General features: G+C 44.5%; 1 protein-coding gene and 1 long non-coding RNA gene across 3 annotated transcripts; both read right to left on the reverse strand.

Annotated features, from left to right (window-relative positions):
- Positions 1-35,829: 35,829 nt before the first annotated feature.
- Positions 35,830-40,136, reverse strand: LOC149983606 (uncharacterized). Its single transcript, XR_016496341.1, has 2 exons — positions 38,202-40,136; positions 35,830-37,871 (listed from the first exon to the last, which is right to left on the reverse strand). It is a non-coding gene; the product is annotated as an uncharacterized LOC149983606 (long non-coding RNA).
- Positions 40,137-44,424: 4,288 nt separating this feature from the next.
- On the reverse strand, positions 44,425-59,957 carry LOC110524681 (alanine aminotransferase 2). Of its 2 annotated transcripts, XM_021604537.3 has the most exons (11): positions 59,597-59,957; positions 55,395-55,484; positions 55,127-55,235; positions 54,828-54,961; positions 54,369-54,612; positions 51,962-52,041; positions 50,188-50,324; positions 49,791-49,965; positions 49,464-49,619; positions 49,138-49,250; positions 44,425-45,415 (listed from the first exon to the last, which is right to left on the reverse strand). In XM_021604537.3, exons 1-11 carry the CDS (start codon positions 59,699-59,701, stop codon positions 45,316-45,318), a joined length of 1,443 nt encoding a protein of 480 aa, XP_021460212.3. In that variant the 5' UTR covers positions 59,702-59,957; the 3' UTR covers positions 44,425-45,315. The 2 variants fall into 2 exon arrangements, with proteins under 2 accessions (XP_021460212.3, XP_036834463.2); XM_036978568.2 differs by lacking the exon at positions 55,395-55,484 and having other exon boundaries at positions 59,597-59,907.
- Between the last annotated feature and the right edge of the window lie 991 nt (positions 59,958-60,948).

The following is a 60,948-nucleotide window of genomic DNA, read 5'->3' on the forward strand; positions in this document are numbered from 1 at the left end:
GTCATAAATACGGCGCACAAAACTGTCTATGAGGGTTGCTACAATGTGATTGTTCAGTTTGTGCATTTATTTTGAGTACTTAGTGCTTACTTGTGTTAGTCCTGTATTTGTTTCCACTAGTAGGAGCTCTGCTTCTGCATGTCAGCGCTCTGTGAGACGTGCTCTCCAACATGTGCTTGTGTGTAGCCTTCACCCGCAGATGCTCAAGAAGCTCAAATCCTGTTTTCCTGTGGGTTCTTCATTTTGTCAATTTTTAGATTTGTTTATTGAGATCCTTCATATTGCAAGTTTGATTGACAAACACCTGTGGAGATTATGTGATGTTATGATAGCAGTCTGTTTCTAGACGTTTGTTAGCTGGGTTTCTTAACTGCACAATGTAGCCTAGCCTACATCTCGGTGGAGTTGAGAAAAACTGAGCAAGAGCCTTCAGCTTGTAAAGGAGGTTTCAACCAGTTAGGTAGTTGGTTAGGTCTATGCACACCCCTGCTTGTTGAGGCAATGGCTTTACCCAACGAGTGGTTGATGGTATTTTTACATTCACCTGACTCTGCATGTGTTCTGTACGCAGTGGGGGAAAAAGTACCCAATTGTCAGACTTTTGTTCTTTTACCCCCTTTTGCTCCCCAATTTCATGGTATCCAATTGTTAGTAGTTACTGTCTTGTCGCTACAACTCCCGTACGGGCTCGGGAGAGACGAAGGTCAAGAGCCATGCGTCCTCCGAAACACAACCCAACCAAGCCGCACTGCTTCTTAACACAGCGCGCATCCAACCCGGAAGCCAGCTGCACCAATGTGTCGGAGGAAACACCATACACCTAGCAACCTGGTCAGCGTGCACTGCGCCCGGCCGCCACAGGACTCACTAGTGGCGATGAGACAAGGATATTGCAGCTAGCACTGCAATGCAGTGCCTTAGACCACTGCGCCACCCGGGAGGCCACCCAATTGTCCTACTTGAGTAAAAGTAAAGATACCTTAAATGAAGTAAAAGTGAAATCACCCAGTAAAATACTACTTGAGTAAAAGTCTAAAAGTATTTGGTGTTAAATATACTAAAGTATCAGAAGTAAATGTAAATCGCTAAAATATACTTAAGTATCAAAAGTAAAAGTACAAGTATAAATACATTCAAATCCCTTATGTTAAGCAAACCAGACGGCCACATTATCTTTTAAATTTATGGATAGCCTGGGGCACACTCCAACAGTCAGACATCATATACAAACGAAGCATTTGTGTTTAGTGAGTCCGCCAGAACATAGGCGGTAGGAATGACCAGGGGTGTTCTCTTGATAGGTACAGTTGACGACGCAAGTTTACCTACACTTAGGTTGGAGTCATTAAAACTCCATTTTCAACCACTCCACAAATTTATTTTTAACAAACTATAGTTTCGGAAAGTTGGTTAGGACATCTACTTAGTGCATGACACAAGTCATTTTTCCAACAATTTTCTAGAGACAAATTATTTCACGTATAATTCACCGTATCACAATTCCAGTGGGTCAGAAGTTTACATACACTAAGTTCACTGTGCCTTTAAACAGCTTGGAAAATTCCAGAAAATTATGTCACGGTTTTAAAGCTTCTGATAGACTAATTAATATCATTTGAGTCAATTGGAGGTGTACCTGTGGATGCATTTCAAGGCTTACCTTCAAACTCAGTGCCTCTTTGCTTGACATCATGGGAAAAGCAAAATAAATCAGCCAAGACTTCAGAAAACAATTGTAGACCTCCACAAGTCTGGTTCATCCTTGGGAGCAATTTCCAAATGCTTGAAGGTACCACGTTCATCTGTACAAACAATAGTACGCACGTATAAACACCATGGGACCACGCAGCCGTCATACCGCTCAGGAAGAACGCTCAGGAAGGACGCTTTCTGTCTCCTAGAGATTAACTTACTTTGGTGTGAAAAGTGCAAATCAATTCCAGAACAACAGCAAATGACCTTATGAAGATGCTGGAGGAAACAGGTACAAAAGTATCTATAGCCACAGTAAAACGAGTCCTATATCGATATAACCTGAAAGGCCGCTCAGCAAGGAAGAAGCTACTGCTCCAAAACCGCCATGAAAAACCAGACTATGGTTTGCAACTACACATGGGGGCAAAGATCATACTTTTTGGAGAAATGTCATCTAGTCTGATGAAACAAAGATAGAACTGTTTGGCCATGATGAACATTGTTATGTTTGGAGGGAAAAGGGGGAGGCTTGCAAGCTGAAGAACACCCTCCCAACCGTAAAGCACCGGGGTGGCATCATTATGTTGTGGGGGTGTTTTGCTGCAGAAGGGTCTGGTGCACTTCACAAAAATGATGGCATCATGAGGATGGAAAATTCTGTGGATATATTGAAGCAATATCTCAAGACATCAGTCAGGAAGTTAAAGCTTGGTCACAAATGTGTCTTCCAATTGGACAATGACCCCAAGCATACTTCCAAAGTTGTGGCAAAATGGCTTAAGGACAACAAAGTCAAAGCCCTTACCTCAATCCTATAGAAAATCTGTGGGCGGAACTGAAAAGCGTGTGTGAGCAAGGAGGCCTACAAACCTGACTCAGTTACACCAGCTCTGTCAGGAGGAATGGGCCACAATTCACCCAACTTATTGTGGGAAGCTTGTGGAAGGCTACCCAAAACGTTTGATCCGAGATAAACAATTTTAAGGCAATGCTACCAAATACCAATTGAGTGTATGTAAACTTCTGACCCAGTGGAAATGTGATGAAAGAAATAACAGCTGAAATAAATCATTCTCCCTACTCTTATTCTGACATTTCACATTCTTAAAATAAAGTGGTGATCCTAACTGACCTAAGAGGGAATTTTTACTTGGATTAAATTTCAGGATTTGTGAAAATCTGAGTTTAAATGTATTTGGCTGAGGTGTTTGTAAACTTACGACTTCAACTCACTCACAAACTTCTACAGATGCACAATCGAGAGCATCCTGGCGGGCTGTATCACCGCCTGGTACGGCAACTGCTCCACCCACAACCGTAAGGCTCTCCAGAGGGTAGTGAGGTCTGCACAACGCATCACCGGGGGCAAACTACCTGCCCTCCAGGACACCTACACCACCCGATGTTACAGGAAGGCCATAAAGATCATCAAGGACATCAACCACCCGAGCCACTGCCTGTTCACCCCGCTATCATCCAGAAGGTGCATCAAAGCTGGGACCGAGAGACTGATAAACAGCTTCTATTAGAAACTTATATCTGAAAATGTAGCTAGACTCTAACCCGTATACATTGATGAACGCTTCACGGCAGACTGGAACCATTTAACCATTTAATTGTATTGATTGTAGCTACATCTTGTTTGGCCAGCGTTGTGTCAAGTCACTCTGGTTCTCACTTTTTCCAACTGATCTGTCGATAGCGCCTGCTAAATTCAGGACATCAATGTCGTTGAGAAAAGTAGCAAAACTTTTGTAGTTCTCGATGGCTAACATTATATCTTTTAAAACTGGTGCAGTAGAAAAGACTACCAACACATACTAAAAAGCCCACATTACAGACAGAAGCATGTTAAATGGCAGACCAGCATTTGCAGCCAATCCATTATCTCAGCCAATCATAGCTAGTGGGAAGGTTCCTGACTTTTTCCATGGTTAACCCAACTAGGCTCGTAATTTAACAATGTTATTCTAATTTATTGATGGAATAAAAGTGTGTTATTAAGACACATGAATGTTCACACGAAAGAAAATTAATTTGGATAAAAAATAAAGAAATGTTTACATTCAAATGCCTCTCCTTTGAAGAAGTGACATGCAACATATGCATCGTTTCTTGAAACAAGTCACATTTGAACCCTAGGTTTTTCTTTTGAAGAGCTTTATGTAATTCAGTTTAGTTTTGACTCTTTGTTCATCATCCTGTTTATTTGATTTTTGTAAATATTGTATTGGTTGCCGGCTTATATCTTCACGTTTGCAAATAAAAAGCCTCGCTCTGATCAAGAAAAGTCCAGATCTGCTGTCTGCCTCAACCTATTAAAATCCTACCAAATGGTCAACCTCACATGAACTATCTCACCTTTGATCAGGGTCAATGTGGATTTGAAGAGAGCATTTTTGTACTAGATCTCTCTCAATGACGTCTTCATTTTATTTTTCCTCACTATGAGTTCACCATACATACGTTCTCTCCGTCTCTGGTACTGATATTCATTTTGTATATGGGTCTATCCCAAATGGCACCCTATTCCCTATTTAGTGAACAATCCCTTATTAAGGTTCTGGTCAAAAGTAGTGCACTACATAGGGAATAGGGTGACATCTGAGACTTTATCTGTATGATAATATGTGTAGCTACCTCCAGTCTAGGATGTGTATCTAACTGCCAATGCAGCAGCCGTAACCGTGGTGATGGGTACAGTAATCGTAGAGGTCTTCATTTGTGTGCTCGGTCACAGAGACAGGGAATCTCAGGCTCTTATTCGATTATGTCTGGTCTAACCATGTTTGGGAAGCAAGAAGGACAGGTAGTGAAAAATGAAAACTGGCAGTTCTTATTGTCTAGATGGCTTGGTAACAAAACAGCTGTGGCACATAGCAACGAGACATGAAACAATTTACACAGCTTGTGAGATATACGCATTGTTTATACAAATTGTAGTTCAGGAGAGTAATCAGATGATTAAGGATCCATACGCAGGCACTGAATTGGGGCTAAGGGCAATATTTGAACTCATTATAAACGCAATACATGACACCCTAGGCACCTAGAGGGATTGTGGACCTCATCCTCCTTTGTGACATAATAATGGAGGCCTATCAAAGCCCCTTCCTTCCTCTCCAAATGGATTAATCTGCTTGCGGCCCAAATGGCACCATAGGGCTCTTGGCAAAGGCAGTGCACTATATAGGGAATAGGGTGCCATTTGGGACATATACAGAGACTACCTTCCACTGTTAATGGACCAACCCTTTCAACATCTCAAGTGGTTAATTTTAATGTGGCTGGATGGGAAAGGGCATTTTGTGTATTTTCAATCTGAATACCCTTGATATCCGTCCGTTTCTCTCAATATTTCTCTTTTTGAGTAAACAGCACCTAAAGGGAGGGATGGGAAGTGAAGGGTGGTGGGGGAGTGAAACAAGCAAGTCTTTAATTGTGCTCTCTCTCTCTCTCTCTCTCTCTCTCTCTCTCTGTGTGTTAGGATCAGAAAGAGATGGGCTGCTAGGGAACATCAACATATAGCAGAAGTCTTAGAGCAAAAGTGCTATCTAGAACCTAAAAGGGTTCTTCAGCAGTCCCCATAGGAGGACCCCTGTAAGAACCCTTTTTGGTTTCAGGTAGAATTCTTTTGGGTTCCATGTAAAAACCCTTTCCACAGAAGGTTGGAACCCAAAGGGGTTCTGCCTGAAACCAAAAAGGGTTCTCCTATGGGTACAGCCAAATAACTATTTTGGAAGAGTGTGAATATAAACCAACATATACAGTGGGGTCCGGAATAATTGGATCGCTTGATAAAATAAGCAACAAAAAAAATTATAAAATACATTGTACAAATACAGATTTTATTTTATTTATTGGGATCCCCATTAGCGACTGTTACAGATAGCGTCGAACAACAACATTGATGTATACGCTGATTTGGTGAGCAAGTTTATTAGCAAATGCATCGGTGACTATTAAAACCTTCCCCAACCAGAAACTATGGATTGATGGCAGCATTCATACAAAACTGAAAGAGCGAACCACTGCTTTTAATCAGGGTAACGTGACTGGAAACATGACCGAATACAAACAGTGTAGCTATTCCCTCCGCAAGGCAATCAAACAAGCTAAGCGTCAGTATAGAGACAAAGTAGAGTCACAATTCAATGGCTCAGAAACGAGAGGTATGTGGCAGGACCTACAGTCAATCATGGACTACAAAAAGAAAACAAGCACCGTCGCAGACCCCGATGTCTTGCTCCCAGACAAACTAAACAACTTCTTTGCTCGCTTTGAGGACAATATAGTGCCACCGACACGGCCCGCTACCAAAACCTGCGAGCTCTCCTTCACCTCAGCCAACGTGAGTAAAACATTCAAACGTGTTAACCCTCGCAAGGCTGCTGGCCCAGACTGGTCTGCTCAGAGCATGCGCAGACCAGCTGGCTGGTGTGTTTTCGGACATATTCAATCAATCCCTATCCCAGTCTGCTGTTCGCACATACTTCAAGGCCAACATTGTTCCTGTTCCCAAGAAAGCTAAGGTAACTGAGCTAAACGACCAATAACCCGTAGCACTCACTTCCGTTATCATGAAGTGCTTTGAAAGACTAGTCAAGGATCATATCACCTCCACCCTACCTGACACCTTAAACCTACTCCAATTTGCTTACCACCCCAATAGATCCACAGAAGACGCAATCGCAATCACACTGCCCTAACACATCTGTACAAGAGGAATACCTATGTAAGAATGCTGTTCATCGATTACAGCTCAGCATTTAACACCATAGTACCTTCCAAACTTGTCATCAAGCTGGGTCTCGACTTTCTGATGGGATGCCCCCAGGTTGTGAGGGTAGGAAACAACATCTCCACCCCGCGGATCCTCAACACTGGGGCCTAACAGGGGTGCATTCTCAGCCCTCTCTTGTACTCCCTGTTTAACCATGACTTCGTGGCCATGCACGCCTCCAACTCAATCATCAAGTTTGCAGACGACATTACAGTGGTAGGATTGACTACCAACAACGATGAGACAGCCCACAGGGAGGAGGTGAGGGCCCTCGGAGTGTGGTGTCAGGAAAATAACCTCACACTCAACGTCAACAAAACAAAGGAGATGATCGTGGACTTCAGGAAACAGCAGAGGGAGCATCCCCCTATCCACATCGACGGGACAGTAGTGGAGAAGGTGGAAAGTTTTAAGTTCCTCGCCGTACACATCACGGACAAACTGAAATGGTCCACCCACACAGACACCGTGGTGAAGAAGGTGCAACAGCGCCTCTTCAACCTCAGGGGAATGAAGAAATTTGTCTTGTCATCAAAAACATTCACAAACTTTTACAGATGCACAATCGAGAGCATTCTGTCGGACTGTATCACCGCCGGCAACTGCTCCGCCCACAACCGTAAGGCTCTCCAGAGGGTAGTGAGGTCTGCACAACGCATCACCGGGGGCAAACTACCTGCCATTCAGGACACCTACACCACCCGATGTCACAGGACGGCCAAAAAGATCATCAAGGACAACAACCACCCAAGCCACTGCCTGTTCACCCCACTATCATCCAGGAGGTGCATCAAAGCTGGGACCGAGAGACTGATAAACAGCTTCTATCTCAAGACCATCAGACTGTTAAACATCAGCCATCAGACTGTTAAACATCGCTCATCCATCGCTCATATTTATATGTACATATTCTTATTTATTTCTTTACACTTGTGTGTTTTATGTAGTTGTTGTGAAATTGTTTGATTACTTGTTAGATATTACTGCATGGTCAGAACTAGAAGCACAAGCATTTCGCTTCACTCACATTAACATCTGCTGTATCTGTGTATTTTACCAATTTTATTTTATTTAATTTGGTCTTTTCTCTGCACCTGGGTCCAACCTCACCATGTTGTAGGCTGAAGCTTGCTGTGACATGGTGAGGTTTGACTCAGGTGCAAAGAATAGACCAGATGAGGAATCAGTGGTTAAAGATAAACATAATACTTTACTGAGAAACCAGCAGGGATCACCCAGATCAAGAATGTTGTAACCCACCAAGGAGCACTTCTAGGGCAGCAGCAAGAACAACTCTTCCGGATATCAGAATCCCTCCTGGCACTTACCGACTCTCTCCATCCACAGTCCAACCGCAAGCCAGGACGAGCCAATGCCCAAGTCTTATCACCCAGTGCTACAGGCATCTCCGTAGTGCCTCCAGGAAACCTGCTCTGGGAACCCAAGATCCCAGCCCCCAAGAGGTATGACGACCACCCGGAAGGATGCAAGGGGTTCTTCACCCAGTGCTCTCTGGTGTTCAAACTACAGTCCTCCTCATTCCACAATGATCGGGCCATGATCGCCTGCATGATCTCTCTACTCTCAGGCAAGGCCCTGGCGCGGCAATGGCGGTGTGGGAACAGCAGCCACCATCCTGCAACTCCATCTTAACCTTCACTGCCGAGCTGTGTCGAGTCTTCGACCACCAAGTGGGCAGACGAGTAGCGGCCAGCCTACTGTTCCACATCCGCCATGGGGCCAGACCAGTGGCTGACTTCGCCATTAAGTTCCACACCCACGCCACCGAGAGTGGGTGGAAAACGGACTGGTAACTTTCCACCAGGGATTGTCTAACTCCATCAATAGTGAACTGGCCTCTTGGAACCTGGGAGAGGAACTTGAGTCCCTGATAACGCTGGCAATCAGGATTGACAACTGCCTCAGAACGCGTGAGACAGTGCTTTTTTGACACCACCCCAGTATCCCGGATTCCTGAGCACCCCAAGCCCCCCGAACCCAGCATTGAGGTGCCCATGCAGCTGGGACGCACACGTCTGAGTCCACAGGAGCGTGACAGGTGCATGTGCGATGGCTGCTGCCTCTAATGCGGAGGTCTCAGCCATCTCTGTGCTACATGCCCAGCGCTGACGGGAAACGCCAGGGCTCGCCAGGACAAGGGGAGACCCTGACAAGCTGTGCAGTTACCCCCCAGCTACCCAGTCCAGGTCTGTCACTACCTGCAACCCTCCACTGGGACAAATATCAGCACCAGATTCAAGACTTTGTGGACTTCAGGGCCACAGATAATTTCATTGATCAAGACTTCGCCAGAGAATTACAAATCCCCTGTGTGAAATGTCCCATCCCTCTGCAGATTCAAGCTGTCGATGGACGCCCGATTGGAATATCAGACCAAGCCCATTCTACTGCAGGTTGGGGTGAATCACTCAGAGTCTCTTAGTTTTCTTTTGATCACAGCTCCCAAGATACCCCTTATCCTATGGTACCCCTGGCTAGTGCTACATAACCCACTACTCTCCTGGTCCATGGGACACCTACTAGACTGGGGTAAGAACTGCCAGACTAAATGTCTAAGACCCCCCACCTAGAGCCTCGCCGTGTTCCCCTGCATCCATTGAAGACCAAGACTTCTCCGCTCTACCTCCCGAATACTTCGACCTCCAATTCTTCACCAAATTGGACCTCCGCAACACTTACAATCTGGTGAGAATCAGGGAGGGAGATGAATGGAAAACTGCCTTGAACACCACTAGTGGCCACTCTAAGTATCTAGTCATGCCATTTGGATTAACTCACCAGCAGTCTTCCAAGCATTGGTCAATGAGACTCTTAGGGATATGTTGAATCGGTTTGTCTTTTTTTTTTTTACCTCGATGACATCCTGATCTTCTCCAAGACCCTTCCAGAAACACATCCTGCATGTTTGCCAAGTCCTGAGACGCCTCCTGCAGAGTCAACTATACGTCAAGATTGAGAGGTGTGAGTTCCATGTATCCCAAGCCTCTTTCCTGGGCAACATTATCTCTACCGCCGGCATCCAAATGGACCCCGTTAAGGTTAGGGCGGTCACTGACTGGCCCTGTCCCACCTCACTCAAACAAGTCCAGAGGTTCCTCTGGTTTGCCCATTTTTACAGTCATTTTATACTGAACTTTGGTGTGGCGGCAGTGCCTCTCACGGCCCTAACACGTACGTCCCAGACACATTTTGGCTGGAGCCCCGAGGCTGACAGGGCATTCACGGAGCTCAAGGGATGTATCACCTCCCGGACCCATCCTCGTTCATCCTGATCCTACTCTTGCCTTTGTGGTAGAGCAAGGGTGGGCCTTTCACAGCGGAATGAGGGAGACAAGAGAATGCACCCATGTGCCTTTCTTTCCGAGCAGTTCTCGCCAGCGGAACGCAACCGGGAGCTCTTGGCAGTCAAGTAGGCCCTTGAGGGGTGGAGACACTGGTTGGAGGTGGAACCTCATCCTTTCATGATCTGGACAGACCATAAGAACTTGGTCTCCATTCAAAAACCCAGGAGGTTGAATGCTAGCCAGGCTAGGTGGGATCTGTTTTTTAAAAGGTTCACCTTCACTCTAGCCTATCGCCCAGGATCCAAGAATCAGAAAGCAGATGTCCTGTCGTGCCAACCCAATGTCTCTAACGAGGAGAGCGACTCCGAGCCCATCATCCCCAGCTTCCGAATTTTGGCTCCTGTGTTATGGTATGGAGTATAGGGACCACGGTATGACAAGCCCAGTCCCACTAACAGACTTTATGTTCCGCGATCAACCCGTTCTCGAGTGCTACAATGGGGACACTTCTCTAAATTAACTGGGCATCCAGGGGTTAATTTGAACACTGGAGTTCCTGAGGCAGATATTCTGGTGGCCCAACATGATTGAGGATGTGAGATCCTTTGTTGCGGCCTGTTCCACCTGTGCCCAAAGCAAGTCCTCACGACAGCGACCCTTTGGGTTGCTCCAAACTCTGCCCATCCCTAGCCGTCCCTGGTCCCACCTGTCCATAGACTTTATCACAGGGTTACCTCCATCCCAAGGACTTACCACTATCCTAGTGGTCTTTGATCGGTCCTCCAAGGCAACCCATTACATTGCCTTACCCAAGTTTCCCTCAGTGAAGGAGACCGTTGAACTCATGATTACACACGTCGTTTGACTACACAGACTTCCCCAGGACATTGTCTAAGATCGTGGGCCCCAGTTCATCGCACGGTATTGGAAAGCCTTCTGCTCCCTGTTGGGGCCGTCGGTGAGTCTCTCCTAGGGCTTCCGCTGACAGTCGAATGGGCATACGGATCGGGCCGACCAGGACCTGGAGAAGTTCCTCCAATGTTTTGTCTCCACCCAGGCATGTAACTGGAGCAAGTTCCTCATCTGGGCGGAGTATGCTCACAACACATTGATGAACTCGTCCACTGGACTGTCACCGTTTGAGTGTCAGTTCTTGAACAACAGGCCCGAAGTGAGGGTGCCGTCAGCCGAGGCGTTCATTCAATGATGTCGCCGTACCTGGATCAGAGCGCGATCCTCATTGTAGCGATCCTCCTTGCATCTGCCCGACACCAACACCAAGCAAACCGGCACCGAAGGACTCTTCGGCTCCACCGACGGGGTCAACGAGGGTGGCTGTCCACCCATGATCTTCCCTTAAAGGTGGACTCGCAGAAGCTAGCTCCATGCTACATAGGACCAATCAAGAACCTGAGTCGCATCAACCCAGTCACCTATCGTCTCCAGCTTCCCAGGTCTATGAGGGTCTGTCCATCCTTCCATGTCTCCTGCCTCAAGTTGGTTAGGACAGGTCCCTTCTCTGCCCCCACATCTACCCCTCCTTGACTTGACGATGGTCACCCGACCTACAGTGTCCGGTGTCTGTTGGAGGCTTGTTGGGTCCGAGGCACACTGCAGTGCCTGGTGGATTGAAAGGGCTACGGGACTCATTTGGGACTTTAACCAACTACGTGGTGGTCGCCCTGGCTCCACGACTGGAGCCGCTCCTAGAAGGGGTGGTACCATCATGGTTCCACGTGTCACCAGAGGGCAGCAGAGACTGTCCTAGAGATGTTAACAACACCCAGGTGTGTCCTATTTACTCATGATTTCCCTGTTAAAAGAGGTGTGTTTTCTTTTGTCTGTTGCTAAAGCTTGAATTATGTGCCGTGTGCGTTTGTCTCTTGAGTGTTTATTGTTTTCCCAGCGTTACTGTGATCCTTCCACTACCGTTTCTCATTAACATGTTATGGCTGCAATCCCGATATCGGGTTCGATATGACAACTACCAGTGAAAAAAGAGGGCGCCAAATTCAAACCACAGAAATCTCATAATTACAATTCCTAAAACATACGTGTCCGATTTCAAACAGGCTTTTCAGCGAAAGCACTACAAACGATTATGTTAGGTCTCCACCAAACCACAATAAGCACAGCCATTTTCCAGCAAAATATAGTCACTAACCTTGAATTATCTTCATCAGATGACACATTACTAAAGTGGCTAGTGGTCCATTTCTAAAAGGTGCCAGTGATTCCTATTCTATGTCTATAGGCAGACGCCTCTGGTGTGCTAGTGATGGCTGTTTAACAGTCTGAAGGCCTTGAGATAGAAGCTTTTTCAATCTCTCTGTCCCAGCTTTGATGCACTGACCTTGCCTTCTGGATGATAGAAGGGTGAACAGGCAGTGGCTCGGGTGGTTGATGTCCCATACAGTTCTGCAAAGCTCTGAATAACTGATTTTCAAACTCTCTTACCTGATCGTGATGGATTTTTGACACAAAGCGATACTTTGGGGAAAAGCCCTCAAAGCTTTTTTGCTTCTGTTTTCCCTGACTTATTTCTGGTGGTTTAGGCTTGTGCAAATGTATCTAAAATAACTAAAATGTACTCGTAGCCCCCTCTGCTTTTCTCTAAATGCACATAGTCAATTGAAATAATCTCAAAAGGGACTGTAGCCCATACATTTTGCATTGGTCCCTAGTTATTACACTGGGTTTGTTTTGTTTGATACACTTACACACTTTAGACATAAAGTGTTCAATGTCATGTTGCATGGGCGGCCAATAATAGCATTTCAACACTCCTAGATGGGCAATTTCAGTCTGTAAGTACTTGTAATTCAGTGTTCTGTACTGCCTTGGTACCACAACTTGTGTCTTTTTTGCTGTTTTCCTTTGTAATAATTCCTCTGGACAGACATGGAGTTTGTTCCACTCTTGCAGTAACTGTTTGACATGGCATGACTCTTGTTGACATTCTAATGGTTTTGGCCAAAAGTCTGCATCAGTGTTTACACTTCCAGGATGATACTTCAGTGTGAGATTGAAGTCAGACAGTTCCTCCGCCCAGCGATGACCGGTGGCATTCAGTCTCGCTGTAGTTAGTACATATGCCAAGGGGTTATTATCACTGTACACTGTCACAGAGGGAGCATAAAATAGGTTATCTTGGAACAACTCAGTCACTGCCCATTTGAGGGCCAAGAATTCCAGTTTCCCATAGTGAAGGTGATAGTTTCTCTCTGCTTGTGTCAGGGTGCGGGAGACATATCCAATGACCCTCAGTTTGCCACTTTGTCGTTGGTATAATACGCCTCCCAATCCCTCTTCAGAGGCATCGACATGCAGGATAAAAGGCTCCTTGAAATCTGGGTCAGCAAGCCCAGGTGGATTAGTCAACACACTCACCAAGTGTTCTAATGCTCTCTGGTGAGCATCTTCCCATATAACTTTCTGGTGGGGCGGAGCCTGTCCCGACTGCATAGTTATCTTAGTCCTTTGTTTCCCGGATGCTTGGGTCTCCCACTTCACTGCTAGAAAGTCATAGAGACATTTTGCATGTTGTGAGAAATTCTGTACATAACCCCTGTAGTACACAAGCATCCCCAGTAGTTTCCTCAGCTCACTCACATTTGTTGGTGACCTGTTTACCAGTTCTTGCACTGCTACAATTTCTTCAACATCCATTCTGTAACCCTCAGCAGATTTTCTTTTAGATAAATATAACGGACCTGATTCTTGAATAAGTCACAGGTTTCATCCCTGAGTTTAATACCCCCTTTATTTTGCTGCCTGAGTACCTGACAGACATCTTCCACATGTTGTTCAAATGACTGACTAAAAATAAGCACATCATCCAAATATGGTATACAGATTCTATATCTTATACTCTCTAATCTTTCCTCCGTGCTTTGTAGGAAGGCAGAGCGACTGTTAAATAAGCCAAATGGAATTCTGTTCCTGTCAGGTGCGTGAATGAGGACCCAAAAGCGAATTAACAAACAGAGTTTCTTTAATGATGAACACACGTGGGCTCAGATGGACAGGTAGATTCCGACAGGACAGGACAAGGTTGCAGCAAACACGATGATAGTCTGGTTCAGGCATGAGACACACAAACAAGAATCCGACAAAGACAGGAGCAGAAACAGAGAGAGATATAGGGACCTAATCAGAGGGAAAAAGGGAACAGGTGGGAAAAGGGGTGAATGAGGTAGTCAGAGAAGACAAGGAACAGCTGGGGGAAAGAGGGACAGAAACGGTAACCTAGTACGACCAGCAGAGGGAGACAGGGTGAAAGGAAAGGACAGAAAGACACAACATGACAATACATGACAGTACCCCCCCACTCACCGAGCGCCTCCTGGCGCACTCGAGGAGGAAACCTGGCGGCAACGGAGGAAATCCTCGATCAGCGCACGGTCCAGCACGTCCCGAGAGGGAACCCAACTCCTCTCCTCAGGACCGTACCCCTCCCAATCTACGAGGTACTGGTGACCACGGCCCCGAGGACGCATGTCCAAAATCCTACGGACCCTGTAGATGGGTGCGCCCTCGACAAGGATGGGGGGGGGGGGGGGGGGAAGACGAGCGGGGGCGCGAAGAACGGGCTTGATACAGGAGACATGGAAGACCGGGTGGACGCGACGAAGGTATCGCGGAAGAAGAAGTCGAACTGCGACAGGATTAATGACCCGAGAAATACGGAACGGACCAATGAACCGCGGGGTCAACTTGCGAGAAGCCGTCTTAAGGGGAAGGTTCTGAGTGGAGAGCCAAACTCTCTGACCGCGACAATATCTAGGACTCTTAGTTCTACGCTTATTAGCAGCCCTCACAGTCTGCGTCCTATAACGGCAAAGTGCAGACCTGACCCTCTTCCAGGTGCGCTCGCAACGTTGGACAAAAGCCTGAGCGGAGGGGACGCTGGACTCGGCGAACTGAGATGAGAACAGCGGAGGCTGGTACCCGAGGCTACTCTGAAAAGGAGATAGCCCGGTCGCAGACGAAGGAAGCGAGTTGTGGGCGTATTCTGCCCAGGGGAGCTGTTCTGACCAAGACGCAGGGTTGCGAAAAGAAAGACTGCGTAAGATGCGACCAATAGTCTGATTGGCCCGTTCTGCTTGACCGTTAGACTGGGGGTGAAAGCCGGAAGAGAGACTGACGGAAGCCCCAATCAAACGGCAAAACTCCCTCCAAAATTGAGACGTGAATTGCGGACCTCTGTCCGAAACGACGTCTGACGGAAGGCCATGAATTCTGAAAACATTCTCGATGATGATTTGTGCCGTCTCTTTAGCAGAAGGAAGCTTAGCAAGGGGAATGAAATGAGCCGCCTTAGAGAACCTATCGACAACCGTAAGAATAACAGTCTTCCCCGCTGACGAAGGCAGTCCGGTGACAAAATCTAAGGCGATGTGAGACCACGGTTGAGAGGGAATGGGAAGCGGCCTGAGACGGCCGGCAGGAGGGGAGGTACCGGACTTAGTCTGCGCGCAGACCGAACAAGCAGCCACGAAACGACGCGTGTCATGCTCCCGGGTGGGCCACCAAAAACGCTGGCGAATGGAAGCAAGCGTACCCCGAACGCCAGGGTGGCCGGCTAACTTGGCAGAGTGAGCCCACTGAAGAACGGCCAGACGAGTAGGAACGGGAACGAAAAGAAGGTTCCTAGGACAAGCGTGCGGCGACGGAGTGTGAGTGAGCGCTTGCTTTACCTGCCTCTCAATTCCCCAGACAGTCAACCCGACAACACGCCCCTCAGGGAGAATCCCCTCGGGGTCAGTGGAGGCTACTGAAGAACTGAAGAGACGAGATAAAGCATCAGGCTTGGTGTTCTTAGAGCCCGGACGATAAGAAATCACGAACTCGAAACGAGCGAAAAACAGCGCCCAACGCGCCTGACGCGCATTAAGTCGTTTGGCAGAACGGATGTACTCAAGGTTCCTATGGTCAGTCCAAACGACAAAAGGAACGGTCGCCCCCTCCAACCACTGTCGCCATTCGCCTAGGGCTAACCGGATGGCGAGCAGTTCGCGGTTTCCCACATCATAGTTACGTTCCGACGGCGACAGGCGATGAGAAAAATATGCGCATGGGTGGACCTTGTCGTCAGAGAGGGAGCGCTGAGAAAGAATGGCTCCCACGCCCACCTCTGACGCGTCAACCTCGACAACGAACTGTCTAGAGACGTCAGGTGTAACAAGGATAGGAGCGGATGTAAAACGATTCTTGAGGAGATCAAAAGCTCCCTGGGCGGAAACGGACCACTTAAAGCACGTCTTGACAGAAGTAAGGGCTGTGAGAGGAGCTGCCACCTGACCGAAATTACGGATGAAACGACGATAGAAGTTCGCGAAGCCGAGAAAGCGCTGCAGCTCGACGCGTGACTTAGGGGCGGGCCAATCAATGACAGCTTGGACCTTAGCGGGATCCATCTTAATGCCTTCAGCGGAAATAACAGAACCGAGAAATGTGACGGAGGAGGCATGAAAAGTGCACTTCTCAGCCTTCACAAAAAGACAATTCTCTAAAAGGCGCTGGAGGACACGTCGAACGTGCTGAACATGAATCTGGAGTGACGGTGAAAAAATCAGGATATCGTCAAGGTAAACGAAAACAAAGATGTTCAGCATGTCTCTCAGGACATCATTGACTAATGCCTGAAAGACAGCTGGAGCGTTAGCGAGGCCGAAAGGAAGAACCCGGTATTCAAAGTGCCCTAACGGAGTGTTAAACGCCGTCTTCCACTCGTCCCCCTCCCTGATGCGCACGAGATGGTAAGCGTTACGAAGGTCCAACTTAGTGAAAAACCTGTCTCCCTGCAGGATCTCGAAGGCTGAAGACATAAGAGGAAGCGGATAACGATTCTTCACTGTTATGTCATTCAGCCCTCGATAATCTATGCAGGGGCGCAGAGACCCGTCCTTCTTCTTGACAAAAAAAAACCCCGCTCCGGCGGGAGAGGAGGAGGGGACTATGGTACCGGCGTCAAGAGCTACAGACAAATAATCCTCGAGAGCCTTACGTTCGGGAGCCGACAGAGAGTATAGTCTACCCCGGGGGGGAGTGGTTCCCGGAAGGAGATCAATACTACAATCATACGACCGGTGTGGAGGAAGAGAGGTGGCCCTGGACCGACTTAACACCGTGCGCAGATCGTGATATTCCTCCGGCACCCCTGTCAAATCACCAGGCTCCTCCTGTGAAGAAGAGACAGAGGAAACAGGAGGGATAGCAGACATTAAACATTTCACATGACAAGAGACGTTCCAGGAGAGGATAGAATTACTAGACCAATTAATGGAAGGATTATGACAAACTAGCCAGGGATGGCCCAAAACAACAGGTGTAAAAGGTGAACGAAAAATTAAAAAAGAAATGGTTTCACTATGATTACCAGAAACAGTGAGGGTTAAAGGTAGCGTCTCACGCTGAATCCTGGGGAGAGGACTACCATCCAGGGAAAACAAGGCCGTGGACTCCCTTAACTGTCTGAGAGGAATGTCATGTTCCTGAGCCCAGGTCTCGTCCATAAAACAGCCCTCCGCCCCAGAGTCTATTAAGGCACTGCAGGAAGCTGACGAACCGGTCCAGCGTAGATGGACCGACAAGGTAGTGCAGGATCTTGAAGGAGAGACAGGAGTAGTAGCGCTCACCAGTAGCCCTCCGCTTACTGATGAGCTCTGGCTTTTACTGGACATGAAGTGACAAAATGACCAGCAGAACCGCAATAGAGACAGAGGCGGTTGGTGATTCTCCGTTCCCTCTCCTTAGTCGAGATGCGGATACCTCCCAGCTGCATAGGCTCAGCTCCCGAGCCGGCAGAGGAAGATGTTAGTGATGCGGAGAGGGGGGCAACGGAGAACGCGAGCTCCTTTCCACGAGCTCGGTGACGAAGATCAACCCGTCGCTCAATGCGAATAGCGAGTTCAATCAAGGAATCCACGCTGGAAGGAACCTCCCGGGAGAGAATCTCATCCTTTACCTCTGCGCGGAGACCCTCCAGAAGACGAGCGAGCAAAGCCGGCTCGTTCCAGCCACTGGAGGCAGCAAGAGTGCGAAACTCAATAGAGTAGTCTGTTATGGATCGATTGCCTTGACATAGGGAAGACAGGGCCCTGGAAGCCTCCTCCCCAAAAACAGATCGATCAAAAACCCGTATCATCTCCTCCTTAAAGTCCTGATACTGGTTAGTACACTCAGCCCTTGCCTCCCAGATTGCCGTGCCCCACTCACGAGCCCGTCCAGTAAGGAGAGATATGACGTAGGCGACACGAGCAGTGCTCCTGGCGTAAGTGTTGGGCTGGAGAGAAAACACAATATCACACTGGGTGAGGAACGAGCGGCATTCAGTGGGCTCCCCAGAGTAACACGGCGGGTTATTGATTCTGGGCTCCGGAGATTCGAAAGCCCTGGAAGTGGCCGGTGGATCGAGGCGGAGATGGTGAACCTGTTCTGTGAGGTTGGAGACTTGGGTGGCCAGGGTCTCAACGGCATGTCGAGCAGCAGACAATTCCTGCTCGTGTCTGCCTAGCATCGCTCCCTGGATCTCGACGGCTGAGTGGAGAGGATCCGAAGTCGCTGGGTCCATTCTTGGTCGGATTCTTCTGTCAGGTGCGTGAATGAGGACCCAAAAGCGAATTAACAAACAGAGTTTCTTTAATGATGAACACACGTGGGCTCAGATGGACAGGTAGATTCCGACAGGACAGGACAAGGTTGCAGCAAACACGATGATAGTCTGGTTCAGGCATGAGACACACAAACAAGAATCCGACAAAGACAGGAGCAGAAACAGAGAGAGATATAGGGACCTAATCAGAGGGAAAAAGGGAACAGGTGGGAAAAGGGGTGAATGAGGTAGTCAGAGAAGACAAGGAACAGCTGGGGGAAAGAGGGACAGAAACGGTAACCTAGTACGACCAGCAGAGGGAGACAGGGTGAAAGGAAAGGACAGAAAGACACAACATGACAATACATGACAGTTCCATTCACATAAGGCCCGAGGAGTGCTGAAGGCAGTGTACTTTCTGGACTCCTCTCCCACAAAGCCTTGGTGGTCTGCCTTTCCTTGATCTAAAACTGTAAACCAGAAGTTTCCTCCCAAACCATCAAGTATTTCCTGTACGGGGTATGGGATGACTGTCCAGAATAGTCTTCTTGTTCAATCCCCTGTAAACAACACAAAGTCTTAAACTGCTATCCTTTTTCCGTATGCAGACCAGAGGTGATGCGTATGATGAATTCTACTGATTAAGCTTTTGTTCAGGAGCCCCTGGAGGTGGATTTTCACCTCAGCATTCAAGGGATGTGGCACACCATTGTATAGCTTTGTCGCTGGTATGTTATCAGTACATTTTTTTCTCTGTTTGGAGATTTTCAATGCACCCTATATGATCTTTGGCAAAAATGGCTGATTCCTCTTGAGTATGTGTTTGACTAATTATTGATGTTCTTGATTCAAGTGCTGTACATCTACAGGTAGGTCTGACCACTCTATGTGACCAGTGTCTAGGTCAGGCTCCAGTGGGAATCTGTCCTGAACCTGTGCTACAGTAACCCTTTCTCCACTTGGCACAGGAACCGGGTGACACGCTACCACTCTCTGTAAAGTCCCTATCACTGTTTGTCTTGGTAAGGTAATGTCATGTTAGGTAGTATTCACTGTTGCAGTGTCAACTTTTCGAGATGGGCGTTTCAATGTTTTCACGACCTGACTTTGTAGATCCAGGCCCCAGATCACGCTCACGTCCGGTTCAAATAACAAAATGTCAGAACTGAAGGGGGCCTCTCTTCATTTTGTTTGTCCACCTGGAATGACAATGTTCCATATGCCTGCTGTAAGGAAGCATTCCTCCGTGTACTTTGAGTGCTGAAGCAGATTGAGTAGAGTCTTTGCCTTGCCCTGTCCTAGCTTAAGTGCATTTCTTAGCATCTTTACATCAGCTGTGAGGGCTCATTGTTACTTTTTGTTAGTACTATTTCTTCAACAACATTAAACCCAATGACTGATTTCTCCAGTCTTTCATTTGAGACTAATATAGGAACCCAAAATTATTTTCCTGCAATGACATCAGCTTTGGGATCAAGCAAACCAAAACAAAATCTCCATCCAACCCAGAAAGGGAATTTGGGTACCATTGGCTGCCCTCAGAACCAGTTTCTCTGTATTGCCCATAATTTCTGTCAGTGGTCTAATTTGTGTGTGTGGCAAATGCCGTCGTCTCCATTCCAAGTTATGATACATCCTTGATTTCCTGTGTCCCGAATGTCAGGGCTGCATACTGGCGGCAGAGAAATCAGACGCAGGAGAGCAGAACTGTGTTTCCAATGGCTAAGTTTGATTATCAAAACCCTCCGGATACAGAACAATAAAATACATGGGTACATAACCCGACGCACACCAGAACATAACGTGCACAAGCACTGACAACAAACAATTACGGACAAGGACATGGGGGGGAACAGAGGGTTTAAAACACAACATGTAAGTGATGGAATTGGAACCAGGTGTGATGGAAGACAAGACCAAACCAATGGTCTCGCAGAGCGAGTTCTGTGAAATCTTGGCCCAGGGCGCGTACGCCGCCCACTCCCCCGGCCGGTCCTTGCAATGGTTCACTCTCTCCACCTGCCAATTACTCTCGGGGTGAAAACCTGAAGTAAGGCTGATCGAGACCCCCAAACACTCCATGAACGCCTTCCAGACACTAGACGTGAACTGGGGACCCCGATCAGACACTATATCCTCAGGCACCCCATAGTGCCGGAAGACGTGTGTAAACAGGGCTTCCGCAGTCTGTAGGGTGTATCTTACCTCTGGGCAGGTGCCTAGGAGCCTTAAACTGGGTGCACACTGAGCAGGTGGAAACATAAACCCTCACGTCCTTAGCCAAGGTAGGCCACCAGTACCTCGCGCTCAAACAGTGTCAGTGTCTCCACTCCTTCAAGGCCTTGATGACAGCCAACAGTTCCCGGTCCCCCACATCATAGTTTCGCTCCGCCGGGCTGAGCTTCTTCGAGAAGAAGGCACAGGGGCGGAGCTTCAGTGGCGTACCCGAGCCCTGAGAGAGCACCGCTCCTATCCCAGCCTCGGACGGGTCCACCTCCACTATGAACGCCAAAGATGGATCCGGATGGGCCAGCACGGGAGCCAAGGTAAACAGAGCCCTCAGGTCCGCCTCAACCGACCACTGCAAACGCACCGGGCCCCCCTTCAGCAGTGAGGTAATGGGAACCGCTACCTGACCAAACCCCAGTTAAACCTCTGGTAGTAGTTGGCAAACCCTAAGAACTGCGCACCTCCTTTACCGTGGTGGGAGTCGGCCAATTACGCGCGGCTGAAATGTGGTCACTCTCCATCTCCACCCCTGCGGTGAAAATGCGATATCCTAGGAAGGAGACGGATTGCTGGAAAAACAAGCATTTCTCAGCCTTGACGTACAGGTCATGCTCCAACAGGCAACCAAGCACCCTGCGCACCAGGGACACATGCTCGGCACATGTAGCGGAGTATATCAGAATGTCATCAATATACACTACTACACCCTGCACCACAACCCGACGCACACCAGAACATAACGTGCACAAGCACTGACAACAAACAATTACGGATAAGGACATGGGGGGGAAGAGAGGGTTTAAAACCCAACATGTAAGTGATGGAATTGGAACCAGGTGTGATGGAAGACAAGACAAAACCAATGGAAAATGAAAAGTGGAACGACGATGGCTAGAAGGTCGGTGACGTCGACCGCTGAATGCCGCCGGAACAAGGAGAGGGACAGACTTCAGGGACAGTCGTGACACCCATAGTGCTTGTCTTCTCCTTTCCTCGGTTATTAAGATGGATCCTTGATTCCCTGTGTCCCTTAGTGCTTGTCTTCTCCATTCCTCAGTTATGATGGATACCTGAGCCCCTGTGTCCCATGGTGCTTGTCTTCTCCTTTCCTCAGTTATGATGGATACCTGAGCCCCTGATTCCCATAGTGCTTGTCTTCTCCTTTCCTCAGTTATGATGGATACCTGAGCCCCTGATTCCCATAGTGCTTGCGTCTTTACGTCCTACATATAACACCACACTTTGTGCTACATTACAATGGCCTAGGTTAGCTGTAGTAGTTGGCCCCCACTCTCTCTGTGTCATGGGACAAGGTGAGTTGTGTCCTTTCATTTTGCAGGAAAGGTGAGTCTTGCATGTATGTTGGGGCTGTTTCCAATGATACTGTTGGCACACTTTGGAACAATAGGCATCTTTAGGACACAATGAACACAACTTCAATTCTGAGGTTCTCTCTCCCTTTGCACTGCATCTGCTGCAACACTGGATGGAACTAGATGTATCTGAGGTCACTCCCTGTTCCATGGTTGTGACCCCCAGGCGTTTCACAATGGCTGTGCATTGCGCCTGATTCTACATCCTACTACCCAATTTTCTTTATTTTTTATTTAACCGTTATTTAACTAGGCTATGGCTATCACTGCCACATTTGTAGCAATGCTGGCAAGTCTGATGACCAGTCTGATGACCAGTCTGTTGACTAGTCTGTTGACCAGTCTGATGACCAGTCTGTTGACCAGTCTGATCAGACGCAGGAGATCAGACCCAGTCTGTTGACCAGTCTGATGACCAGTCTGATGACCAGTCTGTTGACCAGTCTGATCAGACGCAGGAGATCAGACCCAGTCTGTTGACCAGTCTGTTGACCAGTCTTATGACCAGTCTGTTGACCAGTCTGATGACCAGTCTGTTGACCAGTCTGATTACCAGTCTGATGACCAGTCTGATTACCAGTCTGATGACCAGTCTGTTGACCAGTCTGATGACCAGTCTGTTGACCAGTCTGATTACCAGTCTGATGACCAGTCTGTTGACCAGTCTGATGACCAGTCTGATGACCAGTCTGTTGACCAGTCTGATCAGACGCAGGAGATCAGACCCAGTCTGTTGACCAGTCTGATGACCAGTCTGTTGACCAGTCTGTTGACCAGTCTTATGACCAGTCTGATTACCAGTCTGATGACCAGTCTGTTGACCAGTCTGATGACCAGTCTCACAACAACTTTTGCTTTTTCTTTTCTCTCAATTGGCTGTACTTGGTTTTCTGTTGGTTGATTCCTAACTGAACTGTCACTCTGGCCCTGCACTAACTGTACTAATGATGCTACAGTACGTGACAGGTCACTTCATTGATTGCTTCATTGCTCGCATCAATTTTACTCAGGAAGGGATTGTATTTATTTCGTTTTTGGACTGTGGTCTTTGGGGGCTCTGCCTGTGCACATTCCTCTCCGCCATCCCATTTATCCTCACTGCTGCACTGCGTTCACTCGTGTGGGATTTACTAGAAACCCTGGCCTTTTGCATTTTCTCTATCAACAGTTCCCACCATCACTGGTGGTAATATTCTTGAGATGCACTCTCATCTCCGCCCTGACTTTATCATTTGTTAATCCAGTAACAATGTCCTGCAGGCATTGGCTCTTAACTTCTTATGGTATAGTGGACGCTTGCGTCCCACTTGGGGAAAAAACAGGGAAAATGCAGCGCAGCAAATTCAAATAATTATATAAAATCAAACATTCATTAAATCACACATGGAAGATACTAAATTAAAGCTACACTCGTTGTGAATCCAGCCAACATGTCAGATTTTAAAAAGCTTTTTGGCGAAAGCATAAGAAGCTATTATCTGATAGCCTGCACCCATCTGCACCAGCAGTAAACAAAGGAGCTAGCATAGCAGGCGCTACACAAACGCTGAAATAAAATATAAAACATGCATTACCTTTGACGAGCTTCTTTTGTTGGCACTCCAATATGTCCCATAAATATCACAATTGGTCCTTTTGTTTGATTAATTCCGTCCATATATACCCAAAATGTCCATTTATAAAGCGTGTTTGATCCAGAAAAAAACAGCTTACAAAAACACAACGTCACTACAAAACATTTCAAAAGTTGCCTATAAACTTTGACAAAATATTTCAAACTACTTTTGTAATACAACTTTATGTATTTTTAAACGTTAATAATCGATCAAATTGTAGACGGGGCGATCTGTATACAGCAAGTAAACAAACCATGCTCCTTTTTACGTCTTGCGCAACTCTCAATAGTGTAACGTTGTTCCAGGATGTGCTTCTTCTTCGTTGCACAAATGAATAACCTCAACCAAATTCCAAAGACTGGTGACATCCAGTGGAAGTGGTAGGAACTGAAAAATGGTTCCTATCAAATATCCCTTGGCAAAGACATCTGAGGGAACAGTCAGAGGCTAAAATAATAACAATTCTGATCAGTTAGTCCTCAGGGTTTTGCCTGCTACATAAGTTCTGTTATACTCACAGACATGATTCAAACAGTTTTAGGAACTTCAGAGTGTTTTCTATCCACATCTACTAATAATATGCATATCTTATATTCCTGGCATGAGTAGCAGGAAGTTGAAATTGGGCATGCTATTTATCCAAAGGTGAAAATTCTGCCCCCTATACCTTAAGAGGTTTTAACTAACTCTGTGCCATATTTCAGTCCTGATTGGGCATGAGCAGAGGTTGATAACACTTTCTGTCTCAGGTCGAAGACTCTGACTAGGAAGTCCAAGGCAGACTCTCCCCACCCTTGTGTTGACATAGTCAACTTGTGTCACAGTTCAGTGGTGTCCTTCTCTGCATAATGTGTCCTCAAGATTTGCCTTACTGTGTGAGACTGCATTCACCATAAACACTGCATATGTCAGCGAGTGTGTGTGTGTGTGTGTGTGTGTGTGTGTGTGTGTGTGTGTGTGCGTGCGTGCGTGCGTGTGCGTGTAGCGTGCTTTTGAGTATTGAGCCCCTCTCATGGGCTTCCTGGCTGTAATAATTAAACCACCCTACAACATTGAGCTCAACTCACTGTGGAGAGAGAGAGAGAGAGAGAGAGAGAGAGAGAGAGAGAGAGAGAGAGAGAAAATGGGTGAGGAAGAGGGGAGAAAGAAAAGACAGAGAGGGGAGATAGGGAGAGGGAGACAGAAAGCCAAAGGTACACAGAGAGAGAGAGAGAGAGAGAGCGAGAGAAAGACAGAGAGAGAGAGAAGGAGAGTGAGACAGAAAGCAAAATACACACAGAGAGAGAGAAAGAGAAAGCGAGAGAGAGAGAGAGAGAGAGAGAGAGAGATAAATGGAGAAATGGAGAGATGAAAGATGGTAGTCGCTGGTTTCCTCGACCCAGCCCTGCCTGAGTAATGTGTAATGCTCAGCCGTGTGCAGCAACAGCTATCACGTTATTTGCAGCCAAGGACTTTTTGAGTACGTCCCAAATGGTACCATATTCCCTTTGTAGTGCACTACTTTTGACCAGGGCTCATAGGGCTCTTGTCAAAGGTAGTGCACTATATAGGGAATATGATGCCTTTTGGAACACACAGAATGTATCAGGCAGTAATGAGCAGGGAGCCAATGGCCTGTACTCTGAAGCCCACTCATTCACTCACTGCATTAAACAACAGGCAGCACAGCAAGGCCAGTCTGTCGTTTCAGAAACAAAGCAATCACTTTCTACTTTCTCTGTATTTTCAACGCTCTGATCGGTTCTGATGATCATGTGTGTGTGTGTGTGTGTGTGTGTGTGTGTGTGTGTGTGTGTGTGTGTGTGTGTGTGTGTGTGTGTGTGTGTGTCAGAGCGAGAAGTAAAGCCCTTATTAATGTGAATGTAGTTTCTGACTCCCAACACAAACACCTAGATATAGAACTGTCATGACTCACCGCACACCTCTCCTCCATTCAGCAATACATTTGTCTGTCTCTACATGAAGCAAGTAGCACAAACACCAGACATTAACAGCGCAGGAAACACGACCCCCTTGTGGTTATAAACTATAAGGGCAGAGCAGTTAATAAAAGAGCGTGCAGAACTTGCTGTAATAGAGAAAATGAGATGGAGAAAGGGGCAACCATAAGGAACCTTACAGTAAGAGAAAGTATACACTGTGAACACATGAAATGCCATCATATGGATTTATTGACACATGGCCCTTTAATCAACCTGCTTCAGCCAACGCCGGTCCAGGTCTTTAGTAGGCCACCGTAGTCTAAAAGAGAAGGATTAGAGGGAGTTCTTTACAACAAGTCTTTGAAAAAATACAACTAACTGGTCCTGCAGGCGTAGCACACGGTGTGTATGTACAAGCATGGAATCGATTGATTGATGAATCAGGGTATTGATACTGAAGATGTAGGATCTTAATTTGATCACTATTTTATAGATGAGAATTGGAAGGAAACGCAAAATTGCAGTGTATTCAAGGTTTTAAAGGCTTGTAATTAGCACTTTAAAATGTCAAACTTGATTTGCCCTAACGAAAAATGTATCAACCCCTGCAAAAAATGTCAAATTAATTATAATCCAAATAATAATTTCCTGATGCTGCAGGATTATTTTCCTACTGTAGTAAACGTGCTCAAATTAAGATCCTACATCTGTACTGTATATATATATATATATATATATATATATATATATATATATATATATATATATATATATATGCGTTAATACTGGTAGTGTTGAATACTGAATTGTCTAAACCACCTGTGTGACAGTGTGGTGATCTGTCTTTGGGCTACAGACACTGAGCTTTATAAACTTATGGCTGCTATTGACAGGTGGGAGACTGTGCGTGGATTCCCAGGTTAGAGGGGATGTCGAAAAGGGAGTGGACGTGTGTACATACCACAGGGGTATGGGGCAGACCTGGGTTCAAATACTATTTATAATCATTTTAAATACTTTAGCTATATTTGATTGAGTTTGCCTGTTGCAATGGAACAAATAGACAAGTCCCCAAAAGTGCAAAGCCAGCCCACTTGACACTACAGGGAGGCCAAAGCAAACACTCAAAGTATTTTAAATATTTCTTTTAGTATTTGAGCCTAGGTCTGGTGTGTGGACAAGGTTAGTTGATGGTATAAAACCCCAGGGCCAGACCGGCTCCCCACTCTGGAAGGGAGATGATGAAACTGAGTCTAGTACTTCTGCTGGCTGCCTACGGTGAGTAATCTACCTACTACCTTTGGCCCTTTACATATCCACACTATGGTGAGTAATCTACCTACTACCTTCAGCCCCTCACATATCCACATTATGGTGAGTAATCTATCTACTACCTTTAGCCCCTCACATATCCACACTATGGTGAGTAATCTACCTACTACCTTTAGCCCCTCACATATTCACACTATGGTGAGTAATCTACCTACTACCTTTAGCCCCTCACATATCCACACTATGGTGAGTAATCTACCTACTACCTTTGGCCCCTCACATATCCACACTATGGTGAGTAATCTCTCTACTACCTTTGGCCCTTTACATATCCACACTACGGTGAGTAATCTACCTACTACCTTTGGCCCTTTACATATCCACACTACGGTGAGTAATCTACCTACTACCTTTGGCCCTTTACATATCCACACTATGGTGAGTAATCTACCTACTACCTTTAGCCCCTCACATATCCACACTATGGTGAGTAATCTACCTACTACCTTTAGCCCCTCACATATCCACACTATGGTGAGTAATCTACCTACTACCTTCAGCCCCTCACATATCCACACTATGGTGAGTAATCTACCTACTACCTTCAGCCCCTCACATATCCACACTACAGTGAGTAATCTACCTACTACCTTTAGCCCTTTACATATCCACACTATGGTGAGTAATCTATCTACTACCTTTAGCCCCTCACATATCCACACTATGGTGAGTAATCTACCTACTACCTTTAGCCCCTCACATATCCACACTATGGTGAGTAATCTATCTACTACCTTTAGCCCTTTACATATCCACACTACGGTGAGTAATCTACCTACTACCTTTGGCCCTTTACATATCCACACTATGGTGAGTAATCTACCTACTACCTTTAGCCCCTCACATATCCACATTATAGTGAGTAATCTATCTACTACCTTTAGCCCCTCACATATCCACGCTATGGTGAGTAATCTACCTACTACCTTTGGCCCCTCACATATCCACACTATGGTGAGTAACCTACCTACTACCTTCAGCCCCTCAAATACATCAATTCTTACATCTGATAGCATAAGCCCAACAGCTTGATAGGAATGATTGAGCCCCTTATCATTCAAAGGTCATAATGTGACATTTCTCATAAACCTGATCAGTTCAGATTTGAACATATGGAGAAAGAAGAATATTAGTGATCTGATTGTATAGGGACATGTGTAACTCAAACCTGATTGCTTTTCAGGAAGCGCCCTCTGAGCTGTGTGTTGTTAACCCTGTGTTGTCTGTGTGGCCCATACAGCCTATGGATGTGGCATGCCCACTTACGAGCCCGTTGTCGGCCGTGTGGTGAATGGAGAGGACTCTAGCTGGCCCTGGCAGGTCAGATTCCCATACTAGTCTATTCTAGTGGTTGTATATATCCTAGTGGTTGTATATATTGTTATTTTTTTACTGCTGCTCTTTAATTACTTGTTAGTTAGTTAGTTAGTTAGTTAGTTACTTTTATCTCTTATATTGTTATCCGTATTTTCTAAAATTGCACTGTCGGTTAGGGGCTCGTAAGTAAGCATTTCACTGTAAGGTCTACACCTGTTGTATTCGGCGCATGTGACTAATAAAATGTGATTTGATTTGGCACACTGACCATCCACATATTGCTCAGATCTAACCATAGCTGAGGAACCTGGGACATTTACAAACATAAACTATTCAGTTCTAAAACTTTACCCTTCACAGTGCATTTTGAAGTTTAATCAAGAAAGAAGGACTGAATCGAACTGTAGACACATGTGTAATGTGTGTTTACAGATCTCTCTGCTGTACCGTAGTGGCTCTAACTACTACCACACCTGAAGAGGCACCCTGATTGCTACTGCAACTGGGTCCTGACTGCTGGACACTGCATCTCATGAGTCAACCAACCTATCAGAGACTATCATTATCATCTCTCTAACAGTGTTACGTTGGGCTGACTGGGATCTTTGATGTGTGTGTGTGTGTGTGTGTGTGTGTGTGTGTGTGTGTGTGTGTGTGTGTGTGTGTGTGTGTGTGTGTGTGTGTGTGTGTGTCAGGGATCATCGTACCAACCGTGTGGTGCTGGGAAAGTATGACCTGACCCAGACGGAGAACAATGAACAGATCAAGGAGGTGGAGACAATCGTTGTGCATCCCAGCTGGAACGACAACTGTGTGTCCTGCGGGTGAGGGTTACACACACTCACAAACACCTTCCTGATGGCTTCTACTACTGTCTCCCTGCCCAGTGATGACGTTGCCCTGATCAAGCTGGCCTCCCTTGCAACTCTGAATGATAAGGTCCACACCTGCTGTCTGCCTCCCAGTTGAGAGATCTTGATCCACAACTACCCCTGCTACATCAGCAGCTGGTGGTGTGTGTGTGTGTGTGTGTGTGTGTGTGTGTGTGTGTGTGTGTGCTCCTGTTGAGTTGGAGTTGTGCATGGCCAAGCAGTCATGGGTGAACAAGGAGTACAGGAGAGGGCTGAGAACGCACCCTTGTGGGGCCCCAGTGTTGAGGATCAGCGGGGTGGAGGTGTTGTTTCCCTTACCTGGAAGTCCAGGACCCAGTTGCACAGGGCGGGGTCGAGACCCAGGATCTCGAGCTTAATGATGAGTTTGGAGGGTACTATGATGTTAAATGCTGAGCTGTAATCGATGAACAGCAATCTTACATAAGTATTCCTCTTGTCCAGGTGGGATAGGGCAGTGTGCATTGTGATTGCGATTGCGTCGTCTGTGGACCTATTGGGGCAGTAAGCAAATTGGAGTGGGTCTAGGGTGTCAGGTAGGGTGGAGGTGAAATGACCCTTGACTAGCCTCTCAAAGCACTTCATGATGATGGAAGTGAGTGCTACTGGGTGATAGTCGTTTAGCTCAGTTACCTTAGCTTTTTGGGAATACCTTAGCTTTCTTGGGAAATGTAAATGTGTGCCTGCCTCACTTAAGGCCGTCCTAATACATTGACCATGTTCTTACTGTATGTTCTCCTCTGTAGCTGGCGGTCCCATTGCCAAATAGCTCCAGCAGGCCCTGCTGCCCATGGTGGCCCATGAGACGTGCAGACAGAGTGACTGATGGAGAGGCAGAAAGGGTAGCTGCAACGTGAATTTCCTCTCTTACTGTATCACATAATATATCACAACAACGTAGCATTGTTTATTGTTCCAGGTACAGTTGAAGTCGGAAGTTTACATAAACGTACAGGCTGACTACACCGCTCGCGTCGCAAAATAAATGTAGAAATCTATGTTATTCAATTATTGCACCCACACTGCTCGAGCGTGTCAACGAGCTTCTGCGTTGCCAAGGGCTAAAATAGAAGTCAGTACTATTTCTGACGCAGATCGCGCTGCAAGTCCTGCCTCTCCCATCTCCTCATTGATTTATAGAAGCAGGTACCTACGTGTCATCTCCTCATTGGTTATATCCATGTGGGTGACTGAAAGACGAACGTGGTCAGTGGCGGTAATGCACCTAATTTTTGAAAGTTTCCAATCGCATTATAAAGTCAAGAGACAAAAAGCCTGGAAGGGGGAGAGATGACTAGAAACGATTTGGATGACCGTTTTATGTGTGGATTAATTGCCGGAGTAGAGGACCTTGTGCATTTCACATAAAATAACAACTCAATGTTTATATCCCAGGACAAATTAGCTAGCAACAGCAAGATAGCTAAATATGACAAATTTGCTAGCCAGTGCAAGCTAGCTAGCTAAACTGCCATACATGTTCAGGGCTTTTTCTGCCTATAGACATAGAATAGGAATCACTGTCACCTTTTAGAAATGGATCACTAGCCACTTTAGTAATGATTCAGTATCTAGCATTACTCATCTCATATGTATAAACTGTACTCCACACTACGCTACTGTATCTTAGTCACTTTTAAATTGTGTTTACGTATTGCATCACCCATCTCATATGGATATACTGTATTGTATTCAATACTACACCACTGACTGTTAAACAGCCATCTCCAGCACATCAGCACTTCTTTCCTAGATGGCGTAGCAGTCGGACGTCTGTTTGTCTTATCCTGTCCCGTGCCATGTATATACAGTTGAAGTTGGAAGTTAACATACGCTTAGGTTGGAGTCATTAAAACTTGCTTTTTCAACAACTCCACAAATGTCTTGTTAACAAACTATAGTTTTGGCAAGTCGGTTAGGACATCTACTTTGTGCATGACACAAGTAATTTTTCCAACTATTGTTTCCAGACATATTATTTCACTTATAATTCACTGTGTCACAATTCCAGTGGGTCAGAAGATTAGATACACTAAGTTGACTGTGCCTTTAAATAGCTTGGAAAATTCCAGAAAATTACGTCACGGTTTTAGAAGCTTCTGATAGCTTCTGATAATTTGAGTCAATTGGAGGTGAACCTGTGGAAATATTTCAAGGCTTACCTTCAACTCAGTGCTTTTTTGCTTGACATCACTAGACAATCAAAACTATAGTTCGTTAACAAGAAATTTGTGGAGAGGTTGAAAAACAAGTTTTAATGACTCCAACCTAAGTGTCTGTAAACTTCCTACTTCAACTGTATGTGCATATTGTGTGTGTGTTTGTATGTGTTGGAGCATCAGTGTGCTTAGTGTGTAGGACCGTGTGCGTGTGCATAGAGAGTGTGCAAAAATACGAATAAATACAAAGTTCAACTCAGCTAGTCCTTGTATCCATTTTGTTAGCTATTTAGTTAGCTATTTAGCAGTCTTATGGCATGGGGATAGAAGCTGTTCAGGAGCCTGTTGGTGTCAGACTCTTCTCTATTACAGCAAGTACTACATCTGCAGTGCCTGAGGCATCACTATAGACCTGGGTTTGATCCCAAGCTGTGTCACAGACAGCTGTGCAGTGCACAAATGTCCCAGCTTTGTCCGGGTTAGGAGAGGGTTTGACCGGCTGGGATTTCCTAATGCCATCTTGCTCTAGTGACTCCTTGTGGTGGGCTGGGCGCCTGCAAGCTGACTTCAGTCGCCAGCTGGACAGTGTTTCCTCCTACACATTGGTGCGGCTGGCTTCCAGGTTAAGCGAGAAGTGTGACTTGGGAGGGTCGTGCTTCGGAGGATGCATGGCTCTCGACCTTCGACTCTCCCGAGTCCGTAGGGAAGTTGCCGCGATGGGACAATACTGTAACTACCAATTGGACATCACGAAAAAGGGGTCAAAGTAATACTTCTGCTCTTTCAGTTTGCCTGCCTGCACTTACAGTTTAGAACCACCAGGGGACAGTATAGACTTCGATGTTTTATTCACCGTGAATGTGGCTGGTGCTAGCTAGGTAGAAGACATTAGCCATTTGCACAAACAAAGAGAAGCATTTATTTTATGTTGCCCAGACTTACATAATTACAAAGAGGAGACTCTCCTGATTAAAACGGTGACCGTAACAGTTTGGCTTCCGTCCCTCTCTTCACCCCTACCTGGGCTCGAACAAGGGACCCTCTGCACACATAGACATCAGCCACCCTCGAAGCATCATTACCCACAAAAATCGGCGGCCCTTGCAGAGAAAGGGGAACAATTACTTCAAGGTCTCCGAGCGAGTGACGTCGCAGATTGAAATGCTATTAGCGCGCACCCTGCTAACTAGCTAGCCATTTCACACCGGTTACACCTGACTTGAAAAAAAGCTAAATATACACATTGCGAGATATTTGGCGAAATAGACAGACATGCCTACATTTCCCCCATATGAAACAATGGGAAGACCACAGAGTTCCAATATTATTTTTGTTGTTTATATTTTGTTGTTTACATTTTAACCTCTCTGGGATATGTGGGACACTAGCGTCCCACCTGGCCAAAAGCCAGTGAAAATGCAGAGCGCCAAATTCAAGTATATTACTACAAAAATCAAACTTTCATTAAATCACACATGTAAGATACCAAATTAAAGCTACACTTGTTGTGAATCCAGCACACAGGTCAGATTTAAAAAAGGCTTTTCGGCAAAAGCAAACAATGCTATTATCTGAGGATAGCACCTTCGTAAACAAAGAGAGAAACCATATTTCAACCCTGCAGGCGCAAAACGCAGAAATAAAAATATAATTCATGCCTTACCTTTGACGAGCTTCTTTTGTTGGCACTCCAATATGTCCCATAAACATCACAAATGGTTCTTTTTTTTCGATTAATTCCTTTGATATATATCCAAAATGTCAATTTATTTGGCGCTTTTGATCCAGAAAAACACCGGTTCCAACTTGCACAACGTGACTACAAAATATCTCAAAAGTTACCATTAAACTTTGCCAAAACATTTCAAACTACTTTTGTAATACAACTTTAGGTATTTTTTAATGTAAATAATCAATATAATTGAAGATGGGATGATCTGTGTTCAATACAGGAAGAAAACAAACTGTAGCTAGCTTTCTGGTCATGCGCCTCTATCTAACAGTACACTTGAAGTGACCCTCGTTCTGAACAGGGATACTGTACTTCATTACACAAAGGAAAAACCTCAAACAATTTCTAAAGACTGTTGACATCCAGTGGCAGCGGTAGGAATTGCAAGAAGGTCCCTTGGAAATCTGGATTCCCAATGAAACCCCATTGAAAAGAGAGTGACCTAAAAATAAAAAAAATCGGAACGGTTTGTCCTCGGGGTTTCGCCTGCTAAATAAGTAATGTTATACTCACAGGCATGATTCAAACAGTTTTGGAAACTTTAGAGTGTTTTCTATGCATATCTTATCTTCTGAGGATGAGTGGCAGGCAGTTGAATTTGGGCATGCATTTCATCCAGACGTGAAAATTCTGCCCCTTGTCACCAAGAAGATAATGACTAGGCATACAGGAAATCATTTGACTGCTATGTTAAAAATCGTAGAACCACATGAATCTATAAGTGTTAGACCGGAGCCTACAATATCTTGTCACTATATACTGTGTTATGATCGCTGATGAAGCTAGGCGCTGGAGAGATACTTCAGAGCTTCTCAGTGCACTGCCAATTTGCAAATGCAGGTCGTGGGGGCACCTGGGACACTTTTTTTGGCTTTCAGAGCCTGTGCATCTGACAATTTGTGTCAGTCATTACTGCTTCTTTCTGGTACAACTTCTTTGACAGCCTGTGAAAGATGTTAAACTTTATATCCACCAACCAATGGCATTTCTTAAAATAAGTCAACCCTGGCCACTGGAGGGATACTTTAACCTACAAATTCAAGGTGTTCTTCACGTGTCAAACTCCATGGAGGGTCGAGTGTCTGCGGGTTTTTGCTCCTCCCTTGTACTTGATCGATGAATTAAGGTGACTTATTTGTTAACCTCACCAGGTTACTTGGGACGCTAGCGTCCTACCTGGCCAACATCCAGTGAAATTGCAGAGTGCCAAATTCAAAAACAGAAATACTCATTATAAAAATTCATAACACATACAAGTGTTACACATCAGTTTAAAGATGAACTTCTTGTTAATCCAACCACTGTGTCAGATTTCAAAAAGGCTTTATGGCGAAAGCATACCATGCGATTATCTGAAAACAGCGCCCAGCAGACAAATCATTACAAACAGTTACCAGCCAAGTAGAGGACTTACACAAGTCTGAAATAGCGATAAAATGAATCACTTACCTTTGATGATCTTCATATGGTTGCATTCACAAGACTCCCATTTCCTCAATAAATGTTTGTTTTGTTCGATAAAGCCCCTGATATATCCAAAAACCTCCTTTTTGTTTGTGAGTTTTGTTCAGTAATCCACAGTCACAACAGGCAGATGAAAAATCCAAATAGTATCCGTAAAGTTTGTAGAAACATGTCATACGATGTTTATAATCAATCCTCAGGTTGTTTTTAGCCTAAATAATCAATAATATTTCAACAGAACAATAACGTCATCAATATAAAAGGTAAACAAGATTGCGCGCATGAAAAACCTCTGGGACACTGTAGGCTCCACTCATTCAGAGTGGTCTTACTCTCTCATTCTTCAGAATACAAGCCTGAAACATTTTCTAAAGACTGCTGACATCTAGTGGAAGCCATAGGAAGTGCAATTTGAGTCCTAAGTCAATGGACTGGAATGGCATTCAATAGAAAACTACAAACATGAAAAAATCCCAATTCCTTGATGGATTTTTCTCAGGTTTTCACCTGCCAAATCAGTTCTGTTATACTCACAGACATTATTGTAACAGTCCTGGAAACTTTAGAGTGTTTTCCATCCAAATCTACCAATTATATGCATATCCTAGCTTCAGGGCCTGAGTAGCAGGCAGTTTACTTTGGGCACGCTTTTCATCCGGAAGTGAAAATAGTGCCCCCTACCCTAGTGAAGTTAAGAACTCCCCTCACTCCCCTCACCTGGTTGTCTATGTCTTAATTGAAAAGAAAAACTAAAAACCCGCAGACACTAGACCATGGAATGAGTTTGACACCCCTGTTTTACTTGATCCTTTGGTCTGTAACAATATGTTTTGTGCCAATATTGCACTGATGCATCCTTGACCCAGGATTTCCCAAACCCCCCATGCATGTTTTTTTATTTTTGCCCTAGCACTACATAGCTGATTCAAATAACCAATTCATTGTCAAACTTTGATTATTTGAATCACCTGTGGGACAAGATTTTTTTGTTGGGCAAGATTTTTTTGTTGAGGAAAGAACAGTTCATTGCCGGTCCTTGATGCTCGATTCAAAACATGTGAAGAAGTGGATGATTATAATAATGCATAGCTTATAAAACGTTGTAGCCCTACATTTAGGTGTACACGTCCATGTAATATAGCCTATGCAATATGATTATTAGGCAATAGCAGTTTGTTTGTGTGCAAGGCTGAAGAGGTAGTTCCTTATTAAATTAAATACATTTTCATGTTGTTGGCTGTAGGCCTTTTCAACACACTTACAGCGCTTTACTTGGGCAGGAGCTCACCAGAACTGAGTACCGGCACCTCAAATGTTCTACTGCTTGAATTCCTGCACCTTTAAAAAAAATATGTTATATCAAAAGTATTGTACAGTTCCTGTACCTAAAGAAAAACAATACCATCACCAAAAATGAGTGCCAGCATCTATTTTAGTCACAAGTCAAGACTGCATTCTAACACAATACATGTACACTGAACAAATATAAACACAATGTGTAAAGTGATGGTCCCTTGTTTCATGAGCTGAAATAAAAGATCCAAGAAATGTTCCATATATACAAAAAATGTATTTCTCTCAAATGTTGTGCACAAATTTGTTTACCTCACTCTTAGTAAGCATTCCTCCTTTGCCAAATTAATCCATCCACCTAACATGTGTGGCATATCAAGAAGCTGATTAAAAGGCATGATCATTACACAGGTGTATCTTGTGTTGGGGACAACAAAAAGGCCACTCTCACAAGGATCTGTACACAATAACCAGAAGCTGAAAATGTCCCAGTTCTTCCATGGCCTGCATACTCACCAGACATGTCACCCATTGAGCATGTTTGGGATGCTCTGGATCAACGTGTACAACAGCCTGTTCCAGTTCCCGCCAATATCCATTAACTTCGCACAGCCATTGAAGAGGAGTGGGACAACATTCCACAGGCCACAATCAACAGCCTGAACAACTTTATACGAAGAAGATGTGTCACGCTGCATGAGGAAAATGGTGGTCACACCAAATACTATCTGGTTTTCTGATCCACACCTATACTTTTTTTTGTAAGGTGTCTGTGACCAACAGTTGCATATCTGTATTCCCAGTCATGTGAAATCCATAGATTAGGGCCTTATGAATTTATTTCAATTGACTGATTCCTTATATGAACTGTAACTCAGTAACATCTTGAAATTGTTGCAAGTTGCATTTATATTGTTTTTCTGAATAAATCAACATTTCAAAGCGGGGGAAATTTTCAAAGCCTAGCAAAAAATCTACGTCAAGTCATTTCATCAGTCACTCAAACACACGTGATAGTTGCTTTGATCTTCAGGACATGTTGTTGGTCTTATGTATTTTAAGGACACTTCCATGCATAAAAATGTGTTGGAACACGTCCAACTACTTCAATAATTTGAATTGGCTGATGCACTTTGCCAGGATATAATCAGTGCCACTTCTACCATGTTATCTGATGGCACCAGCAATAATTTAGTGTTCTGTCACATGCAAGTAAATCAACTAACTCTTTCAAATCAAATCTAATTGTATTGGTCACATGAGCCGAATACAACAGGTGTAGTAGACCTTACAGTGAAATGCTTACTTACAAGCCCTAACCAACAATGCAGTTAAAAATAATAACAATAAAAAAAATAAGAATAAGAAATAAAAGTAACAATGAATTATTAAAGAGCAGCAATAAAATGACAATAGCGAGGCTATATACAGGGGGTACAGGTGCAGAGTCAATGTGCTGGGGCACCGGTTAGCCGAGGTAATTTAGGTAATATGTACATGTCGGTAGAGTTATTAAAGTGACTATGCATAGACAATAACAGAGAGTAGCAGCAGTGTAAAATAGGGAGGAAGGTGGGGCAATGCAAATAGTATGGGTAAACATGTGATTAGATGTTCAGGAGTCTTATAGCTTGGTGGTAGAAGCTGTTTAGAAGCCTCTTGGACCTAGACTTGGCACTCCAGTATCGCTTGCCATGCGGTAGCAGAGAGAACAGTCTATGACTAGGGTGGCCGAGTCTTTGACAATTTTTAGGGTCTTCCTCTGACACCGCCTGGCCCTGGATGGCAGGAAGCTTGGCCCCAGTGATGTACTGGGCAGTACGCACTACCCTCTGTAGTGCCTTGCGGTCAGAAGCTGAGCAGTTGCCATACCAGGCAGTGATGCAACGAGTCAGGATGTTCTCAATGGTGCAGCTGTAAAACCCTTTGAGGATCTGAGGACCCATGACAAATCTTTTCAGTATCCTGAGGGGGAATAGGTTTTGTCGTGCCCTCTTCATGACTGTCTTGGTGTGCTTGGTGTGTCTTGGTGTGCATGTTAGTTTGTTGGTGATGTGGACACCAACGAACTTGAAGCTCTCAACCTGTTCCACTACAGCCCCGTCAATGAGAACGGGGGCGTACTCGGTTCTCCTTTTCCTGTAGTCCACAATCAGCATGATTGTCTAAAAAACAAGGGAGAGTGAACCATTAGAGAACATAGACTTTGAAAATAATGTGCTTGGCTCATTTGCAAAAAAGAACTGTCATGTCAACTACACCAACTGCCATTAATACCAGAATTGTGTCTTTGAATGATATACTTGAACAATGGTGTGCAGGGGTGGACTGGGACCAGAAATGAGCCCTGACATTAGTAACACACCAGCCCATTATTTTTCCTCAAGGTGCCCACACTGACATGTTTCCTTTCTTGAGCCCCCCCAAACATTATTAGCTCAATAATTATAATTTTGTACAAAGATCCTGTGTTTGAAAGGTGGAAGGAGACTCACGTTGGTGATCCAATCAGTGAAAGAGGAGGTACGAGTAAAGACTGCTGGTGCCTCTTCAGAGTGTCACAGCCATGGGACAACATAAAGCTGGTCACACTACGGACCATTTACCACCAGCACCCTTACAATTCCGAGGACCCCCAAGTCCCCCTGTGGGAGAGAGAGAGAGAGAGAGAGAGAGAGAGAGAGAGAGAGAGAGAGGGAGAGAGAGAGAGGCGGAAATCGAGAGGGGGAAGGAGAGGTAGAGGGAGAGAGAGATTGATACAGAGAGAAACAAAGTGAGTGTGAGAGAGATCAACAGAGAGAAACAGAGGGAGAGAGAGAGAAAGAATTAAAAAACAAACCCGATTTTGATAAACTCCCATATCTACTGGGTGAAATACCAGTGTGCCCTCACAGCAGCAAGATTTGTCACCTGTTGCTGCAAGAAAAGATCAACCATTGAAGAACAAACACCATTGTAAATACAACCCATATTTATGCTTATTTATTTTCGCTTTGTACATCGTTACAACACTGTATATATACATAATATGGCATTTTAAATGTCTTTATTCTTTTGGAACTTCTATGAGTGTAATGTTCACTGTTGATTTTATTGTTTATTACACTTTTGTATATTATCTACTTTACTTGCTTTGGCAATGTTAACATATGTTTCCCATGACAATAAAGCACCTTGCATTGAATTGAGATACAGAGACAAACTAAGTGAGAGAGAGAGATACAGAGAGAAACAGAGAAACAGAGGGAGAGAGAGAGAGCTACAGAGAGAAAGACGGAGAGCGAGATACAGAGAGAAATACAGAGAGAAAAAGAGGTAGAGCGAGATAGAGGAAGAGCGAGAGACAGAGAAATAGAGGTAGAGCGAGAGACACAGAGATAAACAGAGAGAGAGAGAGAGAGACACAGAGAGAAACAGCTGGAGAGAGAGAGACCGAGAGATACAGAGAGAGAGAGATACCGAGAGAAACAGAGAGAGATACCGAGAAACAGATGTTGTGTCTTTGGCAATGCCGGATTAAGTGACATGACATGCTATTCTATAAAATCCTTTCTCTGTAATTAATATTACCTGATTGAGCTAATCATGTAAATGTAATTAACTAGAAAGTCGGGGCACCACAAAATAATATTTATAGAGCTGTTATCTTCCGAATAAACTCTTAAATACCTAGTAATATTTTACATCAATAGCAGTCAATATTAATCGTCACCTTATTTCAGTCTCATCTGAAAGTTGTAAATTCTTGGTTATCTGCACGAACCCTGGCTAACAAGTTGAATCAGCAATACAAAATTGGGTTTAATTATTTATTTACGAAATACCTAACTAATCACACAGAATTACATATACACAGAATGAATCATACCTTGATTACAAATTATATCATAAAGGAAAATGTCCCTAGCGGACGGAACAGAAATGACAGCTGGTTACACAAAAGAAAAGGGGTCTGGGCTTGAGTGAAAGAGCGGGAAGACTTGAGGAACAAAGGGAGGAGCCATGCTATCGTAAATACAGTATCTTATGCATTCTAAATTACCGCCCATTTGGAAAAGGAAAATGCAATCAATATTTACTCTGAGCGGTGCTTCGGTAGGTTGGTGGTAGATGGAAGGGCGTGTTGCCCAGCAGAGTCCTTAATCCTTTGAAGAATGTCTCTGCTGATAAATTGTATACGTTGCAGTAATGCCGTTGTGTGGTAGACGTGATACTCTGTCTGTTCTTTCCTAGTCCACGTTTGCAGCTGCTGTTGCTAACTCAAGGCTAGGCGGTATCACTTCTGTAGTGAATAAGAGTTCAAAGTTCATACCATTCACAACCAAAGTTCACGCTGAGGTTGGCTTCATTCTGTAGTTATTATCTGAACCATTCTGACATTGGATCGTCATCCTAATGTACCCTGAACAGTTGACATGTTAGTCCTTTTAAAGTATGGACCGTCATCTTCACATCCTCGGAACAGGAGGTTACATTGTCGTCAAGGCTTTATATAGTGGAGCGAGAAGGGTGTGTTTTCATAGTTTACAGCCCATGTCTCTTCACAGGGGCGGGTCACTGATTGAGCAGAGCCCTAACCTTATGAAAACCCAAATCTCTCATTTGGAAGCTAAAATTACATGTCATCTTTTCACCAATAATTTTATATTCAAGCATTTAAATTGAACAACAATTCCATGGGAATCCGATAAATACAATGTGCAGACTTTCCACTGTGGAGTTTATGTCATCCTATCATTGATGAGAAAGTCTCAGACGACAACCGAACTGACATCATATTCATTAAGTACCAACGCATATGTTCTACTGGTCAGATTACCAGAATATGGTTCATTTCCCAACCACCTTCTGATGTTCCCAGAATCTCTATGTTAACCAATGGATTTTCAAATGTCACATCAGTAGGGTAGAGAGAGGAAAGGGGGGAAGGGGGGAAGAGGGGGGAAGAGGTATTTATGACTGTCATAAACCTACCCCCAGGCCAACGTCATGACACGTCATGACACACTCTGGCTGCAGGTCTCATGGGCAACCACAGGCAGCAGGGTCTTCTGCAGCTATTTGGAAATGGGACCGACACCTACAGGGGAGAAGACATGGTCAAAACAGACATTCATAAGACGGGCATAGTATAACACAGTCATAGCACAGTGACGTTATAAACACACACACACATGCAGTAAGATGGCAGACAAGAAAAAAAAGAAGAAAGTGGAACCAATTCTGAATACATTTTTATTGGGCGTTGCACCAGCTTTCTGGGAGATCTGGTGAAGGACAAGATGGAGGACAAGTAAAAAAGGAGAAAAGTGGAACATGTTTTGAGTGAATATGGAATGGAGGATCTCACAGAACTTTTGGAAGAGCTTGAGGAGGAAATTGAATGTGACGAGTGAGGATGAATTAAGTGTGTTGGCAGGTTCAGTGATGACTGCTGAGAAGAAGTTGAGTGTAGAGCGAGATAGTGAGGTGAAGAATGTGTGCGTGAAGTGCAAAAAGAGGGATACATGCTCCAGTAGTTCAGTGACGGAACCTGGTGAGAGTGAGGATGAAGTACCTGTGCTGAGGACCGCTGAGATCAGGCCTTGTACCGAGGATGATAAAGGTGATTCTGGCCCAGTGGGAGTGTGATTTCTAGAGAGAATGGATCCTTGAATTTTGGGTGATCCATATGTGATGTCAGGCTGACCGGAGGAGAGGTTGGGTGGAGGAGAGGCTGGGTGGAGGATAGGTTGACTGGAGGAGAGGTTGGGTGGAGAGGTTGGGTGGAGGATAGGTTGACTGGAGGAGAGGTTGGGTGGAGGAGAGGTTGACTGGAGGAGAGGTTGGGTGGAGGATAGGTTGACTGGAGGAGAGGTTGGGTGGAGGATAGGTTGACTGGAGGAGAGGTTGGGTGGAGGAGAGGTTGACTGGAGGAGATGTTGAGTGGAGGAGAGGTTGACTGGAGGAGATGTTGGGTTAAAGAGCACAGCATTAAAGAGCACAGCATTGCACTCTCTGTCTCCTGCGTCTGCCTCCACACCCACAACACCCGGAGCGTTACAGTTACAGGATGAGGGATCCTGAGAGGATTCCTGTGAGTAGGCAGAGACCACCAGAGAGTGATAGGAAGAATGTGTTTCAGTGAAGTGGGCTTTATAGCATTTATAGCCATGGTTGTTCATTGTACTGCAGAAATGGATGGAAAGTCACAGAAAATAGAAGACTGTGGTGGCAGCGTCAGATAAGGACTTGGGATTGTGAGGATTTACTGCAGAACAGCTGAGGGGGTGTTGAGTGGTAGTGTTATGTTGGTCTGGAGTAGGGTTAGATAGGGTTAAATAGTGGAATTGGGTGGTGTTGTTTAAATATTTTTTTTTAGAGAGGGCTAATAGTTGACAGTACAATTTTCCTTTTCCCCCAATTTTGTATTAACGTAATACAATTTTTGCATTACCATATTGTCACGCCCTGGTCGAAGTATTTTTGTGTTTATCTTCATTTACAGTGCCTTGCGAAAGTATTCGGCCCCCTTGAACTTTGCGACCTTTTGCCACATTTCAGGCTTCAAACATAAAGATATAAAACTGTATTTTTTTGTGAAGAATCAACAAGTGGGACACAATCATGAAGTGGAACGACATTTATTGGATATTTCAAACTTTTTTAACAAATCAAAAAATGAAAAATTGGGCGTGCAAAATTATTCAGCCCCCTTAAGTTAATACTTTGTAGCGCCACCTTTTGCTGCGATTACAGCTGTAAGTCGCTTGGGGTATGTCTCTATCAGTTTTGCACATCGAGAGACTGACATTTTTTCCCATTCCTCCTTGCAAAACAGCTCAAGCTCAGTGAGGTTGGATGGAGAGCATTTGTGAACAGCAGTTTTCAGTTCTTTCCACAGATTCTCGATTGGATTCAGGTCTGGACTTTGACTTGGCCATTCTAACACCTGGATATGTTTAGTTTTGAACCATTCCATTGTAGATTTTGCTTTATGTTTTGGATCATTGTCTTGTTGGAAGACAAATCTCCATCCCAGTCTCAGGTCTTTTGCAGACTCCATCTTCCAGAATGGTCCTGTATTTGGCTCCATCCATCTTCCCATCAATTTTAACCATCTTCCCTGTCCCTGCTGAAGAAAAGCAGGCCCAAACCATGATGCTGCCACCACCATGTTTGAAAGTGGGGATGGTGTGTTCAGCTGTGTTGCTTTTACGCCAAACATAATGTTTTACATTGTTGCCAAAAAGTTCAATTTTGGTTTCATCTGACCAGAGCACCTTCTTCCACATGTTTGGTGTGTCTCCCAGGTGGCTTGTGGCAAACTTTAAACAACACTTTTTATGGATATCTTTAAGAAATGGCTTTCTTCTTGCCACTCTTCCATAAAGGCCAGATTTGTGCAATATACGACTGATTGTTGTCCTATGGACAGAGTCTCCCACCTCAGCTGTAGATCTCTGCAGTTCATCCAGAGTGATCATGGGCCTCTTGGCTGCATCTCTGATCAGTCTTCTCCTTGTATGAGCTGAAAGTTTAGAGGGACGGCCAGGTCTTGGTAGATTTGCAGTGGTCTGATACTCCTTTCATTTCAATATTATCGCTTGTACAGTGCTCCTTGGGATGTTTAAAGCTTGGGAAATCTTTTTGTATCCAAATCCGGCTTTAAACTTCTTCACAACAGTATCTCAGACCTGCCTGGTGTGTTCCTTGTTCTTCATGATGCTCTCTGCGCTTTTAACGGACCTCTGAGACTATCACAGTGCAGGTGCATTTATACGGAGACTTGATTACACACAGGTGGATTGTATTTATCATCATTAGTCATTTAGGTCAACATTGGATCATTCAGAGATCCTCACTGAACTTCTGGAGAGAGTTTGCTGCACTGAAAGTAAAGGGGCTGAATAATTGTGCACGCCCAATTTTTCAGTTTTTGATTTGTTAAAAAAGTTTGAAATATCCAATAAATGTCGTTCCACTTCATGCTTGTGTCCCACTTGTTGTTGATTCTTCACAAAAAAATACAGTTTTATATCTTTATGTTTGAAGCTTGAAATGTGGCAAAAGGTCGCAAAGTTCAAGGGGGCCGAATACTTTCGCAAGGCACTGTATTTGGTCAGGCCAGGGTGTGGCATGGGTTTTTGTATGTGGTGTGTTGGGATTGTAGCTTAGTGGGGAAAAAGTGCAAATTCATTAATACCACACAGGTAAAAACAAAGGCGCAGTCTGATTTTTTTTAAACGAAAGCGTTGGATGAATGCACTGACACATAAGACCAATATGTTCTTCATATTTTGTAGGAGAGCTGGCTGAAGACATTAAAGTTGTTCTGGCTGAAACACTGTAGTTACAGGCAGTGAACTTTTCAAGTGTCAGAATTTAATTCAGAGTATCTGCACTTTCACGCTTGCCTTGTGGAGGCAGAGAAGTGTATCCCTCCAGTATCTTTCCATATTCTGCGCCTCAACCGAGTTGGAGAAGTTGTTGGGTTGTAATTTCTACAGTGAACAAAAATATGCTAGCCATTTATGTTCTGAAAATAGTAAACATTTCCATTCTACGTTTTCTGATATAAAATGGCAATCATACTCACGTAACTGTGTTGATTGATGTGGTCTTGTTATTATACCTACACACTGAAGATGGCTGTAAAGCCAAAACGTATGTGTGTGCTATCCCTGATGTAGTGACAATAATTATAATTGAATAATGAAGTAAGCTTTAAGCAACATATTTTAGAGTGAGGACCCATTCCACATTTTTATTTGTCTGAATATGCAGATTTTACGCACCATCCAAGCTTCTGGGAGAGCACACTGGTTCTCTTCTGATTAGCTATATTCTCTACATCCTAAGGTGGAATTATTCTTCTGACACAGCATAATGTGTTTTTTTTTATTTCCAATGGCTGTCGATCCTGTCTTTGCATTCATAATCTAATGTTAAATGTAAGGTCACATGCATATCATGCATGTGAACCTCAAACACAAAATGTCAAGGAATTTAGTTCTTACACAGTTACTGTTTTGTTAGCAGGTTAATATTTATTGTCATAAGTTTTGCCCTGGAATCAGCTCTGCGGAGTGGTCACCAGCTGGCACAGCAGTCACTAGCTGGCACATCCACAAAGTCCTAAAATCAGATGTTAAACCTAACCTTAACCACACTGCTAACTAATGCGTAACCCTATCCTTAAATTAAGATTTAAAAATATAATTTTGTGATACAGACAATATCGACTTTGCAGCTGTCCCTTCTAGCGGAAAACGCTCAGTTTTACCTTCAGGGCAAGACTCATGACAATAATCACCAACCTGCTTTTTGCTACTCAGAGGCACCTACACACAACCTGAAGGCTGTAAAGCAGAAACATCTGTGTATGATATCCCTGATGCAGTGAAAATAATATAACAAATCAAAAAATTAACTAAGCTGTGTGACAATTTTTTACTTTGTGCGAAATAGAGTCCAGACCTATTACATTTGTTTACTCAGAGGTTCCCCATGATCAATAATTTATAGGGCCTTCGTCTCTCTCTCTTTGGTAGATGTCCAGTAGAATGTGTTCAGAACGTCCAGCTCCCTGTCCTGGAGATGTCTGTGGCAGACTGTGGCTCTCGGTCCCTAAGCATGCTGGGAGAACTGGTCCAGGAAGTGCAGGTGGAACGAGCCGAGGCATGCCAGGACCTTCTCTAGAGTGGCAGAGGGGGTCAGCACGCACAGTCTGGGAGCGATGACGCACAAACAAACATTTTAATGTACTAATCTCACACACTCAGGGGTGTCATGCACCACAAAAATCTGAGAGGGCAAATCGTAGGCCCCCATGTCCATAACTTTTTTTGCGTTTTTCAAACAAAATCATTAAGCTTAATTATATGTAAAAAAATAAATGAAAGAATACGTTTATTTTTCTGTATATCTAAGCATAGCTCTTGTGCTCTCTGTATTTTGTTTTTTTAAAGAAACTAAACCTAAAATCTAGGTAAAGAATGAAAGGACTGAGTCTTATTCAGTACATTTAGAAATTGCTTGCTTTTCTAAAGTCTACCAACCTTGCCAGCAGGAATGACAATTAAGATAGTTATACAAGCTGTCTAACTTTATTGACAGCCTCAAGTGTCTTTGTAGCTAGTTATGAGGTTGGGAACCTATTTGGGCTAGCTAAAGACAACTTCATACAATTACTAGGTGGCAAGTAGGATTACAGAGAAAAATATGCAGTACCAGTCAAAAGTTTGGACAAACCTACTCATTCAAGGGTTTCTTTATTTTTGCTATTTTCTACACTGATTGTGTAACGTCTCCTCAAACACATCGATCCACTGAACGCAGCTCACTCTCCAGATCCCAATCACTTGAATTCTAATCACCTGTTCACACACCTGTATGTCATTATCACACACTATTTAGTTCCGTTTTTTTGCACCGCGTCATTGTGAGGTATTGTTTGTAATGTGACACTTTTGGAGTGCTGTGTTTACTCCTCCCATGTGTCATAGTGAGGCAGGCAGGCAAAAACTAACGGTGCCTTTTGCCTATACTTTATTGGATTTCCTGTTATCTACCTATTGCCTGATCACCGGGACTACGTTACTAGCTTTTTCCCTGCCTGTACTGTTGCCCTTTTGGACCTTTTGGACCCCCTGTGTATGACCTTCTGCCTGCCCCTGGACCCTGCTACCTGCCTCCTCCTGTGTATGACCTTCTGCCTGCCCCTAGACCCTGCTACCTGCCTCCTCCTGTATATAACCTTCTGCCTACCCCTGGACCCAGCTACCTGCCTCCTCCTGTGTATGACCTTCTGCCTGCCCCTGGACCCTGCTACCTGCCTCCTCCTGTGTATGACCTTCTGCCTGCCCCTGGACCCTGCTACCTGCCTCCTCCTGTGTATGACCTTCTGCCTGCCACTGGACCCTGCTACCTGCCTCCTCCTGTGTATGACCTTCTGCCTGCCCCTGGACCCTGCTACCTGCCTCCTCCTGTGTATGACCTTCTGCCTGCCCCTAGACCCTGCTACCTGCCTCCTCCTGTATATAACCTTCTGCCTACACCTGGACCCAGCTACCTGCCTCCTCCTGTGTATGACCTTCTGCCTGCCCCTGGACCCTGCTACCTGCCTCCTCCTGTGTATGACCTTCTGCCTGCCCCTGGACCCTGCTACCTGCCTCCTCCTGTGTATGACCTTCTGCCTGCCCCTGGACCCTGCTACCTGCCTCCTCCTGTGTATGACCTTCTGCCTGCCACTGGACCATGCTACCTGCCTCCTCCTGTGTATGACCTTCTGCCTGCCCCTAGACCGTGCTACCTGCCTCCTCCTGTATATAACCTTCTGCCTACCCCTGGACCCTGCTACCTGCCTCCTCCTGTGTATGACCTTCTGCCTGCCACTGGACCCTGCTACCTGCCTCCTCCTGTGTATGACCTTCTGCCTGCCACTGGACCCTGCTACCTGCCTCCTCCTGTGTATGACCTTCTGCCTGCCACTGGACCCTGCTACCTGCCTCCTCCTGTGTATGACCTTCTGCCTGCCCCTAGACCTTGCTACCTGCCTCCTCCTGTATATAACCTTCTGCCTACCCCTGGACCCTGCTACCTGCCTCCTCCTGTGTATGACCTTCTGCCTGCCCCTGGACCCTGCTACCTGCCTCCTCCTGTGTATGACCTTCTGCCTGCCACTGGACCCTGCTACCTGCCTCCTCCTGTGTATGACCTTCTGCCTGCCCCTGGACCCTGCTACCTGCCTCCTCCTGTGTATGACCTTCTGCCTGCCACTGGACCCTGCTACCTGCCTCCTCCTGTGTATGACCTTCTGCCTGCCACTGGACCCTGCTACCTGCCTCCTCCTGTGTATGACCTTCTGCCTGCCCCTAGACCCTGCTACCTGCCTCCTCCTGTAAATAACCTTCTGCCTGCCCCTGGACCCTGCTACCTGCCTCCTCCTGTGTATGACCTTCTGCCTGCCCCTGGACCCTGCTACCTGCCTCCTCCTGTGTATGACCTTCTGCCTGCCCCTAGACCCTGCTACCTGCCTCCTCCTGTATATAACCTTCTGCCTGCCACTGGACCCTGCTACCTGCCTCCTCCTGTGTATGACCTTCTGCCTGCCCCTGGACCCTGCTACCTGCCTCCTCCTGTGTATGACCTTCTGCCTGCCCCTAGACCCTGCTACCTGCCTCCTCCTGTATATAACCTTCTGCCTACCCCTGGACCCAGCTACCTGCCTCCTCCTGTGGTCCTTTGCAATAAACACCTGCTGCGCCCTGCACTTGAAACCAGCTCCGTCTCCCCTTGTGTTCATTACAGATTGAGCCAATCAGTTGTGTTGTGACAAGGTAGGGTGGTATAAAGAAGATAGCCCTATTTGGTAAAAGACCAAGCCCATATTATGGCAAGAACAGCTCAAATAAGCAAAGAGAAATGAGTCAATCATTACTTTAAGACATGAAGGTCAGTCAATCCGGACATTTAAGAACTTTGAAAGTTTCTTCAAGTGCATTCACAAAAACCATCAAGCGCTATGATGAAACTGGCTCTCATGAGGACGGCCACAGGAAAGGAAGACCCAGAGTTACCTCTGCTGCAGAGGATAAGTTCATTAGTGTTAACTGCACCTCAAACCCTGCTTGAATCAGGCCGTCATGGTTGAATTGCTGCAAAGAAGCCACTACTAAAGGACACCAATAAGACAAGACTTGCTTGGGCCAGGAAACATAAGCAATGGACATTAGACCAGTGAAAATCTGATGAGTCCAAATATGAGATTTTTGGATCCAACCGCTGTGTTGTGAGATGCAGAGTAGGTGAACGGATGGTCTCTGCATGTATGTTTCCTACTGTAAAGCATGGAGAAGGTGTGATGGTGCTTTGCTTGTGACACTTTCAGTGATTTATTTATAATTCAAGGCACACTTAAGCAGCATGACTATCACAGAATTCTGCAGCGATACACCATCCCATCTGGTTTGACCTTAGTGGGACTATCATTTATTTTTCAACAGGACAGTGACCCAACACACCTCCAGGCTGTGTAAAGGCTATTTGACCAAGGAGTGATGGAATGCTGCGTCAGATGATCTTGGCTCCACAATCACTCAGACTCAACCCAATTGAGATGGGATATATATGCTTGAATATATATGCTGAGCCAATCAGTTGTGTTGTGACAAGGTAGGGGTGGTATACAGAAGATAGCCCTATTTGGTAAAAGACCAAGTCCATTTTATGGCTTACACAGCCTGGAGGTATGTTGGGTCATTGCCCTGTTGAAAAACAAATGATAGTCCCACTAAGTTCAACCCAGATGGGATGGTGTATCGCTACAGAATGCTGTGGTAGCCATGCTGCTTATGCTGAGCACTATTGTTTAACAAAACATATCTGAGGGGGCATGTGCCCCTGTGTGCCTCTGTGTGCCCATGTGCCTCTGCACACACTCACAATTACCTGATGTGGTATTTGTCCTCTCTCTGCCCATGCTCACACCCTGCTCCCACACACACCCCCTCCTCATCGAGTAGGCTCTGACTGTATAGCACGTCTGCCTCCAGTCCGTCAGACTACAGACAGAGGAAGCGGAGAAAAAAAAAAGAAGTAGATGAAGACTACTACCTGTAACCAATGATGAATGTGACACTTGATAAAAAACAGCTAACCTAACATAATTTGACAACCTGCAGGTTAGTACTGCAATATTAGTTTTACTGTTGTCATGTGTAGGTCGGCAGTGTATTGGTGCTATAGAGGGGTATAGTGGAAGTCGGTGTGCCCACCCTGGCCTGTTCCACTGCCTCAGGGGGAAGGTTCAGACGGGGGTAGATAAAAAGACCTCCCGTCACTGGCTGACAGCTCACCCCCGGAAGACCAATCAGAAACTCCCAAGCCCGCTGAGCATTCTGGGCCAGGGTGATCCGATTGGTCAGAATCTCCTTTGGTGGAGACAGAGAGAGCAGTAACTAACACATCACACCTTAACACAGCTAATATACAATACTGAACATGTGTAATGATTACCTCCTTTTTAACATTTGAGTTAATATGAGACTAAGAATTTTTGGAGACTACTGTGACTAATGCAGGAATAGCTTACTCATAAGTACCTGTGTATACTTGCTATGGGAGGGGTCTCCAGGTCTTGGAGGGTTAACCATTATTTCTAGGGCGATCTGTCCTGTGACGGGGGCACTGATGTCAGTACACAGGAGGGTCTTAGCAAACACCATCACTGCTGGGTCCACATTCACCAGCTCCATGTACCCCGCACGCAGCCCACACCTACACACAGCCAGGGGGAACAGGAAGCGAAGGGCATAGGGCACATAGGGGACACAGCAGTTTAACAGGGCAGAAAAGCTACAATGATTTTAAATCATTAGGTCTAAGCATTTGCCTTTAATTTGTAAACATTTTGGTTTTTCATTTAATAAATCATCTCCAGACATTGGTGACATGGCCAACTATAATATGTGGATGAAGTGGATCTACTGCAAGACTCACTCTCCCATGATGCCATTGGATATGGAGTGAAAGGAGGCCAGTTCTACCATCTCAGAGTACTGCTGACCCATTTCAAACAGGACCCTCTTATAGGACATAAACTCCATGCCCTCCCCATACACACAGTCCTGATACACCTAGACAGAGCAGGAAGGACAAGTAAAGAGATGAAGGTTGCAAAAGTGAGAGACAGTGACATAGAGAAAAGCCAATTCTCTCCCACTGCTCATCCTAATGTGTTACAGGTGTTCAGGCAACTGTAAAGTAGACCTACCGGGTGTTATTTTCATGCACTACCAAACCAAAAGTGTAGTTCTGATATTTGGACACCCTGTGTAACCTGCACCCACAGCCTACCCCCCCAGGACCTCATTTATAAACTGTAAATACAAAAAAGACCCCAAAACTAGTTGGTGCCAGTTCACACAAAAACTGGCATTTATAAAACTTGATGTGACCATGTGCTCACCATCCTGCAAACTTCATACCATGTATACACACAGTTTATAGTGGTGGAAGTAAAGCATTGAAAGCAGGCAAGTAGATTGGTATTTTGTGAAAATGGGGAATAGCCTGTTATGGACACACTTATAAGAATATACAGGTTAATAACAAGATGCAATCATTTGCCGTTAGTGAGAAGAGAGAAAATCTATTTAGTTTATATTTGCATTTTAAAATAATTAGAAAAGGGCATCTGCTGTATTTCCCAGGCTACTATTTATTTCATTTCCATGATCATTGCATAATAAATTCATCACCCTTTCTGTGATGGTTTCAAACTCACGAGGTAGCACAGGCCTACAACAAGGATAATATTCGTCCCATCTCTCGTTTAATTGGACCCCCTTCACAGTAGCAAATAGATAAGCTATTTCAAGTACTTTTCTCTATGTCATCTATTCCGGAGTGCAGTTTATTAAAGGTAGATCACGTCTGAATACTGTCATTTCAAATTTCTCCAGTAAACAATATTGCATTTATAGACATAATACATATTTTCATAACCATTGCAGAATAAATTATTCACCTTTTCTGGCAATGGTGGGTTCATATTCCCGAAGTAGCCTTAGCCTACACAAATTGCCATGCACCTCTCTGATTTAATTGGGCCTATTAGATACGTTATTATTTCAAGTATGTTGCTCTATGCATCAGAAAGGAAGCGTGGTTTATAACATACAGTAGAATTTAACAGGTGAACAGACAGTTGATCTGTGTGTAGGCTGCCACTATAAGTAGACAATGTTGTAGGATTCCCCACTGCAGCAAAAGTTGGATAAAAAGTCAACGCATAACACTAGACCCTATTAAATTCAAACGGTCTGTTTACAGGTCCATAGCAATTTGCAATTGTGGTTGTCTTTCATAAACTTTTTGTCTGTTAGATAGCCAAGGCCTACAGCAAGTGTCACTGAAAACGTTGAACATTCTTCCATCACCTCCAAATAAATGTAGGCTATTTGATCAAGTTTGCTATTGCCTTTAGAAAACTGAATTTGAATACTTCCAAAGTATACAACAAATAATGGCGTTATTGTTATCCTGAAAGGTGAATGATCAGCATTTTAGTGCTCATTAATGAGCCACAGTTTCAGGACAGGTCTGATTTATAACGGGAAAAATGCATATGTATGGCATGCACCAAGTTAATAATTCTCAATATGTTTGTACTTGTGCAGTCCTTTCAGAAATGGCGCATGCAGATACTTAGTGTGCAATTTACGCAACGGTTATAAATGACCCCCTGATCTCCAATAATTATCAATATCACCTCATTGACCAATAGGAAGAGCCTCTCTTCTGCAGCAAACTGAATCACCCATTCTATAGATTTCCTGCTCTGTACATGACCTGTTAGGGAGGGAAAATGACAGTATGGTGAGATAGTGATAATATTATCTTAAAGATAAAATGTCACAGGAAACTTTCATGGGCATGTTGCCAAAGAAAACACCTAGCTATCACACAATACCAGGGCCGGCTCGAGGCATAAGTGCCATAAGTGGTTGCTTAGGGACCCTGGCCGCTTACTGTTGAGAGTTAGAATAGTCAGGGCCCTGACCTACAGGGGGCCCCCCCATTTATTTTGTTAGGCACTCTCACTCAGATATCATGGTTTAAGTCATGTCAAAACGTATAGAATTGCAGGAAATTAGCTTTAGAATGACAAAAATATATACAGTGCTTTGCGAAAGTATTCGGCCCCCTTGAACTTTGCGACCTTTTGCCACATTTCAGGCTTCAAACATGAAGATATAAAACTGTATTTTTTTGTGAAGAATCAACAACAAGTGGGACACAATCATGAAGTGGAACGACATTTATTGGATATTTAAAACTTTTTTAACAAATCAAAAACTGAAAAATTGGGCGTGCAAAATTATTCAGCCCCCTTAAGTTAATACTTTGTAGCGCCACCTTTTGCTGCGATTACAGCTGTAAGTCGCTTGGGGTATGTCTCTATCAGTTTTGCACATCGAGAGACTGACATTATTTCCCATTCCTCCTTGCAAAACAGCTCGAGCTCAGTGAGGTTGGATGGAGAGCATTTGTGAACAGCAGTTTTCAGTTCTTTCCACAGATTCTCGATTGGATTCAGGTCTGGACTTTGACTTGGCCATTCTAACACCTGGATATGTTTATTTTTGAACCATTCCATTGTAGATTTTGCTTTATGTTTTGGATCATTGTCTTGTTGGAAGACAAATCTCTGTCCCAGTCTCAGGTCTTTTGCAGACTCCATCAGGTTTTCTTCCAGAATGGTCCTGTATTTGGCTCCATCCAACTTCCCATCAATTTTAACCATCTTCCCTGTCCCTGCTGAAGAAAAGCAGGCCCAAACCATGATGCTGCCACCACCATGTTTGACAGTGGGGATGGTGTGTTCAGCTGTGTTGCTTTTACACCAAACATAACGTTTTGCATTGTTGCCAAAAAGTTCAATTTTGGTTTCATCTGACCAGAGCACCTTCTTCCACATGTTTGGTGTGTCTCCCAGGTGGCTTGTGGCAAACTTTAAACGACACTTTTTATGGATATCTTTAAGAAATGGCTTTCTTCTTGCCACTCTTCCATAAAGGCCAGATTTGTGCAATATACGACTGATTGTTGTCCTATGGACAGAGTCTCCCACCTCAGCTGTAGATCTCTGCAGTTCATCCAGAGTGATCATGGGCCTCTTGGCTGAATCTCTCATCAGTCTTCTCCTTGTATGAGCTGAAAGTTTAGAGGGACGGCCAGGTCTTGGTAGATTTGCAGTGGTCTGATACTCCTTCCATTTCAATATTATCACTTGCACAGTGCTCCTTGGGATGTTTAAAGCTTGGGAAATCTTTTTGTATCCAAATCCGGCTTTAAACTTCTTCACAACAGTATCTCGGACCTGCCTGGTGTGTTCCTTGTTCTTCATGATGCTCTCTGCGCTTTTAACGGACCTCTGAGACTATCACAGTGCAGGTGCATTTATACGGAGACTTGATTACACACAGATGGATTGTATTTATCATCATTAGTCATTTAGATCAACATTGGATCATTCAGAGATCCTCACTGAACTTCTGGAGAGAGTTTGCTGCACTGAAAGTAAAGGGGCTGAATAATTTTGCACGCCCAATTTTTCAGTTTTTGATTTGTTAAAAAAGTTTGAAATATCCAATAAATGTCGTTCCACTTCATGATTGTGTCCCACTTGTTGTTGATTCTTCACTAAAGAATACAGTTTTATATCTTTATGTTTGAAGCCTGAAATGTGGCAAAAGGTCGCAAAGTTCAAGGGGGCCGAATACTTTCGCAAGGCACTGTATTTCTACCCCATTGCAAAATGAGTAGAATTGCATGAAATTTGTTATAAAATTGCAAAAACCTATCCCCGCCTCATGGCAAAATTTGTAGAACTGCTGAAAACATGCTTTAAAACTGCATAAATGTGTAAGCAGCAGAGCAAAATGTGTGAACTACAGGAAATTAACAAATTTTTCCCTCCGATGTCAACTGAATCTCACTTAAGGCCCCCAAAAGGCTAGAGCCCAGCATGCTACGATTAAAATGGGATCTATAGAAAGGCCTATGGACTCAAGACTTTGTTAAACTTCAAACTACTAAGTCAATTTAATAGCTTATATTTTAATAAAATCAATTTAAAGCATTGCACACAATGACATCCGAACTTGACTACAGACCAGTGGGGATACCAGGGTTGCTGATGTAGAGCGCTCTGGGCCTGCAGTGCTCTCTAGAGGCGGTGAGGGCTCGGTGCAGCTCCCCTGGCTCCAGGGCCCAGCCCTGCTCTTCACTCAGCTGGTAAGGCACCAGGACAGCCCCTACCTCCTCCAGCAGCATGGGCAGGGTGTGGGGGTAGGGCTGGGGGGTCAACACACCCGTTTGGGACACACCCTTCCCTCTCACCAACAGCTTTAGCATCACCTGTAGAAGGGTTGTGTGGAGGAGGGGGAATAATAAGGGCGGCATAAATGCTCATCACAAATCTTACTATGCATTACAACTGCATCATAGTGCATTATACCTGCAGGCTGTAAAATCTTACCAATATCTCTATTGAAAATAGAAGTCTACAGTGGACATCTGGTTGGTGTGGTCGTACAGTTTAGAGTGAAGATCTGGCGTTGTTATATTCTTACTTTCAGAGCTGTCTGTGAGCCAGCAGAGATGAAGATGTTGTGGGGATAGGAAGGCACTCCTCCGTCTCGACCAGTGATGAACTCTGCAACGCTGCGCTGAACAGGAGGCAGACCACAGGAGTCTGTGTATGAACCTATTACAAAACAGCCAATTAATGAATCAATCAACCAACCAGATCAATCACTAAAACAAATATACCCTTTAACATCATTTAAACCAAACATACCATAAGTAGGCCTACTGCTGTATTCACTGCCTAAGTGATGAGATGAGTATGACGCATAAACAACCAACTTACCCACACTGCCCCCATCACACTCTCCCAGCAGCCTCTGGGCTCTCTGCCTGACGTCCACAGGAAGTGTGTCATCATGCAGGAGCTCAGGGTACAGACAGACCGACAGGACCTGACAGACAGCACACAGACACAGAGCTGAAGACAGAGACTGCAATATACTTGGTCATAGACAGATCCACAGCGAGAGCAGAGATGAGTGAGCGTGAGTGAGCGAAAGAGAGGGCAGAAGAGCGAGTGGGGGAGTGAGACAGAAAGATAGAGACCACACCTGTCGCACAAAGGAGATTGGTTTTATCCCGGTCCTGTGTGAATCACCTGAGCTAATGTCAATAACTTCCTTGAATGGTTTCTGCTCTCCCTGTAGAGAAGACAGAAAGGGGACTTATCTACATGGAACAAAAATATAAACGCAACATGTAATGGGTTGGTCCCATGTTTCATGGGCTGAAATGTCCATACACACATAAAGCTTCTCTCAAATTGTGCACAAATTTCTTTACATCCCGGTTTCTGAGCATTTTTCCTTTGCCAAGATAATCCATCCATTTGACACATGTCAAGAAGTGGATTAAACAGCGTGATCATTACAGTGATGCATCAGTATGACATGACTAAATCTATCCTTCAACACGTTATATGCAGTGTAATCATTTTGGAGAAAGCTAACATTTAATAGAAATTAAAACCCACATCCTGGTTTGATAACCTGAATAAAAAATATAGATATTTATGGTGTGTGCAGGGCCGGACCCAGGCATAAGCAACATAGGCAATCGCCTAGGGTCCCTGGCTGCTAGGGAGCCCCCAACAAAACTCAGTTGGGGTCTCAACTTACTGTTGAGAGTTTGAATTACTATTCTCTCTCACGCAGATGTCATTAATATGACATAAGTCATTTCAAAACGGTTAGAAAACTGCCAGTTGGTTCTCTTCCCTATGGCAAAATGAATTGAATTGCATGATGTGTTATACAGTCCAATAGCAACACGTTCTCTTCTCACCATTGCAAAATGTGAAGAATTGAATGCCTAAAACAAATATTTCTCAAGAAAATAAATAAGTATGCACGTGAAGACAGTGCAAAAAAAAAAATACTTGTGGTTAAATTCCCAAGTAATGAAAAAAAAGTATTAATAGGTTTCAATCACATTTTCAACTCTGATGGTTGTCACAAAACTGTTGCATTAAAACCTTTTTTTCCCCCAGCAGGAAAACTTCCAGTGGAACTGTGGAATTCACATAAATAATCAATCATAAAAATGATGGATATTAAAACACACACACATATATGAAGATGAAGTCGGAAGTTTACATACACCTTTGCCAAATACATTTAAACTCAGTTTTTCACAATTCCTGACATTTAATCCTAGTAAAAACTCGTCTTAGGTCAGTTACAGGCTGACTACACTGTTCGCGTTGCGTGTGCGAGCGTTGAAAAATACATTCAGTAATCTATATTATTAAATTATTGCACCCACACTGCTTTCTCACGCCAGCAAGCGTCTGCGTTGCCAAGGGCTAAACTAGAAGTCAGTTCTATTTGTGACGCAGATTGCGTTGCAAGGCCTGCCTCTCCCATCTCCTCATTGGTTTATAGAAGCAGGTACCCACGTGCCATCTCCTCATTGGTTATACCCACATGGGTGACTGAAAGACGAATGAGGTCAGTGGCTGTAATACACCTAATATATGAGTTGCCAATCACAATATAAAGTCAAGAGAAGAAAAAGCCTGGAAGGAGGAGAGTTGACTAGAAACGATTCGGTTGACCGTTTTATGTGTGGATTAATTGTCGGAGTAGAGGACCTTGTGCATTTCACGTAAAATAACAACTTAATGTTTATATCCCAGGGCAAATTAGCTAGCAAAAGCAAGCTTGCTAAATTGCCATAAATGTTTAATGCTTTTCGACCTGTCCCCAAATTAATGTAATTGGTTCAGAGTTTGTTTTGATATTTTAACCTGATCTCGTTTGGTGTGGGGGGACAAAATACATTTATGCACGATGGCGTGCGATGGCTTTAAAATTGTTTAATTTCGGTCAAGCATTTCAGATAGCCTTCCACAAGCTTCCCACAATAAGTTGGTTGAATTTTGGCCCATTCCTCCTGACAGAGCTGGTGTAACTAAGTCAGATTTGTAGGCCTCTTTTGCTCACATACGCTTTTTCAGTTCTGCCCACAAATTTTCTATGGGATTGAGGTCAGGGCTTTGTGATGGCCACTCCAATACCTTGACTTTGTTGTCCTTAAGCCATTTTGCCACAACTTTGGAAGTATGCTTGGGGTCAATGTCCACTTGGAAGACCCATTCGCGACCAAGCTTTAACTTCCTGACTGATGTCTTGAGATGTTGCTTCAATATATCCACATAATTGTCCTTCCTCATGATGCCATCTATTTGGTGAAGTGCACCACTCCCTCCTGCTGCAAAGCACTCCCACAACATGATGCTGCCACCCCCGTGCTTCACAGTTGGGATGGTGGTCTTCAGCTTGCAAGCATCCCCCTTTTTCCTCCAAACATAATGGTAATTATTGCCAAACAGTTCTATTGTTGTTTAAACAGACCAGACGACATTTCTCCAAAAAGTACGATCATTTTCCCCATGTGCAGTTGCAAACCGTAGTCTGGCTTTTTTTAATGGTGGTTCTGGAGGAGTGGCTTCTTCTTTGCAGACGGCCTTTCAGGTTATGTCGATATAGGCCTCGTTTTACCGTGAATATATATATACTTTTGTACCGGTATCCTCAAGCATCTTCACAAGGTCCTTTGCTGTTGTTCTGGAATTGATTTGCACTTCTCACAAAAGTATGTTCATCTCTAGGAGACAGAGCGCGTCTCCTTCCTGAGCGGTATGATGACTGCGTGGTCCCATGGTGTTTAATTTTGGTACTATCATTTGTACAGATGAACGTGGTGGCTTCAGGCATTTGGAAATTGCTCCCAAGGATGAACCAGACTTGTGGAGGTCTACAATTTCTTGGCTGATTTATTTTTATTTTCCCATGATGTCAGGCAAAGAGGAACTGAGTTGAAGGTAGGCATTGAAATAATTCCACAGGTACACCTCCAATTGACTCAAATGATGTCAATTAGCTTATCAGAAGCTTCTAAAGCCATGACATCATTTTCTGGAATATTCCAAGCTGTTTAAAGGCACAGTCAACTTATTGTATGTAAACTTCTGACCCACTGGAATTGTGATACAGTGAATTAAGTGAAATAATCTGTCTGTAAACAATTGTTGGAAAAATTACTTGTGTCATGCACAAAGTAGATGTCCTAACCAACTTGCCAAAACTATAGTTTGTTAACAAGAAATTTGTGGAGTTGTTGAAAAACAAGTTTTAATGACTCCAACCTAAGTGTCTGTAAACTTCCAACTTCAACTGTATATTACTATTTTATATCAATTGAAAGCTTAAATTCTTGTAAATCTAACTGCACTGTCCGATTTACAGTAGCTATTACAGCGAATGCCATGCATACCATGTGATTGTTTGAAAACAGCGCCCCGCATCAAAATATTTTTCCACCGGCACAGGTTTCATAATTCACAAATAGTGATCTGATCTGTGCCCCTGTACTAAAACTGGTATTTCTTAGTTTTGGAACCTTGAACAGACTGCTGACACCCTGTGGAAGGAATTGTATCCAGGGAGCTAATTTTCAAAATTACCTCATAGTTGCCATTCTAAGAGGATGGTCTCTCTCAAAAACAATTCTGGTTGGTTTTTCTTTGGATTTTCTCCTACCATATCTATTGTTATATTCTTCTACATTATGTTAACATTAATACAAACTTCAAAGTGTTTTCTTTCAAATGGTACCAATTATATGCATATCCTGGCGTCAGGGCCTGAGCAACAGGCAGTTTACTTTGAGCATGTCATTCAGACAGGAAATGGAGAAGGGGTCTAGCCCTAGGAAGTTTTTAAATATCCAATGTGCCCACTCTGGTCTTGGCATGTGTGCTCTAGCCAACAGCTCGCAGATACAGTGCGGGTTGGCTAGTCTACATGAGATTCTGTATGGATAAGAGCCAGATTCTTTTCATTTGTCAAACTAAAAACAAAGCATCACCAGAATAAGACCCTCGATATTTATTGGAAAGGAACATCAAGCTCATCATCTTGCACTTTCACCACCCTGTGAAGTTCATCATAACTTATTTCATCTCTAGCCTAATACACTGCATGCTTTCCTGAGTCGTACTGGGAGGACCACACAACATATCGAGTGACGCCAAGTTTAATTCGATATGATGGTTATTATATCAATATTTGCTCATCAAGGCATTTCCACCGACCATTTATCACATGATACATTTTACAGACAAAAGATTCCACCAAAATGTCTACAATTTTACCAACATTTCCTGTTTCAGCCTGGTCGTGACTTTCTTCATGCGTCAAGTAATTCTTCCTCATTAAATGGTTGGATTGAAACATGGTTAGTGACTCACCTGTTGGAGTAGTGCAGTGATCTGTTCTGAACGTCTATGTAGCACCCACTGTGGTGAGACTTTTATCCCTCTCAGCATGGGGTTCACCTCTCTCCGGGAATACATCCCTCACCAGACAGGACCTCCAAACCCTCGACTAGCACCGTCTATCAACCAGAAACCCCCAAATAGCACAGTCTATAGATCACCAAACCCTCAACTAGCACTTTCTACATAGACCTCCAAGCACTTTCTACATAGACAAAAAAAAGTAGTCTCTTTCTGTCTATGTACACCCCAAAACCCTCAGCACTGCCTATATTCCAAACCCTCAATTGTCTAGAACCATTTATACAAGCTGAAACTTAGGAGCACAGTGTTAAATTTCTGTATAATGGTTTATTTTCAAGTTTAATTTTTCACTTTAGGATTGAGACAGATGTATGCAGTCCTGGAAATAATAAATTTACCAAGCTCCTTCAGTTAGTTTCAGCTGCAACCATTTCCTCACACCTTGTTTGGAATGATTAATAATGTTCTGGGTATTTGTAATTCTCAGCTACATTTTAACACACCTCAGACACAGCACAGGGATAGGTTAGAGCTATCCCAATTCTGGACTTTGGTTGTGCGTCTCGGGTCTGTGAGCTTGGACAGGGTCGTATGACAGACTGAGGCTAACCAACCAGCCAAACAAACGTTGAATTTTCTGAAAATAATTACCAAGAAGTACAAAAACATCTTCAGCAAGAAATAAATTGAATGTGGTTTTGGAGGAAGCTCAAATGAAACAGAACCTATGTAAAATAATAATTTTCCCCAAATGAATAGTGAATTTGCCCGTATGCTCTCATATACACAGCAACATATGCACCATATTGCCCCACAGAGTATAGTGTTGTGGGCACACAGAAGGATGGCATAGACAAATAGACAATAATTATCTGACAACATTTTCCAAGAAGACCAATGCCCCCTACTAACCACGGGTAAAATCCCCTCACAATGATCTCAATTGTGTTTTTAATACACAATGAAATTAAACAGACTACCACTTGGTAATCAGTAAACTCGCAGGTAAGTTTTGGTGGACTGCCATTACAATAATTTCACGGGAACCTGGAAAATTATGTATGTAGTGTGGATAGCCACTGAATGACAGCCCGGTTACCTGTTCAGGAGTCTTATGGCTTGGGGGTAAAAACTGTTGAGAAGCCTTTTTGTCCTAGACTTGGAACTCTGGTGCCACTTGCCATGCTGTAGTAGAAAGAACAGTCCATGACTGGGGTGGCTGGGGACTTTGATAATTTCTAGGGCCTTCCTCTGACACCGCCTGGTGTCAGTCCCATAACAAATGCTTTTCCAGTCTTGAA

The sequence above is a fragment of the Oncorhynchus mykiss genome, chromosome 5 (assembly GCF_057628025.1).
Source record: "Oncorhynchus mykiss isolate SJ-2025 chromosome 5, ASM5762802v1, whole genome shotgun sequence".
NCBI lineage: Eukaryota > Metazoa > Chordata > Actinopteri > Salmoniformes > Salmonidae > Oncorhynchus > Oncorhynchus mykiss.

Bases quoted from the DNA above. Each gene is read 5' to 3' on its own strand.
- LOC110524681 (XM_021604537.3), bottom strand. From the start codon at position 59,701: ATGTATTCCCGGAGAGAGGTGAACCCCATGCTGAGAGGGATAAAAGTC. The intron at 52,042-54,368 runs GTCTGTAGTCAA...CCTCCCTAACAG, and splicing joins CAACCCTGGTATCCCCACTG to GTCATGTACAGAGCAGGAAA. The intron at 49,251-49,463 runs GTGGGCACACCG...CTCTGTCTGTAG, and splicing joins AGGCAGTGGAACAGGCCAGG to TCTGACGGACTGGAGGCAGA.